Source organism: Nymphalis io, chromosome 25 (assembly GCF_905147045.1).
Source record: "Nymphalis io chromosome 25, ilAglIoxx1.1, whole genome shotgun sequence".
NCBI lineage: Eukaryota > Metazoa > Arthropoda > Insecta > Lepidoptera > Nymphalidae > Nymphalis > Nymphalis io.
In genome coordinates, this window is record NC_065912.1 from 5,120,521 (window position 1) to 5,182,229 (window position 61,709).

The 61,709-nt window shown below is 32.8% G+C and overlaps 7 protein-coding genes across 22 annotated transcripts; 3 read left to right on the forward strand and 4 right to left on the reverse strand.

Moving 5' to 3' along the window:
* The first annotated feature begins 4,557 nt into the window (after nt 1-4,557).
* LOC126778210 (BTB/POZ domain-containing protein KCTD9) lies at nt 4,558-8,194 on the forward strand. The gene is made up of 6 exons (XM_050501686.1): nt 4,558-5,217; nt 5,667-5,866; nt 6,316-6,451; nt 7,305-7,379; nt 7,458-7,576; nt 7,976-8,194. Exons 1-6 carry the CDS (start codon nt 4,650-4,652, stop codon nt 8,090-8,092), a joined length of 1,215 nt encoding a protein of 404 aa, XP_050357643.1. The 5' UTR covers nt 4,558-4,649; the 3' UTR covers nt 8,093-8,194.
* Nucleotides 8,195-8,846: 652 nt separating this feature from the next.
* On the forward strand, nt 8,847-27,991 carry LOC126778150 (methenyltetrahydrofolate synthase domain-containing protein). Of its 15 annotated transcripts, none has more exons than XM_050501572.1 (16): nt 8,847-9,047; nt 12,717-12,936; nt 19,990-20,150; nt 21,175-21,261; nt 21,395-21,483; nt 21,645-21,719; nt 22,470-22,585; nt 23,240-23,357; nt 23,610-23,780; nt 24,453-24,542; nt 24,627-24,677; nt 24,795-24,971; nt 25,089-25,184; nt 25,233-25,280; nt 25,377-25,424; nt 26,327-27,991. In XM_050501572.1, the coding sequence occupies exons 1-16, from the start codon at nt 9,008-9,010 to the stop codon at nt 26,333-26,335; spliced, it is 1,596 nt and encodes a 531-aa protein (XP_050357529.1). In that variant the 5' UTR covers nt 8,847-9,007; the 3' UTR covers nt 26,336-27,991. The 15 variants fall into 15 exon arrangements, with proteins under 15 accessions (XP_050357529.1, XP_050357534.1, XP_050357533.1 ...); XM_050501577.1 differs by having other exon boundaries at nt 25,089-25,136; XM_050501576.1 differs by having other exon boundaries at nt 25,137-25,184.
* Nucleotides 27,992-29,478: 1,487 nt separating this feature from the next.
* LOC126778043 (uncharacterized) lies at nt 29,479-32,044 on the forward strand. Its single transcript, XM_050501391.1, has 4 exons — nt 29,479-29,535; nt 29,688-29,861; nt 30,640-30,795; nt 31,865-32,044. Exons 1-4 carry the CDS (start codon nt 29,479-29,481, stop codon nt 32,039-32,041), a joined length of 564 nt encoding a protein of 187 aa, XP_050357348.1. The 3' UTR covers nt 32,042-32,044.
* Nucleotides 32,045-32,542: 498 nt separating this feature from the next.
* LOC126778157 (uncharacterized) lies at nt 32,543-36,519 on the reverse strand. The gene is made up of 11 exons (XM_050501595.1): nt 36,361-36,519; nt 36,089-36,279; nt 35,442-35,676; nt 34,968-35,179; nt 34,670-34,852; nt 34,405-34,557; nt 33,868-34,040; nt 33,510-33,584; nt 33,061-33,087; nt 32,948-32,980; nt 32,543-32,824 (listed from the first exon to the last, which is right to left on the reverse strand). The coding sequence occupies exons 1-11, from the start codon at nt 36,401-36,403 to the stop codon at nt 32,581-32,583; spliced, it is 1,569 nt and encodes a 522-aa protein (XP_050357552.1). The 5' UTR covers nt 36,404-36,519; the 3' UTR covers nt 32,543-32,580.
* A 342-nt stretch (nt 36,520-36,861) lies between these two features.
* On the reverse strand, nt 36,862-42,112 carry LOC126778197 (uncharacterized). Of its 2 annotated transcripts, none has more exons than XM_050501659.1 (10): nt 41,957-42,112; nt 41,362-41,474; nt 41,081-41,232; nt 40,691-40,773; nt 40,335-40,552; nt 39,388-39,555; nt 38,862-39,026; nt 38,188-38,360; nt 37,706-37,783; nt 36,862-37,068 (listed from the first exon to the last, which is right to left on the reverse strand). In XM_050501659.1, exons 1-10 carry the CDS (start codon nt 42,000-42,002, stop codon nt 36,900-36,902), a joined length of 1,365 nt encoding a protein of 454 aa, XP_050357616.1. In that variant the 5' UTR covers nt 42,003-42,112; the 3' UTR covers nt 36,862-36,899. The 2 variants fall into 2 exon arrangements, with proteins under 2 accessions (XP_050357616.1, XP_050357617.1); XM_050501660.1 differs by lacking the exon at nt 41,957-42,112 and adding an exon at nt 41,541-41,574.
* A 703-nt stretch (nt 42,113-42,815) lies between these two features.
* On the reverse strand, nt 42,816-48,738 carry LOC126778192 (uncharacterized). Its single transcript, XM_050501655.1, has 10 exons — nt 48,544-48,738; nt 47,794-47,942; nt 47,333-47,484; nt 46,924-47,006; nt 46,298-46,515; nt 45,455-45,625; nt 44,717-44,863; nt 44,114-44,286; nt 43,465-43,542; nt 42,816-42,989 (listed from the first exon to the last, which is right to left on the reverse strand). The coding sequence occupies exons 1-10, from the start codon at nt 48,608-48,610 to the stop codon at nt 42,833-42,835; spliced, it is 1,395 nt and encodes a 464-aa protein (XP_050357612.1). The 5' UTR covers nt 48,611-48,738; the 3' UTR covers nt 42,816-42,832.
* Nucleotides 48,739-49,182: 444 nt separating this feature from the next.
* Nucleotides 49,183-56,399, reverse strand: LOC126778220 (uncharacterized). Its single transcript, XM_050501698.1, has 10 exons — nt 56,384-56,399; nt 55,503-55,597; nt 54,650-54,801; nt 53,957-54,033; nt 52,851-53,068; nt 51,963-52,136; nt 51,036-51,197; nt 50,504-50,676; nt 50,202-50,282; nt 49,183-49,295 (listed from the first exon to the last, which is right to left on the reverse strand). Exons 2-10 carry the CDS (start codon nt 55,503-55,505, stop codon nt 49,211-49,213), a joined length of 1,125 nt encoding a protein of 374 aa, XP_050357655.1. The 5' UTR covers nt 55,506-55,597; nt 56,384-56,399; the 3' UTR covers nt 49,183-49,210.
* Between the last annotated feature and the right edge of the window lie 5,310 nt (nt 56,400-61,709).

The window sequence follows — 61,709 nt, forward strand, 5'->3', positions numbered from 1 at the left end:
GTCAGATGAAATGATATTATTGAATCATATTTCTGGAACTATCGCACCGATAAAATCATGATGCTGACACTAGACGCGTCTCTGCGCCCACTATGAACTTATATTTGTATCAAAGGACAAGTCACGTCGCTAAAAAATAGATCTATTTATAAGCGTCACAGCCTCATCGCTGTTTTTTTTAACCTCTGTGCCTCAATTCTCATTTTGACCTCGACAAGTCCCGGCAGTGTATCGGTCGTGGCACTATTTAGTACGGAGAAGTGACCTCAAACCTTTAAATAATACCACTGCTGGTTATTTATTAATACCATCATCTGTTGATCTTCCAAATTTAGCTTTTCGGACTTTTCAATTAAAAGAAATTAAGTCGTGAGTGATTTAAATATATTTCGAACAAATAAAGTTAAATATAAATAGATAAATAATAATTTAAACAAAATTAATAACATGACTCACTTGAAAATAATTTATTTACATATGAAATTGGAGCCATAACGCAGATATACAGGTTTATTTTTACAAAAAATATATAGACAGAGTCACTCAGGATGATATATGAATGGGGGACCTAACGATATCCCATGATCCAAACCTGCTAGGCATTTAAAAACAATAAGTTAAGTTGCCTATAACTAACTTCAACAATTTTATATTGTGTCGACCAGTGTAAAATTACATTACTTGGACATAGAATAACTGTTTCTAGTATTGGTCCAGAATTTATTTAAGGATATAATATGTTAAGAAAGAAAATTTTTAGGAACAATGTAATTAATTACATAACGAGTCCCCAACAATAAAAACACTAAGTGTGCAGCTTTAGATGATTAAAAATGCTAACAAACCATTATGAAACAAATAAATATTATATTGGACTAGCAAACCACGGCGGGAATCCATTTGAAAATATAAGGATAAATACAGTAGCGCCATCTGTTTCATATAGGGTACTGATTGTTTGATATTCTTTTAAGTTACTTAGGTATAGATATATATATTTTTAACACGACCGCAAAATGTCAGAGAGTGCAACATTGACTATAGTAATTAAAACATTTACAGCCTTACCAGTCAACATTCTTCAGCGGGTAATTAGTTAAACAACTATGTGTCTTCTTCTTTCGAATGTAAATCAATAATGACAGAAAGAGTGAAAACAATGTTTAACTAAACAGCCGCTAAACAATGTTTATAAGTAAGGCCGTTAAAGGATATCACAATAAGTTAGTATTTCATGAGTGAGATACGTAGTTCGTTCGAATAGCCTAGCACTGCAAATCCCTTTTATTATTTTACTGAGCCCCGTTAGTTCTTAATTGTTAGACGTGACTACAGACGAGTTAACTTAATTTAGTATTTACTTAAGTTACAGTAGAAATCGTTTACGCGTATTATTACTATAAAGTAAGGATTTAAAGTTAAATCCCATTTTTTGGCACTTAAATTCCAATGATTTTCGATATTTACAGTTGAAGTTTTGGATTTTATTCCTGAACATTCGTGACGATTGTCAGATTTAGCCATAATTAGAAACTCAGAATATAGTATAATTCATAAGTAGATACGCAACCTTAGGTGCAATCTCTTGAACTCAGCCTCATAGTTAGATGGGACAATAATAAAAGGAAGAGCGGAATGCTAATAAGAATTTATCGATTAAAAAACCAAAAGATTTTTAACCCGACACGGGATTTGATCTTGGTATCTACCTTGTCGAAGTCGAGATGGCCCAGTGGTAAGAACGCGTGAATCTTAACCGATGAACGTGGGTTCAAACCCGGGCAAGCACCTCTGAATTTACATGTGCTTAATTTCTGTTTATAATTCATCTCGTGCTTTTCGGTGAAGGAAAACATCGTGAGGAAACCTGCACATGTGTATTCTACCAACCCGCACTGGAGCAGCGTGGTGGAATAAGCTCCAAACCTTCTCCTCAAAAAAGGGAGAGGAGGCCTTAGCCCAGCAGTGGGACATTTACAGGCTGTTACTGTTACTGTACTGTAATCTACATTGTAATATTTTTATTAGTTTTTCTTAATAACAAGCTCTTCTATTTTACGCATATAATCATTCGAATAATAGCGTTGCTTAATAATCTTGCGTTTATGTTTTGGTTTATTCTTTAATATTCTAAACTATCATTGCACATTTATGAATACAAACACTTGGAATAATAATAATGCTCTATTGGCTTAAAAATAGAATCGACGAAAATTAAACTTTATATTTTATTTTTAACATCCGTGCTTCAAAAGTGAATATATATTGCATATATTACATTGAAATTCAGAATCAATATTTAGTCTCAATATAGTCCGGACAGTGACAATGTTAAGCTTAATAATGAAAATAATCGATTATACGGGTAGATTTCCATCGAAAGCCAGCACCATATTAGCAAAAAAATAAAACTAAAAACATAATTAAATAATGATTCTTTATGGTTTGTTTACAATGTTTATTTAATGTTTAGTTTGTTTCCGTCTTCATTAATACAAACTATAAGAAGACTATTTAAATTATGTCAGCGTAAACTAACGTTTACAGAAACATCAGAGGGGACAAATTTTATGACGGCCATCTGTAATTTATCGATCTAAATGCAGATTAACATCTTTACGATGCAATAATACGTCTACTCCGTTTTCTTACAGCCAAAGGTGATAATTTAGATACACGCAATATCTGCACTAAACGAATAAGACAGGACTAAATGCTATCTCTTTTGCGTATGCGAGATTAAAAGAGGATAGCCAATAATTTAGACTTGTTAATATTGGTGGTTTAAGAAACAACAATATTCCGGATATTACAGATTATTACAGAAACGGCAATAGTCCCTATAATATATATTGAGTCTACTCGTACCAAATATAATGTATATGGACAGGAAAATGGGGCACTTGATAGTAAGAGGTCACCCCCGCCCATAGACATTGGCGATATTAGTAATATTAACCGTTCCTTACATCACCAATTGAACCGCCCTTTACTCGAGGTCTAATAAGTTATGACCCCTGTTTTTGTTATTTTACTGGTTCACTCTTCAAACCGTTACACAAAAATATAAGTAGCGCTGTTTAGCGGGAGAATATATGCGTAGTTTAATCCACTGTGGTCCAGTGTGGAAAAACTACTGAGTTTCTTGTCGATTCTTCATGTAACATGACGAGTCAAAAGTGCTCATAAATGCCTATCTATATGAAATATATTCATTTTCGTTATATCATAGGAACGATCCCATAGCGAATAATTAGATCCATTCGGCCTTAAGTTTAGACGATTGCATTAAAAATATGACGGTGATGTATACGATAAATAACTTTACATTAATAACTATCTGTTACCTATAAATTTCTAGAAAACAAACATAGACGCATTATAAAAAAATAATATGTTAATTATAAAAATTATATGTACAGCATTTTACCTATTGAACTGTCCAAAACTACTGTCACTTATTTGTATTTCCGCGCCCACAAAATGCTTACGCTTGAACAGGCGTAAATTGTTTAAAACTAAAGCTTCAAAATCGAACCTAGGACATAGTTCACTTATACATAGAATTATAAAGACCTATAATTTCGTAGTTTACCAACAATATACTTAAATTTAGAAGGTCCATAATGTCATTAATAAGTAATACTTAAGTATTCATATTAGTTATCAATATTATTTTTATTTTAGTTTATTAATTTTTTATTCATTGTTTTTTTTTGTTTTGTAACTTGAAATTGTATAATTTGTAACTTTTCTTTTATTTGTTTTTTTTTTGTGCTATAACGTATATGTTGCTTTATTGTTTATACAGTTATCACCTGTAATTGAGGTACCACTTCTTTTATTTTTTATTTTATGAACTGTGTGCTATCATGTAACTGTGTACTTTGTTGGTGATCTTATAAAAAAAATAAAAAAATAAAAAAGCCTATTCCAACCACAAGAGGAGTAAGCCCAAATAAACAACTCTGACACTGATAACAATTGACGCGATATCATTGGTCGAGATCTTGATTAATTTATAATATTCACTAAGGACTTGCGAAAAAAATTCGTTTTCAATGTCCGTGACGTTGTAATCGGAACATCGAAAATTAAATTAATGTGGTTATAACTAGTTAAGTGGAATAGTATTTTGTATTATAAATAATGGTAAATTAATCAAGAACTGTTTATAGTGCGTAAAACAGCAGAACAATTATAAAATCGCATGCAATTTGTTAATCTACGGTTTGTTTACCTTTACTCCTACTCCGATTGGAATAGAGTATAAGTATATTATGAAGAAAGTTAAATAGCGCGTTCTAATCCTTATTTCTTGTTATACAATATTTTCTAAATTAGAAAAATATAAAAAAAATATGCACCTACAGAAATTATTAGGAACAAGTTAAGTATCATTGTAATGAAAAACAACTTATAAGGTTTTAATTTGTAAATATTTTTATTACATCATTTTCTTTTGTTATAATCCAAATCAAAGGTTGGTAAGTTCGTAGTTGGTACACTGAGTCACTGACTGACATAATGACATTGACGTTTTCCTTTTACCTTAGTGTATCTTTGCATTTTATAGTGTACTCGATAACTGTTTATCTATCTATGTTATTGTAAATTGGGATAAACAATAGAAAAACATCTTATAAAGTATGAAACGTGCATACGTCTATAAAAATAAATCCGAAGAAGATGGAAAACTTATGGCCGTGGAAGACACGATTAAAGACTTCAAAAAAGAAATATCTTCGCAGTTCCATATATCGGAGCAAAATCTCAAGTTATACACCGCAAATGGTTGTGAAATAAATGACGTGAGGGTTATAAGAGACAATGAGAAAGTTTATTTATCTTCAGAGTGTGATAAAACGTTAACAGACTGTGATAAAATTAATGATTCTATGGAGAAAATGTCAGCTTCAGATGATAAAGACAGAGAAGTTTCAGATTGGATTAAATTAAATGTTGGAGGAAAACATTTCGTAACTTCGCGTTCCACACTTCTAGCAAAAGAACCGCTGTCAATGCTGGCTCGAATGTTTGCTGACAATCAAAACATGTACTTAATGAATCCTAGTGCCACTGACGAGACAGGAGCATACCTAATTGATAGAAGTCCAGAGTATTTCGAACCTATATTAAATTATTTAAGACATGGAGAAGTTATATTAAATAAAAACATCAATCCTAAAGGTGTATTAGAGGAAGCTGTATTTTATGGTAAAAAATATATTTATTTTGATATTTTACTTATAATTATTTGAGTGCTTATCATATCTTATTATTCAATAAACTTAGATACTCTTTTTAGTAGAAAAATATAATATATTTATTTAATTAAGCTTATAATAAATACTTATGAACTAGAAGTCATCAAAGTTAGTTATGTGTGTGAGTTTATCCATCAGAGGACTATCCACCTTGCTTGCTATTTTGTGTAGGATACTGCCGCTGCTAATATTTAATGTGTGGCGAAAAGTGACGCTGTCGTTTGTACCAAATAAACACAAATATAACAAATGCGTAAAAACAATAGAAACAAACAAACAACATAAAAAAAATTTCATACCTCATAACTGTTAGTGGCAGTAATTAAATCATAACTATTGAGCAAAATAAGTAAATATATTTTTTTTATAATTATAATGTTGTAACAAAAATAATTTCAGGTCTAGACTCTATGATACCACAATTGAACCACTTGATTGAAGAGTCAATAAGTCAATCTGGCAACAACCAGTCTCTTACAAGAATGGATGTAATCCGGCTTGTAATTATGACACCGACAACATCGGAGCTGAGGTTTCAAGGGGTTAATTTAGCTGGTGCTGATCTAAACAGATTAGATTTGAGATATATAAATTTTAAGGTATTTAATAACTTTAAATTATAATGTATTTTATTAATGATAATGATATTTTTAAATTTTGTGAGCATTTTAAATTGATGATGTTAAAACAAAAGAATCTAAATAAAATATATTTCTTTTAAAACTTCTTCCTGTTTATAAATTCATCTATCACTATTAGTTAATATTTAAAACTCGAGTCTTTTTAAACACATATAATTATTGCTTATTATAAGATGTCTAAAAAAAAATTTCCTTTCCAAGTTATATTTTTAACTGTCAACATAATATTGCAAAATTCTGCTATTTACAATTATTTAACTAATTTAATGGTAATAGGATGATTATTTTAATGTGTGCAAGGTGTATTTTTGGTGTTGGTTTAAAAACAACACCAATCCTTAACCATGTCAAGTGAAATCAACTAAACTTGTGTATAATAAAATCTATTTTTACTTATTTTGTTTCAGTATGCTTGCCTCTCAAGATGTAATTTAAGTGGGGCTAACCTCTCACACTGTTGTTTGGAAAGAGCAGATTTATCGCATGCAAATCTCGAGGGGGCTCAGTTGCTAGGTGTAAAGGCATTGTGTGCCAATATGGAAGGTAAAGTTTTGTTTTGTAATCATGTTACATGTCTTAAGTAATAAAATATTTTAAATGAGATGAATTTTAATAATATTTATACATATCATATAAAAAACTATGTTCACGTTAAGCCAAGATGACCTAGTGATTGGAACATGTGAATCTTAACCAATGATTGTGGGTACAAACCCTGGCAAGTACCACTGAATGTTCATTTTAAATTTTATTAAATACTTTTATTGACCACCATACATTGTGTAGTAGGACAAAAGGCAGACTTAATGCCTAAAGGCATTCTCTACCAGTCACCCTTTAGGCCAAGCAGAAATTCGTGAAGGCGGTAATTAATAATAAAAAATATACAGTAACAGTACAGTAACAGCCTGTTAATGTCCCACTGCTGGGCTAAGGCCTCCTCTCCCTTTTGAGGAGAAGGTTTGGAGCTTATTCCACCACGCTGCTCCAATGCGGGTTGGTAGAATACACATGTGGCAGAATTTCAATGAAATTAGACACATGCAGGTTTCCTCATGATGTTTTCCTTTACCGTTAAGCACGAGATGAATTATAAACACAAATTAAGCACATGAAAATTCAGTGGTGCTTGCCCGGGTTTGAACCCACGATCATCGGTTAAGATTCACGCGTTCTTACCACTAGGCCATCTCGGCTTAACGTGCTTAAAAAATATACATGTGCTTAATTTGTGTTTATAATTCATTTGATTGGGACATTCACAGGTTGCTACTTACTTAATTTATTTATATGTTTATGTTGATTGCAATAGTACAGTTAAGCAGATTTTTATAATTAATTTAAATACCTATAGCAGTTTTTAATGTAAAATATTAATAAGTGGTTATATTTTCAGGTGCTATTTTAAAAGGTTGTAACATGGAAGATCCAGTAGGATCAAGAGCAGTGATGGAAGGAGTTAATTTAAAAGGTTTCCATTTTTATTTTCATGTAACAATTAAATTATAATATTTAAAAATCAAAATGTGACACATTTTCCTTTGCATAGGTGCGAATTTAGATGGAAGCAATATGGCAGGTGTTAATTTGCGTGTGGCAACATTAAAAAACGCCAATCTTCAAAACTGTGATCTCAGAGCTGCTGTATTAGCTGGTGCAGACTTAGAGGTAATTTATCATAAATAATGCTTGATTACTAGTTAATGATTGATTACAAATGGTAATCATATTATTACACATATAATTAGTAGGAACCTGTTAGCACAGCTGTAGATACTTGTTCTGAAATTATATTTACTGCAGTTCTTGACAGGGAAAGGTCCTTAAGTGGGTTACATATGCAGGTTTTTATCCGATACATGCTGTTTTCCTCAAGATGTTTTTTTACCTCCGAGGATGAGTTGAAATAAACAAAAATGAAGTGAGAGACATACAGTCATTGATTAACATTCACATGCTTAAACTATTGGGCCATCCTGCAAGCTCTATTAATTTCATTATTAAACTTTAATAATAATAAATTCAAAGAAAATTAGTAAAATGTTTAAAAACGATGTTCTTTTTCAGTGTTGTGACCTTTCGGGTAGTGATCTACATGAAGCAAATTTACGAGGAGCAAATTTGAAAGACGCGGCATTTGAACTTATGTTGACTCCTTTACATATGTCTCAAACTATTCGATAAATTATTTACTATGTTATACTTTATATAGAAATGAATGAAATTTACTTGTTTTGTTATCTACTTAAGTTATAAAGTATTATTCATTAAATGCATTAATTTTTATTTATCGTTTTTTCTTTATATGTATATAAAAGCCATGATTATTAGTTGCTATAAATTAGCAGGAGATACCTCTACACCCGCAAACGTAAATATGATATAGTACATAGAATTCAAAATTCCTTTTTTATTATTTTTTAAATCTACAATGCATGTGAGAAGTTATAAATACTTTTTGCAGTTCACTTATCTAGCTCGCCCTCTTATTCGCACATTAATTCCTCCTCGAGATTTTTCTCACTACTTTTTCTCACTTGCTCAATTTAAGTAGGAGCCGCCGCCAATTCCGTTTCGTTTACATAATCCGGAGTATAACCAGCATCGTTAAATCTGTACTATACAGTACTGTACATTCCAGCAAAAATTATTAATATTAGAGAATAGATAGAAAAAAAATACTGTTTTATATTCTTTTATTAAAGTAAATAATTAATATTCCCCATTTCCATTGACTCAATACTTTACTTTGTCAAAATTACTAAAAAGTTAAATTCGTTTTTAAAAAATGTTATAATAATTATTATAATAAATAGTATATATTGTATCTTTTATTAGATAAAATTATTTTTATAAATCTTTGCATTCTGACTGGTACAACGAGCGTAAAAAGAAACGGTGTCAACGTACTATTATTATAATGTTTGCATCATTGCGTTATGCGTTACGAAGTTGGTTGCATTTGTTTTTTATTCGCGTTCTATTTTTGTGTGTGACGGTCCTGTCGAGTTGAAAGGATATTATTTTGCAAAAAAATTGATGATATTCGTGTAGATCGAGTCATTTGCAAATTTCCTCCCGATTGCGAAACTAAGTAAAATGCAGAACGGAGAAGAAACACCGGTGGCAGCAGAAACAGGTGAGTTTATTATTTGTTGTCGTAAATAATACAACAAGAGTAAGGAATAGTTTTTTTTTCCATTATGTACTTGAAAAAATATTGGTAAATTGCTTTAATATATATATCTATAAAGATATTTAGATTTCTATTTCACGCATGAATTTGTTATTACCCACATTTTTGTTGTTAAAATCGCGTGCAATATGCAGTTCAAAATTGTTGTAGTTTGATAATTATAATTACGCGGTATAATTGTAATTTCACTTGCGTTTGTTTCTTGCTTTGATTTACCACTATTTGGGTGGTTTCTTCGCTTGTAATTATTGGTACTGTTTGCAGCTTAATTGGAGTGTGAAATATGACTCACATTCCTGTGCTGCCCACCTATTGTAAAAATGTTTCTGATTTATTAACCTGTTAATTTATGTTCGAGTAACTTGTATTTCTTTCACTTAATTATATAGATAAAAAATATGATCTATAAGACTAATTAAACAAATATTTGAAACTACCTTCCATAGATTTTATTTTTAAATTGGATTAATATTAGATAAATAATAATACAATAATTCGTATAATATTATAAGATATTGATTTTAGTTGCAGATTGAAGGTTAGTTAAAATCAAAATATTTGCATTTAAATTTTTTTTTTATACTTATATTACACTTTTTTATATTATATATATTTTATCATATCATATAGTTTTAATCAATCCCATATAATATATTAATAAAGTATAAAAAAGACTAAAAATGTTTGTATGAAAAAGTAATTTGGATGAAGGTAGTTGAAAAAAATTTAATAATATTTTCTATCTTATTGAATATTTACAACAAAGAAAAGCATTAAAAAAATATAAAAAACTGTTATATTATCTAAAAATATGTATTATATTAAGATCATTAGATTAGCTATCAAATTTTATTCACAGTGGTAAATCTCAAAGTATAACCATACTGTGTAGGAGCAACTATATTGCAAAAAACATATTGTTTGTAGTTTTAATCTCATTACTCTAATAATAATTAATGATGGTAAGCCTAGATGGAATGGATGGAATAAATAATAATTAAATATGGTGAGCCAAGACTCAGGCACAATAGAGTATTCCACAGAGAGTTCTAAATTTCATATGCAGCCGATATGACCCAGGAGCCTCACAGTTTCATAAGCTAGCCACAACACAAACAAGACAGTTTCATTATACAACACAGTGCTCAATTATTTGGGAATATATCAGATAAATATCCCACTGTTGGACTATTCTTGAGAAGATTGAGAGATTAAACCACCACACTGCTCCGATGCAGGTAGAATATCATATGCCGATTGCAGATATTGCCACATGTGTATTCCACCAACCCGCATTGGAGCAGCGTGGTGGAATAAGCTCCATACCTTCTCCTCAAAAAGGGTGAGAAGGCCTTAGCTCAGCAGTGGGACATTCACAGGCTGTTACTATATACTATATTAATCTGGAAAGATAATAAATCAATTAACAAATTTAATAAATAAATAAAGATATTAAGATTTTTGATAAACAAATTTATCATTATCTTTTTATATTTATGAACATAATTCAAAGAAAAAATCTCACTGATTAATGATAATTATCTTTTAATTTTCTTTTTAAATTACAATTAAGTTATTACTAAAGTGTCATGTATTTTAAATAAATTTACATTTTTATTTTGAAATATACACATTGGGAAATAGCTAATTAGGAATTAAACTTCACTTTGTAAAATATGTATGCGTGTATGCATATATCTTCATACATATTCAATATTTGTTATTGTAATAACAGAATATGATTGCATTTAATGAACAGGTTCAAATGTTATATGTTCTTTAAAATATTTTTTTGGCTTTGACTGTTGATATTTAATTGATATTAATTTTTTTGTACTAACATTTAATCTTGATAAAATTGTCAAAATATGATATTTCATTACACAATGATAATATTCATAGATAGTAAAAATAGGACAAGTTTTAAACATAAAAATGCATATTTTTCTTTTTTCGAAAAATTTTAATCTTATTGAAATTCTGCTACACATATTACCAGTGGATATCCCTACCCGCGTTGGAGCAGCATGGTGGGATGAGCTCCAACCATCTCAAGAAAGCTATAACCCAGTAGTGGTACAGGCAATTTCTTTAGTTTTAGTTGAGGAAGACATGACAAGTTTTGGGAAGCATTGGTAATTCTTGGATGGTATTTTTTTTTTAATATTAAGGTCAGGTGACTTTCATATTGTTGTGATTTAAAAAGTATTAGTCAAATTGACTTAAAAAAACTTCTAGACAATTCTAGATAGTGCAAGTCACTGGCTGGTATAAAATAGAATTATTGAAGTAAAACAAGTATAGTAAAAAGATCATTAAAGCATACTTAAAAAAAAACAATTAAATAAAAAAAATGATAAAATTTATTATTTAAAAGAAAACAATATTTCCTTCTACCCTCAAATAAGTTTGATTATTAATAGTTATGATTATGAACAAATGTTACGAATTACGTACACAGAATGTAAATAGTGAGAATACAAGTTTTATACAATACAATTATGTATTCAAGTGTTGAATTACACTTTGATATGTACAACCTTGGGCTTGCGCGAAGTTGAAACAATCCACGCAGTACACACGGTATTCTTAACATATATAAAATGTATTTGATAATGTTCCTGTAAAATAACAGCCTGTAAATGCCCCACTGCTGGGCTACGAATTCATTTATTTAGAGCAAGTTTGGAGCTTACGCTGCACACCAATGCGAGTTAGGTGATACACATGTGACAGATTTCTATTTCAAACATAGGCCGGTTACCTCACGACGTTTTCCTTCACCTCCGAGCACGAGATGAATTACACAAATTAAGCACATAAAAGTTCAGTGGTTTATTGCCTGATCTCGAATACGCAATCTGTTAAAAGTCACGTTGTTTTAATCACTAGCCTATCTCCGCTCTTATGATTTTTCAGATGATTTCCAAAATATGATAGATTTTTAAAGTAATTATACTAATATAGTTTTTTCTGAATAGTCAATTAATTTCACAATTATTTTAAAATTGTATTATTCAATCACAATATTATCTCAAAGGGATGTAGCACATTGTGGACAATGTACCACTTTATGCAGCATCCATTTAACTTTGTTTTTAGTTTTTGCTGTTAAAATGCTTCATAAAAAAAATTAATTTAATATCTTACAATTTATCTTCCAAAATGTTATTCTTGATGCTTTTTTTATTCAATACACAGATTTGCCAATTACGAATATGTGGCATATTATTTTTTATTTATACGAGTACTTGTTAGTATTGGTTGTCCAAGCTCAATGGCTGCACTGCTCGAATTCCGGAGTTCAAATCCTGGTTCGGGACAATAAGGTACTTTGTTTTTCCAGTAAAGGAATTCTTAATAGCAGCAGTTTAGACGCTGCCTGGCAGGCCATGCATTGTAAATAACTAAAACGGTAGTTCCGCTCTTGAAATCTTTCCGATTGTTTCAAGCGGTCGTACATCGACTTTAAGAACTCGTGTTTGCGTACACACTTGGTCACTATAATATCTTCTACGCATTTGGCTAATTTCATTGAGAATGGCCACCGTGCCCGATATCGGTTTGGAGGACATCATCATTATTATCTGTCCATTATATTCCTATTTACAGCGCCGACGCTGCCAGAGGAAATCACAAAGCAGTCGTTCCGGCTCAAGATATGGCGTCACTTGGAGACCAACGGCCTGGCAATGTTCCCCCGGCCAGTATACAACCGTATACCCAATTTCAAAGGCGCCGCCGAGGCAGCCGCGAAGCTGGCCGAGTTGGACGTCTTCAAGAATGCCAACATTATCAAGGTCAACCCTGATAAACCCCAAGAACCTGTCAGGTTAGTATTAAAATTTAAGTTTAGCATTTCATCTAAAACTTATTGTACTTTGCTTGTTGAAAATCTTCACTGGTTTTTGGAAGCTATATATTTTGTGTGTGTGCATTTTTGGTTGTATGCATGGATGTATGTTTTTCATTTTCATAGTGAATACAGAAATAGTATACGAAAATTGACGATAAGGCCGTTAAATGGGTAGTTGATTGTGTATGCACACCAAAACATCATACGGACTAATTTATTGTTCTTTGCTTAAGAATTTTAATAGCCGTTTCCGTATAAACCGAATAATAAGGAAACTATAGAAAAAATAATATATCTCTCCTTCCGTCAGATATACATGTTTCATGATAGAATCTATATTAAGTGGACTTATGAAAGTATATAAAATGCGATTTTAAATGTTAGTTAATGATATGGTTTTTACGACTCGTAATCGTATTGTTCAATATAGTCGCATTATACTTCGTAATTCGACAATAGTCATTTTTAAATATATATATTAAGAGAACTATGTAAGTACTAAGCTAAACATAATACATATAAATTAGTTATTCGAAATTTTTAAATTGTTTTGTTTATTTGTATAGTATATATAGAAAAATATGTAAAATTACGACCACTACACCTTGCAGGATGTGGCTGCGTTTAATTGAAATCATATGTGTTCCATTCTCTAAATATTACGTTAATGTAAAGATTACATGTAATTTTTTTGGTAGGCCAAAAATATATAAATAAATATAAATTAGCATGCTAATTTCCCAGTGTTTATATAACTCTTTGGCTCGTCAATAACTAACGAATACCAAACAACAAAAAAGAAAATAGGTTTACTAATGAGCAAGAAAGAGGAACTAAATTATTTTGTCTTTGCCTATCTATAGCTATTATAATTATTAAACTCATCCTATTGATTTACAATACATTACATGTATCTATCCTCTTGCTAATATTATTATACAAAAACTATTAAAATGACATATTAGAAACTACCTAGACGCTAGATATCGTTCACTCACAAGTTGATCCACTGTAAACGTCAATACTTTTTATTGCTGTATTCCAGTTTTAAATGGTTGAAGCTAAAGGGTTAGCCTATGTTATTAGATGTTCAATAAACTAAACATCTTATATGATGACATCTCAGTCGATTAACGGATTGTTAAATATATTTATTTTCTTATTTCTTGCAACTCCATATGTTTTTGGGCAGAATGTGCTGACTCCATTAGCTGCTCATTTGCTCCTCAGCCGTCTAGCTATATTTAAACAAAGGACACAGTAATATTGACTGTTTAAATAATTAATATAATATTATAAATGTGATTTTTTAACATTTCCGATAAAATAGCCTCCAATAAAAGAAAATGACTCCGAGTATGTGTTAGGTTTAATAATAGTTTTGTGAGAATTTATGTTAATTTGGTTAGTCAGCTGTGTTTCTTATGTATGTCACAATAAAAAGTACGACGACCCTGGATTTAGACATTATTTCTGTCACGATAGTGTGTATCGTTTAACGTCGATCTATATACTACAATCAAAATAGCTTAATTAAAAATAAACACTTTCGAAAATTAAAACACAAAAAGTTTGATTTGGTTATGATTATCCAATGTAGTTAAGCGCAGTGCTTGAGATTGAATAAGAAGTATTTGATAGAATTTTGTGAATGATTTTGGTGTTGATTAGTTTTAGCAACATGTGGTATTTATTAATAGACATATGGCTCTCACGACACCTAAAAATTGAAATGAAATGCATATGAATGCAACCAAAAAGGGTATCGAAATTAGAATTAAAATCCGGTTATTATGTCGACAGCATAAACTCTTTGCGACCTTATATAGAAATGCAAAAAAAAAAATCTTAAATAGATATGAGATAAAGGAAAGTTTGAAACTTATTCCAACACGAGTTGTTGGTACATATCTGATTTGAACCCGTATCATTGGTTGAGATTGGCATGTTCGATCTCTATTTCTGTCCGTGTCTATCTGTTTGTGTACCAACTTGTTATGACGCGAATGTTTGCGAGACAGTGAACCAAGAAATCTATTTTTATATTTTTAATATTATAATCACATTTGTTAAAAATATTTGTGGTAGGGCTTTGTGCTAACTCGTCTGGGTAGATAGCTACTCGCGTATTCTATCGATAAACAGCAATGCTTAGTATTGTTGTGTTTCGGTTGAAAGGGTGAGTAAGCCACTGTAAGTACAAATACAAGGGGCGTAAGTAATTATTGAACGTATTGGTGATGTAAGGAATGAGTAATATACCTTATAGCGTCAATGGGCGGTGACCTATACCATGAGGCAGTCGATTCGTTCTCCGCTTACCTATAATATGGTAGATACATAAAATTTAAAATTATATATTAAAAGCTTCAGAAAAAGAATAGAAATATGCCGCCAATCAAATGATGTCGTTCTTGGTCCGTGCTACCGGAGTTTAAAGTGACATTAAATAGCTTTACCATCTAATCGGCGAAATATTTAGTAAAAATACTAAAGTAAAAACTAAAAAAAAATTGTAAGTCATTTTCTGAACGTTAAAATGACTTGATTTCTTTAATCAATAACACGAATGAATAAAATTATTCAACACAGTTATATTCAGTCAATGTAACGCTTCGCGATAGTTTTAATGATGGTTACGCAAAACTCGACGATATCTTGGGTAATTTATTTTATATCCTGCTTTTTAGAACCGTCTAGCTTATATAACGCTTATATATTTTTTTACATGCTATATGATTATTATACGATGAGTACCAAACGTATAAATAAAATAGACATATGGTTGAAGAAATCATGAACTGAAAGACCGAGTTTCTGATTTTCTTTAATGGCCTTGAATATGGACGTTAATATAGTTGATATTTGGATAGGAGTTAGAATTTAATAGACTTGGTTACATTTAGTACATACGTACATATGTATGTATGAATGACGAACTATTCATTGTATTGAAAGAACAAAATTAGGTTTTTGTGTTTTCGATGAATTTAATTTGTGTTTTAATGAACCTGAATATTACTTGGTCAGGGGATAGAATTTCGTTAGCTTAGTTACATTTTGCGCATGTGATTGAGCTGAAAGCTGAAAGCTGAAATTAATAGGACAAAATTAGTTTTTTGGGATTTCTGATTAATGACCTATTTGGTTTTTATTGTATGTGATGGTTGCCATTTGGTAAGTTTCATAGCTTGGCTTGGTTAAATCTGGTTGGAAAGATCCGAACAGAACTTTGTACGTGTTTTACGTAATTTTTACAACTTTAGATCATTGAACTTTTACTTCCTATTTTTATATAGAATTAAATCCACATTGCAGCATATTTTTTTAAAGAGTTTATCGCAATATGTACTATAAATAAACATAAAGTAAATAACAGATTTTGTTTAAGGTGCATGCATTATGACCTAGTAATCAAATAGATAACCCGAAGACCTCGTGTTCACATTATTGAATATAACACCAAACATTAGATAACATACGTTTGTTTTGACACAATGCTTTCGACCTCGAGGCTAGAGGAAGACAATGTGAGGACAAATACTCTTAATGTCATAGAGGCACTGAAATCCAATATGGGTTTGTAGGATAAATATACAGCTGTCAATTATTATTATATATATATATATATATATATTTCTGGGATGGCAAATGACTACTCCACGTAATGGTAAGTGGTAGTAGAGTCCAAACGTGACGACGACCAGTACAGTCGGGAAGAATTTTCTACACTAGCCGCCCCCGCCTTGGCGGCCCGCAAGATGCCTCTTCACGCGTCGTTTGAAGGAACCCGGGAATACGCTGACCTGTATGTATGTGTTTGTCCTTGTAACTTTCATTATTAAGTAACTTTTCACTAAATCCAATTTAGTGGATATCATTATTTTTATGCATTAGTCACTCATAAATATTTGTCTTGGTATGTGGGTGTCTGTGCTTGACTCTCTGACATTGAATTTCCAATGGACCCCGTTACAGTGTTAAATGCTTATTTTAAATTTAAATTAATATTTTATAATTTAGAGCAACACACGTAAGATATAAAACATTTGTTAATTTAACTCTGAGGAGTGAATTTCTTGTGTGCGTGTGCTCCTCGACATCTTCATTGATTGTAACAAAAAAAATATTCCTCTTATAGTAGCGTTTATAAATTTGTTTATATTAAATATATTAGGTATACTTTTGGGGTACCATATAGAGTAAAATAACAAACCCCATCCTTAAGGATGGTAAACTAGGAAATAATCTCTCGTTTCTCTAAACGGCAACCGTTTCATTTGACCAAAGCATTTAAGCATTTAAATAAAAAAACTAACACTTATTATTAAAATTATTATTATTTATATACACATTTTCTATTCTTACACCGATATAAACGTCAATGGTATAAGTTTATTCAATCGGTTGGAATTATTATTAATTTAATAGTTTATTGTTGAAAGGAAAACCTCTCTTCACGTCACTAAACACAATATTGCTCAGACAGTTTACAAAATGTCGCCTAAAAAGTAAAATGGCAAGGTCTTATAATAGCTATGATCAAAGCGACTTTCTCGCTTGGCCTTTTAACTTTATTTAGCGTTCACTAACACCCACCCCTGAATGCAATCATACTATAAACTGGAAAAAAAAATGTTTTTTTTTTTCGAATGTACGTCAAATTGGAAACATTTCTTTGTTTTTTGTACGTACAATACTATTAACATTTGATATGTATTTATGATGTTGTTTTTTTTCTACTTTACACTATTTACGTATTCATTGGCGTTGAGTTAACTGACATAGACCTTAGTCAGACGTGGTATTATCATATTGGATGAGATCATATACATTTTAATACTTTTTATAGTTTTGACATATTATATAAGTATGCGTCATGTTAAAAGACGATTTCAAGTAATTGATAATTCTATGTTTTTGAGTTAATTACTTATTCGTTTACACGGGCCATTTGACTATTACATTTATAGCTCTTAATGTTCTAAATCGTGAGAGCTGAAGGTATTATTATATATATTTGTATATATATTTATAGTGACATAAAATGTTTGTTGATGTAACAAATTCATAAAGTTTAAATATGTGAGAGTACCTACATCCAATTTTCTTCATTTAGTAATAAATAACCGAAATATAAGTCAACGTAGACGGAGACAATATTGTAACATTTTGTAGGTACATGAATACTATGAATGAATGTTTTGTGAGTGTACAGAAAATTGATAGTAGTATGTATAATAATAGTATGTGATAAGTTTTAGGCAGAAGCGTTATTTTAAGGGTAGGACTATAATCTGTATCAGAAACACTCCGCTCTTCCATTAAAGCAATTTGATTAGAAATAAAGGTAAATCGCAAGTAATTATCTCCGTAGATCTAGTAACTATAATAGCCTGGGACATTATTCACACACGGCCATCTGATCCCAAATTAAGCAGAGCTTTTACTACGGAAACCAGACAACTGATATGCTACATATACTACTTTTCTTTTGTAAATACAAACTTATACAGATAATTACACCCAGACTTAGGACAAACAGACATGTTCATGCACACAGATGTCTGTCCTGGGTGGGAATCGAACCCACAACTTTCGGTGTGAAAAGCAAGTATCTACAAATTCCAATGTCCTGGATACTAAAACAATACAAAATACACACATTTAAAATTATTTTGACACTTTCATGTCATGGTTGCATTTGTTCTTTCATCAAGTGAAGGAATTTATGAATAATTATATATATTATATATTTTTTTGTATAAGTATAATTAAATATATAAATATAGTTTCTTATCTTCATTCCGAAGTCCTTGTTTATTTGATATTAGTTGTTCAAATACACGAAGAACGATACATCAGTCATTGTTGAATTAATATACATAATTATGTATAAATATGTATTAAAATTAAGATAAACTAAATGGTAATTTAGTTTTAATCGATGATCTTTATAAGTAAAGGTGTCCCACTGCTGGCTTTAAGCATCCTTAACGGTACACGAGTCCAATAACAAAGTCAATTCACTAAGCCAATCCAATCGAATATTAGCTTCGTCTAAACAGAGACAATCCTCTCCATGGTATTGTCCTCAAGCCATTGATGAAGTCAATCCATTACTAGCACAAAAAAGAGAAAGCTTCGTCTATGACTACGTGTAAATTACATGTTACAAGTATACTTTATCCAAGTAGGCTCTCACAAGGACTTGTAAATCGTCATTATACAATTTTAATTCGAATATAAAGCTACCGCCTGTTTAGAATGTAAATTCAACATATAAGAACCGGCAAGGAACTCAGTAGTTCACTTTTTAACAACCATAAAGTTATATGTAATAGTCATATGCATATTTATTTTTCATTCGACTGGCTGAATGTATTGGCTTAGTGAAATGGTTCGGCTATTAGTGTGAATGGAACATTAGAGGAGAAGTTTTGGAGCTCATTCCACTACGCTGCTCCAATACGAATTGGTGGATACACATGTGACGGAATTTCACCCGACACGTGCAGTTTTCTTCACGTTGTTTTCTTTGATCGCCGAGCACGTGATCAATTATGAACACATAATAAGCACATGATAAATCAGTGGTTCGGTTGATTTTCACGTGTTTTAAACAACTGGGCCATCTCTGCTAGAGAGTAACTTATTACATTTCGCAGGCGCGAAGTTTTTTTTTATGTAACTGCGATTTGTATGTAATTCCGATTATCGTCACTAGACGGCGCTGTTTTCATTCAATCTAATCTACTTTACTGTATGTTCTGTCCAGAATAGAGTCAAGGAGAGTGTTTTAGGCCATTCAAATAAGTAAATATTTTCTTATTCGTTCTAGTTTTGTTTTGTTACACTTTAATGAATATGTGTTATATCCTCTAATGACCTCTCAAGATATGACTAATTAAAGCTTCATATCATTTACTAAATAGATTAATCATATGTATACCGTAATTTATACTGGTACGTTACAATACTTTAGGTTTTTTTTTTGGAATTTCAATGAAGTTCTGTTCTATGTTTCAGGGTTATTTGCCTAGAAAAGCACAAGACCTTGTACGTGCCTGTGCCTCGTCTGCAAAATGGTTTCCTAAACCGTCTGGAGTTGCCCGAAGGAGAAACCAGACCGGCATCGATCAGGAAGGCAGTGTCCCGTAACGGCATGGAGACTTTTGGACAGCCTTTGAGTAAGTAGTCTAAAACAATAGTAATAATAGAAATTACACGATCACGAGCAGACTGGCATCAAAACCAGCTAAGGAGGATCCCACGAAGACCAATAGCACCATTTCAAGGATATGAGACACAACAAACGGAGTCAATAAGGAGTCGTCATATTTTTTTGACGGGCAATTGGACCACCTGATGATTAGTGGTCACCATCTTTTAGTACCAAATATATTGCTCTGTTTTTTAAAGTACTGTCTCATCAACCAATTCCAATCGATATTATACTCGAAGGTATATTGTATTAATAATAAAGCCCATTGGATAAAGCTTAAGGATTTAATTTCATGACATTTAACAAACATTCGACCCCATATTTACATATCGGAAGCCACGCATGATAAACTGGGTTGGATTTATATCTTTGGAAGGCAGTACTAGAATCGTTTTTCTATTGGCATTTATTTATGACACGTGTCGAAACCATTTACTAAGTCAAAGGCAACAGAGCTGCCATTTCTAATGTCTAAGCATGGCCACACAAAAGCTCAATAAACTATTCAAAATATTTTACAGTAATAATAATAATATCCTGAGAAATTATTCACACACGGCCATCTGATCCCATACTAGGCAGAGCTCGTACGATGGAAACCAGACAACTGATATGCTACATATACTACTTTTTTTTTTGTAAATACATACTTATATAGATAATTATACCCAGACTTACGACAAACAGACATGTTTATGCACACAAATGTCTGTCCTGGGTGGAAATCGAACACACAACCTTCGGCGTGAAAGGCAAATATCTACCAACCACGCCAACCGATAAAGCCGAGACGTCAGTGTTTATAATAATATATTTATAAAGCTGCATCAATATATTCGTGTACATACATTTATTTATTTACATAAATAAATAATTATCTTTTTTTTATATTTTTATAGTATAATTTATTTGCACATGATTTACTTTAATTACATATGAAAAAAATAATTATGTCTAGAATATATTTCTAATGGTATTTACATTCGCAGGTATCGAAGATTCCGTCTCCCTAGATCTTGTCGTGATGGGTTCGGTCGCTGTATCGAAGGAGGGATATCGTATCGGTAAAGGCAAAGGTAGGAAATCATAATAAATGAAATCTATATGATTTTCTAGAAATTTCCACTCCTTTAGTAAATCTTGGTATAGAAGAATATTTTGTGCTCGTAGAAGAATATTATACATTTTTCTAAATAATTTTTTCGACAGGTTATGGAGACTTGGAGTTTGGTCTCATGATGCACATGAAAGCAATTAAACCGAACACCCTGGTCGCGACAACCGTACATGATTGTCAGGTAATAACTTTAGACAATTCTTTCCATTGACTTAAGTAAATATATATGAAATATTACATGACTCACTTAGCTCTTTTATATCTAAGATATACAAATTATGAATTTATTTTTAAATAACATAACCTAATAAGTATTATTAATAATAATTTATTTTGTTTCAGGTATTCGATACTCTACCAGCTGAGCTGTTTGGGCCGCATGATGTACCCATAGATCTTATCATCACACCAACCCAGGTAAACATAGGCAACTCACGCAAATTACGTTAGTAGCAACACGATGGTTGAAAAAAAAAAAAACAATTTCTTAAAATTATTTATTCAAAATTACAATTTATAATTAATAATAATAATAATAATATGCTGGTACATTTTTCACACACGGCCATCTGATCCCACACTAAGCAGAGCTTGTACTATGGAAACCAGACAACTGATATACTACATATACTATTTTTCTTTTGTAAATACATACTTATATAGATAATTACACCCAGACTCAGACGTAACTCGCACACACACACACACACACTCACACATACATAAATCTAGACAAATATTCATTCTCGTTCGTATCTAATCTATAAATAGACGGTAGTTTTGACACAATCCAAAGTTTCTATTTATTTTTATTTTGTATATTATATATGTTTTTTTATTGGAGATGGCTAACAATTGAAATGTTTACAATCTGAGTTCCTGGATTAAATTCCCTGATCGGATCGATATAAATTTAATGAGCCAGAAGTTTAAAGATTTGCAGTTCTTATCATCCTGTCCTTTGGAAAATATATAAAGTCCTTGGTCCTGAACTTTTACCGGTTGTGATGGATTTCCATCGCAGAAGTGAAGAGAGGGAATAAAGACAGCACTCGTGCACTATATATATAATATGTCATGCGCTATAGGCTAGTCTCCATTGAGAGTTGCGGTCGTGGTCGAAATTAGCCAGGAAGACATAATTATTATCGTATAATTTAATTCCAGGTGATTGAAACTCAACGTATGAGCCAGAGGCCAGTTGGCATCCTGTGGCATCTCTTATCGAACCGCCGCATACAACTTATGCCCGTTCTCGGACAGCTAAGAGACATTGAAATGCTGTGAGTTTTGCTATTTTATTTATATATAACGAAGGCAAACGCGTCTAGGTACATTCATAAATATAGAAAAGGCAAAAGCCTTGCCACAATACTAATACGTTTCTAATCTCGAAAGGTGTCTGTGTTACACGGATCTGTGTTACTGTGACATATTTATCTTAATTGAAAAGTGAAGTATTAAAAATAAAGTAATGCAGCCATCGCTATCGCTCTATGCAATATTTCAGTCATTTTGGTCTTTTTTTTATTATTAGATAGTTTTTAAGTACATATTTTTTTTGTTTTTTACGAATAATTGTTATTAAAAATTACAGTTTGAATATTTCAACGTGACACGGTTTTGAATTACCTACGTACATATATTTCCGTTTAGTGTTGTTGAAGTTTCAATTGAATTAAATTTAATTGTTATTAAAGTTGATTGTTGTATCTGAATCCTTCAACAAACCTCAACGTTCATACGCTTCGATGTTTTGTTGTTTTTATCACTCGCACATTGGTTAGAGAGAGTGAGCTATATTATTAAAATTTGTATTTATATATTCATAGCGAACCCTTATAATGCGATAGAGCGAGATACTAATATTGGAAGCTACAAATAGAGTAGCTGATGATATGAGATGCAAGCGTCGTACTAACGGTGTGTGGTTGCAGCGCGGGTCGCGCGTGCTCGCTGAAGGAGGACGACACGGACGTGGAGGAGCGCGCGGGCGCCGCACGCAGGCGCACGCGCCGCCGCACGCGCTCGCACAAGAGCCACAGCGAGGGGGAGGTGCCTTGTCCAACGATCTATTTTTAAGTCTATTTTCCCTTAAAGAAGTACTTCTAAAACATAAACTAGCATGCTCAAGTCTTTTTACAGTTTGATCTCTTCCAGACGATCCCATATGAAAAGGAGACAAGCCATATTTAGTTTGGTGTACTAATCAATTGGTCTAAGTTGTTATGTGATCTTTTATTTATTACACATATATTGTCGCAAATATATTGTCCCGTCATTGATATATTTTAATTTAATTCCCAGGGCAACACCACAGAGGGCGAAGAGGGTAAACTGTTCAAGCCCCGTCGTTCGCAGCGCCGTCGCAACAGTAACAAGTCCGTCAGCAAAGACGAGAAGGAGGGAAAGGAGGGTAAAGAGGATAAGCCGAGGCGTCCGAGACGCCCGAAGCCCGTGATCGATTTCTCTGTCAAGGTGCGAATCTAAGCGATACTTATCTTTTTTACTTATGTGAACAAACGAACGTATTGCACAAGTATCTTGTATAATATGTTTGAGTAAATGTTAGTATCGAACTACATTTTAGTATTAATTTTTGGTTTATTGTAATATTCCATTTTAATAACACATAATTACCTCGTTGACATCAACAATACCGTGTGGCAGTTGTGCATTGAATTGCTGCGTGCGGTGTGTGCGTGCAAAAAAGTGTGCACGTCACCAGTGCGGTACAGTAACAGCCTGTTAATGTCCTTAAAGGCCTCCTCTCCCTTTTTGAGGACCACGCTGCTCCAATGCGGGTTGATAGAATACACATGTCACATAATTTCAATGAAATTAGACACATGCAGGTTTCCTCATGATGTTTTTCTTCGCCGTCAAGCACGAGATGAATTATAATTACAAATTAAGCACATGAAAATTTAGTGGTGCTTGCCCGGGTTTGAACCCACGATCATCGGTTAAGATTAACGCGTTCTAACCACTAAGCCATCTCGGCTTTTTTTACGCACGTCACCAATAGGTGAAAATTGTTTCATCATAATCCTAGTTTAATGCAAATAATCCTTTACTTTATATTTATAATAAACTTATTAATACTATTATAATATTCGTTGTATTAATTTCATTATTTATTTTTTTCAGATATCGAATATCAGTCCCAACACTCGGGTGCGCGATTTGAAGCAAGCGTTGTCTGAACGTGGCGTCAAGCCACAAGTTATGATCTGGAAGGTAAAATCTTTCTTCTGATCATTTTTCTTGCTTTTTCCTGTAAATAACTTTTGTTGTTAATAAAAATCGTTCGATTTTTCACAGGGCTTCCGCGGTTTCTGCTATTTACATTTCTTCAAGCCAGGACCACAAAAGGTATTTAAAAATTAATTTGTACATACAAAAAAATAAGTCCAAATAATTTCAAATCGAAAAAAAATTGGGATTGAGTTTGCTTTAACGGATAATTGACGCAGTTCGTGTTTTCCAAAGGGTGAGGGCGACAGTGTCCCGGCTGCGAACATGGAGAGCGTGCTGGCTGCCTTGTCGCAGATGTCCGTCGGCGGGTCCGGCGGCGGGCCAGACGAGCCGCGCGACGACAAGCCGCGGCTGCTGTGTGTGGAGCCCGCGCCGCCCCGCAACGCGCCCGCGCCGCCCACTGTACCCGAGGTGAGCCGACCGCTGTGTGTGGAGCCCGCGCCGCCCCGCAACGCGCCCGCGCCGCCCACTGTACCCGAGGTGAGCCGACCGCTGTGTGTGGAGCCCGCGCCGCCCACTGTACCCGAGGTGAGCCGACCGCTGTGTGTGGAGCCCGCGCCGCCCACTGTACCCGAGGTGAGCCGACCGCTGTGTGTGGAGCCCGCGCCGCCCACTGTACCCGAGGTGAGCAGACCGCTGTGTGTGGAGCCCGCGCCGCCCACTGTACCCGAGGTGAGCCGACCGCTGTGTGTGGAGCCCGCGCCGCCCACTGTACCCGAGGTGAGCCGACCGCTGTGTGTGGAGCCCGCGCCGCCCACTGTACCCGAGGTGAGCAGACCGCTGTGTGTGGAGCCCGCGCCGCCCACTGTACCCGAGGTGAGCCGACCGCTGTGTGTGGAGCCCGCGCCGCCCACTGTACCCGAGGTGAGCCGACCGCTGTGTGTGGAGCCCGCGCCGCCCACTGTACCCGAGGTGAGCCGACAGCTGTGTCCGTCTGTGCTGTGTGACCCGAGTGTACACCAAATGAAGTTACGATAAAAGTTTTCCATTCGATTACTTTTAGGGCTCCCACACAAAACTGCGATGCGATGCGATGCGAATTCGCATCGCAGGAACTTGCGATGCGAATTTCTGCGATACGATTTAGTGCGGCAAACCGTTTGGTAGGGCGACCATTCCTTCAAGTGTAGTCAGCCGTACTGGACGTGTTTTTAGGAAGCTTAAGATGGATCGCAAAAAGATTATTGCACTGCTGTTATTGTTAAATAGATATAAAAGAAAAAGAAGATTCTGGGTTCATCCATTTATTACGATTATGAACTCTGACTATTATGAACTCACACGCTATTTAATTTATACTTATATGCATTGATTGTATTGTTGTAGAGATAAAAGTACTTACCAAGTTTTGTTTTTTCGCTGTTTTCTTTGTCTTGGAAATTTGGAAACAAACTTTCACAGACGCTCTTCCACGCATCTTGCTTAATAAATTTATTTTTATAATGTTCATCACTTGTGTCCCAAAGGACGGGACGCTCCTCAATTAAAGAAATTAAAAAATCTATATCATATTCCGCCATTTTTTTATAAACAAAGAAGGCGGCGCAGGCGCTGCGCGTCTTTCTCTAAAGCTGTCTTTCTCTAAGGATGTCGTAATATCGCAGGAATGTGCGATGCGAAGCAGATCGGAAATTCTTGCGGTGCGTTCGTGCGAATTCGCAGATATTTGCGATGCGATGCGAATTCGCGGTTTTGTGTGGGAGCCCTTAGACCTTAAGAAAAAGCGTTTCATATAAAATGTCACAACGTAACAAATATTATTTCAGGTACATTAATTCCTGCGAACCGAAGCGATCGACGCGGAGTCCCAGCATTATAATGATTTCTAAACACGCATAATATGAACGTTGCTCGCTTTATTTGCACATCGGACGGGGCTCCTGTCGCATTCCGATATTAATTGTTTTAGCTTTAAGGGTGATTTTTGTTTGTGTCGTGCCAATCTGCGACGTTTGTGTAGCTATAAGCGGAGTCGGATGAATATGTTTGTAATGTAGGACCAGGACCATTTCTTACCAAGTTGTAAACAAAAGTAGATTTATTATTATTCGAATTTTATCAATAGATGTCTTTAATTGTTAAAAAAATAATAGTTCATATAATTTGAATTGTTATTAAAAATTACAGTTTGAATATTTCAATGTGACACGGTTTTGAATAACCTACATACATATATTTCCGTTTAGTGTTGTTGAAGTTTCAATTGAATTAAATTTAATTGTTATTAAAGTTGATTGTTGTATCTGAATCCTTCAACAAACCTCAACGTTCATACGCTTCGATGTTTTGTTGTTTTTATCACTCGCGTGGCACGACACATTGGTTAGAGAGAGTGAGCTATATTTACAAAGAATACGAAAATATATCTTTATGAATGTTTTAGTTGTTTCTCTAGTCTTAATGTTAGATTATTATATAAATATGTTTACGACTCCTCGTTTTCAATGCAAATACTTTAAGCATTCTTCCATAATTTTAAAAGATGCTATATTTTAGTATAGAGTAGAGATTCATTGAAGATTTTATTATATAAAAAATATTAAGGTGCTTTCGTAAACGGGACTCCGGACGTGTTTAATTAAATTAGTTTAAAAGGATTTGATTAGTTTTTAAGAATATTTATTTTGAAAGTTTTCAACGTTCGGACTCCCGTTTCAGTCTCTTGTATATTTGTGCCAACTTGTAAACGCGATATTATTAGTGGAGTTTAAAATATATATGTATATATATATATTTATTTCTCTTACATGTTAGCGATATGAATTGATATAACTTACATATCGAAGTGAAAGGTTGGTATAAATATTTTTTTAACTAAACTTTACTTTTTTCAGTATTAGGTAACGGGTTATTTATGACTCGGATAGTTAATATATACGTCATAATAATATATTTAAATTATTTACGCGAAAATAGAATTTCGCAAGTCCTATGGTCTCTTAGATTGAAAAAAAAAATAATACATATTTTATATGGGAATTTGTATTAATGTATTTTTCGAAACATTTCGGTTTCTGTCTGCGGAGTAGTTTGTAGCTTCGTATACGAAAAACAAAATGCATTCTTTTCATTCAGAATTAGAACGTCGGTTTGGTATTCAAGCGCGTTTTTTATCGTAGAATATTTTAATGCAAATACAAACATATTTACACATCTGTGCAAATTTATTAACGGCGTTTTCTATTCAAATGTTTAAAAGTTGTTGTGTTTTTTTTTTTAATAAGTGCAATGAAAACGCGACGAAAACGCACATGATGCTTTATTAAGTTTTTAAATTATGTCGTCACTAAGCATAATATCTATTGCTTACTTGTTAACACCGCTGTGTAACTGTTTTCTTTATTTTTTTGTAATCTTATAACGTTGAGTAGCGAGCATGATGATTTTTTTTTTGTTTTGTATTTTTTTTTTAATAAATTTATTTAACACTTTGTTTTTTTCTTTTGTTGACCTCTTTTGAAATTATAGTGATATTAATTAATCTTGATATTTGAAACTGAATGTTGTGATGTAAAACAGATAGAGTTGAAAGTCAAATTATATTCTATTTTTCTAGAGAATCGGTGTTTTATTGATGTGTCTAAACTCTAAAGTATGTGGTGTTTATAATTTTTTTTATATAAAGTGTGTACTTTGCTCGAGCAATGTTATAGATATTATAGTGTCTTAGGCCAGCCGTACACGGACTGCTTCAAGCAGTTATGACCGACTGCTTGAAGCAGCGACCGCGCGGTGAACTATAACCATTCATTCGCTGCCGTACACACGACTGCTCGAGCAGTCGCGTCCGCTTCAATAGTTCACCGCGCGGTCGCTGCTTCAAGCAGTCGGTCATAACTGCTTGAAGCAGTCCGTGTACGGCTGGCATTACATTATATAAAAGTATATTATTAGATTGTATTTGAAATTGTGTCAGCTGTAATTCCTATCCGAATGTATCGATCTTGTACTATTTTTAGATATATATTAAGAAAACTAAAATATAAAATACTGAATTAAAATGAAATTAAAAATTTAGTATCAAACTAAAAATTAATTATTATAACGGTCTATGATCACGCCCAGTCCCTATTACCTTTAAATATAAGAATTAAATTAATGGTCATCCCACACGGGCCACACGCGACAGATACGAACGCAGACACGAGAAGCTATAAGTGGCCACAAAGGTAGCAGAAGCGCGCGACAGCCACTTGAAGCCGTAGGTCGGTGGCTGCTGCTTTTTTTTTAAGCAATGCGACTCAAACATTTTAACTAAGGTAAGGGAGAGACCGTCACGGTAGCATGCGAAAGCGATCCCGAGGCGCTCCTCGTTAAGACGGAAAGGGTACCGCTGGTTTTTTAGTGGGTATTCCTATGCTCAGGGCGCACTCGGCGCCTTGGACACCGGCGAGCCCCACATACCCCCCCCCCACACTGTTCCCGTGGGGGAAACGCGTAATGCGTTTTTCCAGCGTAAAAAAAGGACGATTAATACATTAATTGTAAAAATAATACACTAAATTTCATTAAAATCGTGGTTTAGTCGTGAGAGCGTAACAGAGACAGAGTTACTTTAGCATTTATAATATTAGTATAGATGAATTCTGCCTCGAGTCGCGGTTGCGCTTGCGCTGTTGAATTTTAAAATAACTGAGTAAATACTTAACTAATTCTTCCTTGATGAAGCAAACAACAGTAACTATTTTCATGAGTTTTTTTATTGCGGAACTATAAAAATAGCATTTTTTTAAATGATTGCGTGATAAACCGCTATACATTATACCTCATTAATATTTAACATGTGTAGTGTAACGTAATCATTTTGATATTTATCAATATTTAACTATAATTACATAGCTTTTCTATCAGATGGAACATGACATGTTCCTTGTTATATTATAGAACATTTTCATCCTGATTCATTTTCCATTTGAAGATGTTAGCTTTAGTTTTGTTATTAGGGCTGTATAAATATGTACTTGCAGATGGAGGGGTAAGCAATATCTAAATATTTATAAAATAAGGGTTTATAACATTTATTCATATAATAATTATTAAATTAATGTTACTTATAATGCAAGTTTAAATTGTGTGTACATACTGTAACCAAATAGCTGATTATAAGAATTAGAATTTACTTCATAGATTTCAGATGACGGTTACATTTTAAATTTTGATTCGCCGATCTATGTGTGCCCAGACGATGAGAGCCAGGCCTTCGTGGACACGTCCGAAGCAGAAGTGAAGCGACACAACGAAACAACGGCTTATTTGACCGGATTTATAAAATTTATAAAGGGAATTGAACCTGCTACTATGGTAAAGTTGATATTATCGAATGAGAAAAATAAATTCATTTGTCTTTGTTTATTTAACTAGTTTATTATTAAGGTATTACTTGTCACTAAGTTAACTGACAGACCTTACACCGCTTACGCGTAGCTGTAGGAATGTCAATATTGTTGATTGGCAATAGTTTCACTGGCTCACTTTTTATAGAATAGGAAGGCGGACGAGCATATGGGCCACCTGATGGTAAGTGGTCACTAACGCCCATAGAAATTGGCATTGTAAGAAATGTTAACCATCGCTTACGTCACCAATGCGCCACCAACCTTGGAAACTAAGATGTTATGTTCCTTGTGCCTGTAATTAAACTGGCTCGCCCACCTTTCAAACCGGAACACAACAATACCAAGTACTGCTGTTTTGCGGTAGAATATCTGATGAGTGGGTGGTACCTACCCAGACGAGCTTGCACAAAGCTCTACCACCGGTACTCTTCCACCCGAAACACAACAATTGTCTTCACACTGTTGTCTTATTCAAGCGATATGTTTTTTATATATAATATAAAATTATAATATTTATTACATATTATACCATATATATTAACATGTTAAGAAATTAAATTCCTACTTAATTTTATTAGTTTATTTTTTCTGAGTAAGATAAGAAACTGTACACCATTTCCTATAAAAAATATAGGGCCTACAGGCCAAAAGCAACGTTTTTTTTAAGATCACTTTTACTAAGTTCATCAAATATTAGCATATACAAACAAAATGGCAAATATTAAAAAAAAATTACTTTTCAGGTGGAAGTTTTAATAGAGAAGGATATCGGTGGTAGTTTTGAAATGTTCGCTTCACATGAAATATGCGACTTGTGTAAAGAGTTGGGAGATAAAGAAAGCCGTTATGGCGATTATTTGAAATATTTTGGATTTCCTGATCATTGTCCATTTTCACCAGTAAGAAATGCAATAATAATAATAATATAATATCCTGGGACATTTTTCACACACAGCCATCTGATCCCAAATTAAGCTTGTACAAAGCTTGTGCTATGGAAACCAGACAACTGATATACTACATATACTACTTTTCTTTTGTAAATACATACTTATATAGATAAATACACCCAGACTCGGGACAAACAGACATGTTCATGCACACAAATGTCTATCCTGGGTGGGAATCGAACCCACAACCTTCGGCGTGAAAGGCAAGTATCTACCAACTACGCCAACCGGCTCAATAACCTATTCTGTACCTCAGTTATATTGTATTTATTTTTTTCCCTTTTTTGGCGTGTATACTATTTGTCTACGCTATTTGAGCGCAAAATTCACTGGTGGTAGGGCTTTGTGCAAGCTCGTCTGGGTAGGTACCACCCACTCATCAGATATTCTACCGCAAAACGGCAGTACTTGATATTGTTGTGTTCCGGTTTGAAGGGTGAGTGTAATTACAGGCATAAGGGACATAAAATCTTAGTTCCCAAGGTTGGTGGCGCATTGGCTATGTAAGCGATGGTTGACATCCAACATGCCAATGTCTAAGGGCGTTTGGTGACCACTTACCATCAGGTGGCCCATATGCTCGTCCGCCTTCCTATTCCATTATTAAAAAAAAATCTGCCAATGTCACGTATAAAATAGATGACACATATAGTTATATTCTATAAGAACTCACTTCGTATACAGTAATGTGGCATATAATGTTACTCACGGACATTTTACGATGGTGTTCTCCGATGGGTGTCGAATTTTTTATTATAAAAACTTAACTTAAAATAGCTCTACTGTAAATGAAACTTAATAGTTGTGTCCTATTAAAATTAAACGAGGTACTGACTGTAAATATTATATTTCGTAAAATATACTGTAATAAAAAGTAAATTTTATTAGAGTAAATCTAAAACTTTACGGCTCGAATGGTTCAAATATCAAACTCACGAGTAAATTTATAATATTTACAAAAACATGTGGAATAAATAACTGTGACAAACGAAATAGGTTATTCTTTTAATGTTTCCAGGATACATTCGCTATTAAAGATTTTGTGGCGAATACTGAAGATTTACCGATTAACAGCGCAACTGCTGGCCGATATCAGGTCACAATGAACATCTCCAAGAATCAAGGAGGCAACTGTTTAAGTGATAAGACTTTTATCGCATGTCTTAAGCTCGATTTCATTATTGAGGCCTTGTGAATTATATAATTATGATAAATATTATTAAAGCTAAATGTGTTTTGATTATTTGTGTTTGAGTATATTCTAAACTGTGCCGCGGTTTTATCCGCGTATAACTTAAAGAAATCACTAAGAGCAGACTTATAATATTTCAATATATACAACATTTACACATTTACATTTAACATAACATTTTTAGTTTTATTTTCGTGGGATATTCGTATTTATTGGTTTTCACCGCACCCGGATCTGGATAGAGCCACATTAGTACGACTGCAAACGTTACCTTCACAGGAAATTGTGTCCTTCAAAGACTGATTGGTAAATTAAACAATGAGGAAAAAATATATGCGGCGACGAAACAAAATACCTATCTTACCTTACACATATCGTAAAGTTTTTTTACTACGTAATATACACATTTTTTTTAATAAGCCGTAGTGGCTTAACAAAATATATTAAAAACGAATACAGACATGGGTTTCTTTTTATACGGCGATGTATGTAAATGAAATATCATTTGTATGGGATGAAGTAGTATTTATTATCGTATAATTCTATTCATCATCCGGTTCATTGACGTTTTCATCACGACTGGATTCGTAAAACACTTCATCACGTACTCTCAGACTATGTTTTTTCGATAGATTTTTTTTCTCTTTCTTTTCATTATCTTTTACATGCCTTTTGGTTTTTATTTTTGATTTCGCTTTATATTCTAGTTTAGGTAATTTTCCTGTTTTTAGAGTATCTTCTTTGCTGTCGCTGATTGAGCTGTCTTGTTTGTCTTCATCTTTCTTTCTAAATCAAACAATTGAAGGCAAATATTAAACGTCATTCTATATAAACTTTACGGACAAATTGAATTTTTACTACGGATTTCATACATTTAACGAATATATTATTTAATTATTCCTCACTTACACTACTCTTAAAATATCTTGGTGTTCTTCGTCGCTGCGAAATACATCCATATTATAATTTAATTTAAGTCATAATTTATTTAATTTTAAAAGAATTTAAATGTAATATTATACCTGTCATCCTCTCTATCGTTATCGTCACTGAAAAACACAAGTTTGACAATGTTAACTACATAAATATGAACAACAATAAAATATATAACAGTAAATTAATATAAAATTAATATATAGAAGCATTCTGTTGTTTCAAATATTATGTTTCAAGTAATGGTTATAATATTACGAGATTAACAAAAATCATTGAAATTAAATAGTATGTGTTATTAGATAAATAATCTTTAATTTTCTTGAATGCAGTACTCACGGTGGTTTAAGCCGCGTATAATGCATACGTTGATGTTATTTCAAAAACTTTCAATCGAATTAACTTTACGTGAAAGCATAGAACTCGACCAAAAAAGGATACTTTTTTTAATTATATAAATATGATATTGGGTTGAGGCATTTCTCTAAAAAGTTTCATACATAGTCAAGTAAAGATAAAATAATAAAATGTATATTACTCGTCTTCTTTATTCCATTCGACAGACCATTCTTCGTGTGTTATACCGGTACGGAACACTCTCCTACAATTTTCTCTGTAAAAACAATGTTTCTTTTATTTTTTATATTTGTACTGGTTAGTATTTTATATATTTAACTGTAAATCAATCCCGATAATAAAACAAAATCAAACTGCATAAGACTGATGGAAATGAATTCCTTCTTCATGAAGCACTCTGTCAATTGGTGAAAACCTAATGAAAATCCATTCGGTAGTTTTTAACTTTATTGCGTACAAACAGACAGACAAACAAACGCAGCGGAGCACTTTTTTGTTTTATAATAAGTATTAAAAATACGATACAAAATAGAACTCACTCAACGTCCTTATTAATAGCACAAGATATGAACTGTCGGTTCCTAAAGACACTAGTGTAGAGGAACGGTCCGTGGCAGCTGTGACTCTTCGGATCGATTTTACAGGCAGATATGACACCAACAACGCGTTCCTTTCCTTGATACTTGACTATGAGAGGACCACCGTGGTCATTCTATAAGAAGAATTCCATTTAAAATAGAAAGGCAGTCGAGTAAATTTGTCACCACGATTGCATGTGATTTGTCAATGTCGTCATAACAAAGAGACCGCTATTTGCTGTTTGGTAGTAGACCTAATAATAAGTGTTATATAAATATTACGACGATATAAATAAAGTATGTGTGAAATACGCACACACAAAAACACACATAAGCGGCTGGATCCTAAATAAGCGTTAGCCACTATTGAAAAAATAAATGCGTTGTTGAAATCACTTGCATTTAGCGAAATATGAATTAATTAACGAGAACATTATTTGTACAAACAATGAATTATATTTTTATATACGAATAAACATATTCCTTATTATTAGATACCTCACAAAAACCGCCTTGTTTATAAGATCTTCGTGCAGTGTAATCGTCAGGATCACGGAGGTGCCTTCCTAAATCAAGACGGAACTGAGACTGATCAGCATTTTCATGATCTAATCGTCGACTTTCGACATCTGTGCAATTTGCGTATCTTTTCTATAATATAAAAAATAGTAAGTGGTGCTATATTATCTCGGATACATTAATACTTTATTCCTTAAATTCAAATTAAAAATGTGAATAATATTTTAAGAAAAAAAATTCTTACATCACATATTTCACTAAGACGTTTCATCACGTCCTTGGTGCATATCATGTATTGAGTTATGATGTCTCTGAATCGCTGAGCCCACTTCTTAGCACATTGCTCGTTGTCCATTATGCAAACTTTTGCTTCTTGTAAAGATTTAGCATTTTCTGGTATATGTATTTTTTGGCGACGATATACACCCTGATGAAATAAATGAAAAACACGTTTAATCTTCGCGTTACAATATATTTTCAGCAAAATAATGTCGTCATTTTGATTTTTAATAAAAAACAACTTTGACATTTTGCCTCTTTACCTCTCTAAAGTTACTACCGCTTCCCCATCCAGCGATATATCCTTTAGTTCCAGCTTTTTCTAGTTCTCTACTAACGTTGTTGTAACAAACAAGATCGGAAGCAAATTCGCATCCGTTTTCTAAAACGCCAAGCTTGAAAGGCCTGTCTACTTTTACAATAGCTATGTCATTGGAAGACCATTTTATGCTATCTTGGAAATCAAATTTGTAATCTAAAAACATAACATAAGTATTTTATAAAAAAATCATGTATGATAAAAGTATGTTATAAATTTTAGGAGTCCCTATGATTCGTTAAAGGTTACATTGGAAGAATGAGATATATAAAAAAAAATCTGCCGAGTTTCTTTCGTCGATACTTCTCAGGTCTGAGGTGTTTATTTTCGAACCGATGGTAGATTTATGACAATCAATAAGTGTAACGCTTCTATATTGAATAAAGATTTTTGACATTTTTAGCTTGTAGATACTTACTTTTAGGTATACATTTCCAAACAACTTTGCGTCTGTGCTTACAAACGCAATCATCAGTTTTATAGTCGAAACTATCCACGAATCTCGTTGTCCCGGACACTATGTAAAACTTATCTGCATCTTCCACGCAAGCGGCAGATGTCAGGACGTAATAAGGATCGAGTATGACCCCACCGCAAAGCCAACCCCGATATTTGTGTGCTTTAGCCGATTCTTTTGTTAATTGAAGGTATACCTGATAAAAAATAGCATTATAAATCAATAGGGTTGCCCCCTTTTCCTCCAAATATAAGGATTACGATACTTTCCCGATTCAATTCCAATCCTATTTTGTCTATTCTATATTTATTCGGATCGGTACCGAACCAATATGATGTTTACATATACCGTTGTGTCAAACCCAAACTTGATTTTAGCTTTTATGCCAATAGTCGATAATTAAATAAAAGAATAGGAAAGCCGATAAACGGCAATGATCACGCTTCGAATCGATTGCGATAAAATGATAATTTGTTAGTAGAATCGGTTCCCAGGTTAATTTAAACTTCATACAAATTAATCAGTAGTCAAATAATTGGTACAATCAAACAGTTATATTTAATAGTTAATTAATTTAAATACGTAAATGATTCAGCAATTGTGTTTACCATATAAGGTCTTCTGCCTATTCCAACCCTTTTACTGTACAAAATTCTCCGTGAGTCAACGATAGTTTGGTTCTCGTATTCCCAACCGTCGTCTGCGATTTCATTTTCTTCCTCGATAGTTTTGTTACCTTTATCAGGTTTAGGGGAAATTTGCTTCAATTCATGGGTATGATTTGTTGCAATACCTAAACCTAAATATAAAAATATAAAATGGTGTTAAAGATTACGTGTTTATTATTTATTTCTATAGATTACATAATATATTTTTTTACCTGTAATAATGAAAATAGTGGCAAAGAAAAGACCAGTCGTCATTTCAGAAACACCAAAAAGGAATATAAAAGAAAAAATTGTGATTAAGTCTCAACAAATTTATTGGTTAATATAAAAAGACGTTAAGCTTCATTGATTTTATTAAATTAACATCCGGCTGTAAATAGAATTGATATAGAATTATGGTTTTCATTGTTTGATGCAATTACGAAAGTTATTTTCCAATACATTTTTTTCATATTTAAAATTTTGATTATGTTTTGAAATTATATAGATTTGGTATTTTAGCTATTAAGTACGTCATTTTTAACAAGATAAATAAAAATTGTGAATAGATTAAAATTGCTTTTTCAATAAATAAAATCAATTCCACTCATGAAACAGTACCAAACAGTACAATTATCTGCTACAATTGACGTAGCAGATAATTAATACCATTTTAATATGTATAAAGTTAACTAGTATTTATTTGAATTGTAGGATAATAAAAATAAAATCAATAACATTGAAGATTCTTTATTTGAAAGCTTATAAACATTTACATCGATTTTTTAGTAATATTGATGTTGGGATCTTTTAAATTCTTTTCAGCTCGTTGAATATAACCTCTATCGGAAAATACTTTGTCCGTATCAATATCTGTATCTTCATTTGCTCTTTGAACTACATGCGCAGTTGATTTTACGTTTAGTTCATTTTTAGCTGGTCTGTAAAGAAAAGAATGCTTAATTGATAAACATGAATTACATCATATTTCTTTTTCCATTTAAGAGATTTAATACGTGGTGTTTCTGATTGCAGGTCTACGTGAAAAACGATGAAAAAGTATGAATGATGTATTTGAAGCGTAAATTGGTGGTAGCTTAAATTTAATTCAATACTGTAACATGATAATTAAAAAGTGCTGTTATGAATCTACATGAATTGGACTTTTTCCGTTACATTATTAAATATCTTAAGTAAATACATTAATATTTATATGTTACTTTTTTATCATAATTATTATTTTATAAAAATAAGTAGGTGGACGAGCATATGGGCGGCAATCTGATGGTAAGTGATCACCAACGCCTATGGACATTAGCAATGTAAGAAATATTAACCATCGCTTACATCGCCAATGTGCCACCCTGGGACTAAGATGTTATGTCCCTTGTGGCTGTAATTACATTGGCTCACTCACCCTTCAAACCGGAACACAACAATGGTACGAAACTAGTAATAGGCTAATTTAAAGCCTTTCTTGGCTGTTGGACGAGAAACTTTTTGCTTGTTTCTACGTATATTTTTTTTCTTATCTTACCTTTCAATCATGTAAAATAAATACAAAGTTTATTGTTTTACCCATCCGGATGATTTTTCCAAGACAATATTTTTTCAACGTGAGTGATCCCTGATCTAAATTGTCTTCTGCATTTTGGTCTGCAAATTTGTTTCAAGTGATTAGAAACAGAAATAACAAGTTTGGTATATAATTGAATATATACATAATATAATATGCTGTAATAGTAGCAATTTTGAGTCGAGCTAGGACGTTGTTAAAATAATTGACGAGCTGGTTGGCGTGGTTGGTGGATGTTTGCCTTTCACGCCGAAGGTTGTAGGTTCGATTCCTACCCAGGACAGATATTTGTGTGCATGAACATGTCTGTTGTTCCGAGTCTGGGTGTAATTATCTATATAAGTATTTACAAAGGAAAAATAGTATATGTAGTATACCAGTTGTCTGGTTTCCATAGTAAAAGCTCTGTACAATCTTAATTTGGGATCAGATGGCTGTGTGTGAAAAATGTCCCAGGATATTATTATTATTATTATACACTCACTCTACGTCTTTATAAATAGCGCAAGAGATGAATTGTCGGTTCTTGTACAAGCTGGTGTAGAGAAAAGGACCATAGCATTTATTTGAGCGTTCTTTGACGAGGCAGGCGGATATGATACCAATAACGATGGAGTTCATTCCGCTGCCGTATACGAGCGGACCACCGTGATCGTTCTGGAAATATAATATTTGTAATGAGAATTGTTTTAAGAGATTTTGTCTAAACTTTGTATTCATAAAGTAATCCAATCCAAGTACTATTACACCAAAATTGAATAGATTAAATACTTTGCGTTTTAATATATCTGTGAATTTAGGTATCGTGGCATGTCTAAACTTTTTTGACTGTCAAGTGTGCCCTTTAATGGGAAGGTCAACACCGCTCATAGACATTGGAGTTAAAAATATTAATCATCCATCACATCTTTAATGTATTAACAACATTGGGAACTAAAATATTACTTCCTTTGGCCTGTGCTAGGTATTGCTGCTTTTAATAAAGTAAATTTTAAATTTGAATTTAAAATGACATACATGCTTATGTATGTATGTAAGGTTTCAAAATCTCTATTTTGTTTTTATTACACATGTTCGCGTTCCAATAAGACAAATCAATTTATAATTACTTTAAAATGTTAAATTTAATTGCTATTTATTATGAATACAATATCATACTTCACAAAAACCTCCATCAGGTTGAGTATCGTATCGTCTAGACTCGTTATAAGCTGAATGCATAACAAGATTAGTTGGAACTTTTTCGTACTTTGGTGTTTTGAATTCTCGTCTCGCATCATCTTCGTCAGAATAACTAATGTCTTGACAGTCAACGTATTTCTCCTGAAATTAGTTTAAATGGTTTTACATTAACCCAAATTTTAAATGTATTTTAAATTATGTCATCTCTTTTTTATGTATGAGATTTGTAAAGGATAGCAATCATTTTCAAAGATTATGTGCAACATAATCTAAGAAACATATTGGAATTTGAAGATTCTTTGAAATATAAAATTCAAGATTTAATAATCAATAAATCTTATTCGAAGTCAATACATAAAACACTACTAATTCATACATAAAGGTTCATTAATGTTTTTGAATATTAATAAGAGACAATATTTGAAAACTAACTCTTAATTTAATCATTCAAATAACAAGCAACGAATAACAAATAATAAACATTAATTAGTTTCAAGCATACGTTACAAATCTCAGACATAGTCTGTCCTATATCCTTAGTGCATATCATATAATTGTCGATGATATTGTGATATCTCGAGCCCCAGCGACGTTTGCATCTATTCTTCGGTATAATTTCGACGTGCGCTTCTAGAAGATTCTGCTGGTTATCTTTTCGCCTGCTCACCCACTAAAACAATTTATTATCATGTAAACGTGTATGCAAGTGTTAGAAATATGTCAAATCTTTAAAAAGTAATAAAATGTCTATGGTATTATAGGGATGAGCCCGATATCCTTGATTAGCCACAACGCTACGTGTGAGTAAGGTCTATATCAGTTTACTTAGTGATAGTTAATATGTGAATAGTGTATAGCTGAACTGGTGGTAGGGCTTTGTGCAAGCTCGTCTGGGTAGGTATCACCCACTCATCAGATATTCTACCGCAAAACAGCAATACTTGATATTGTTGTGTTCCGGTTTGAAGGGTGAGTGAGCCAGTGTAATTACAGGCACAAGGGACATAAAATCTTAGTTCCCAAGGTTGGTGGCGCATTGGCTATAAGCGATGGTTGACATTTCTTACAATGCCAATGTCTAAGGGCGTTTGGTGACCACTTACCATCAGGTGGCCCATATGCTCGTCCACCTTCCTATTCTATAAAAAATAAAATGAACCAAGATAATATAGAGATAGCAAACAATATAGCAAGATATATGATAAAAATATATGTAAGCATATAATGGTTGACGAACTATTTATTGCAGGAGCTTTCGTACAGTCAGATGTTAATGCTTATCACAAAAAGAAAACAATACACCAATTATATGTCAGTTCCTATTTCACTAATAATATTTACGCTAAGTTTGTCCAGACAAGACGTGATCAGAACAATTGTTGCATATTCTCGTAGAAATTTCTTAATAGTTAATTAGTTAGTTCTTAATAATTAAAATCCTAAACTTACATCGTTATATCGAGACGTGGTACCCCAACCAGCGATAGTGACAACGGTGCCTGGATTTTCTAACGTTTTACTTTGATTGTTATAGCTAATTGGTTTCGGCACAAATTCACATCCTCTGACTCGACGATTAAAGTCGAAGCCATCTTCTATTTTAACAACAGCGATATCGTTATTCATCCACCTAATATTGTCGTTTTCGTGACCATCAAATACGTAATCTAGAAACGTCGTGAGGCTTTTATTTATTACTCAATTATATTTTTAGGAATGTTTTTCATAGAAACATCTACGACTTTTTGCGAAAATATATAATTGGTTTCGTGAAAGATATTTTCAAACTGTGTTAAAATACTTACTCTTTGGAACGCACTTCCATATAGCTTTCTTTGCGCCATTTTTGATGCAAGGATTGTTATATCTGTCATCTTCATCGGAATACCTAAAAAACAATACAACACAAAAGAAACAAAATGTAAGCTTGTCATTTTTTTGCTTAAAGTTAAATTGCATCGTTCTCATTTCTCTCATTAACTAAAATATACATCATATTAGCAAACATTCTTCAAAATGAATTTTATTTAGTCTAAAGACTCGTTTGCCGTCTTAGAATTGATTTCAAATCGTTTTCAATGGTATTACAGTTTTATTAGACATAAGCAAAAGGAATTCTTTGTTTTAATGCAGCAACTAGGATTGTAACATGAAAAATTTGAGTCTTAAAATCTGCATATAAAACTTATTATTACTTGTATGTTCCAGACACGACATAGAAGTGTTCAGCGTCTTGAATACATGCTGCTGATGTCAGTATGTACTCTTCGTGGACTATCACTCCTCCGCATAGCCATGAACGATAATTGGGTGTTTTCTTATTGCTACGTGGTAATTTGAGGTATACCTGGGGACATGTTCATAACCAATTCGTGAACAAGTAATTTATCCATTAAAATCATTTAAAATTTTGTATGAATACTACAAATTTTATCTTTTAAGAAGTTTTAAATTAAATATACTTAAATATTCTTACCATGTACGATCTGCCTTCCCTTACTTCTTCGCCATTTATAATCCTTCGAGTTTCGTTCAGAACTTTTTCCACTTGTTGCGGTATATGAGTTGCAATGTCAATCGCATGAATATCTGTAACATATATCTATTAGCCTTTTTTGTTAAGAAACAATAAGAGCTGAAATGAAAAAATCATACAGAGTAGCGATCTGTTCATTCTTAGAGGGATTAGCCGTGCCTTACGTTGCCAATGATGCAAACACGGATTAAGTAGTTTTTTTATTGTTGTTTCACTAAATGTAGTAATTTATATATTTATATGTTTAAGATAGACACCATAAATGATGATAATATGCCACATTGTTAAAATTGGAATGGAGATTTAATTTCGATCGCAGAAAATTATTATTCAACATTATAGAATTCATTTATTTTGTAAATATAATTCATTTAAAGTAAAAAAGTTGTGATCCTAAAAAAAGGTTGTGACCTCTTCCTGCTAATAAAAAACTATTAACATGTATTGTATACTTAATTGGTTTGTTCAGATCGTACACTACATACAATTTTAAAAACAAAATAAATAAATTCTACTTTGATTTATTACAACTTACAAAGTATAAAATAAATAAATACGTTTATAAAACATAAAGTCTTCATTTTTCTCGAGAATATTCAACGGAAACGGAAAACAATATTGATTTTCAATTACACGCTTTGCACATGAATTTCACTTATTTTAGTGGTATAAGTAATCGTATCAGGAATTTTAATGAATTCAATGAAGGAAAATCAGTTTAATTTTAAATTATCTTGACGGTAGACTTAACAAATGATGAATTAAAAGTGATTAAAAGGGAAACAAAGGCTCGTAAATGTCACTAATGGAAAAAGATCTTACCTTCTCTCAAGGAGTAATAGCAATAACAATATGTTCCTTATATCTTCGCATACGTACTAGAGAGATATAATACATAATACATAATAGTTATTAAGTAAATAACCTTATGCGTTATTAACAGAGCTAAGTAACAATAAGTACACCCATGGTGTTACATAAGTTCAGGGATGAACAGCAAATATACAATTTGAAATATTGTTTTATTTCGTATTTAATTCGAAGGAATAGTCTTAATTATAATAGCAGGTTTTATATTGAACATTGTATATATATCATATTCAAAAAAGGTTAATTAGTTGCTTTGTATATACAGTTTCTACTTAAAGCAAACTCTAGTTATTTTGCCTTAAGTAGGAACTTAACAAATACATTGACAAATTTTTATTGACAGAAACAATATATGTATTTTGGGCTAAGTTTAGACATTACGATAACACACTTTTTAAAAGATTCTCAATTTGAAGTTTAAATAGTGCTTTTATGATATCTAAGATTTTATTTTCAATACTTTCCCACTTTTTATCCATTAGATATGTCATGTTAAATGTTTTGGATGAAAGAAAAAGACATAAAAAATTATTGCGTCAATTTATTTCGTAGAACTTATATTTGTATTTTCTAATCTCATTTCCGCATGATCATAAAATGTTCCCAGGGTACTGTTTTCATACTTCATTGTTTCTAAAGCTGCGGTTCTTGAATTTGCTCGTATTCTTCTCATTTTGGCTACTTCATGCATAGCTGGCCTAAGTATTTATCAACAATTAATATTATTAACTAAATAAATTGTTAAGTCTATAAAATCGTATCCTTCTAATGAATTCAAAATCTATCTAAATGTTAAATCTTGAGTCTCTCGTTGATCTAGTGGATAGCGAAGGAAACCGCAAATCCCCAGGGTTGGAGTTCAAATCAGATTATTTTTGCAAAATGTGTTTCATAATATTTTTTACCTGTAAATCGCGATGCAACGAAGAAGAAGTGCTAAACAGACTTGTAACACTTTTCCTCTTAATATACGAACCCCGCCAGCCGCTAACTGTCTAATATAGAGGGAGAACTAGCGGCCTGTTCACCAGGGAAGCCCAAATGCTCAAGGTTAACGGCATAAATCTACCTCATAATGATTGATATTTCAGAATACCATATAAACCTGGGAATTTGATAAGAGAGGAAGTAAAAACTACCAGTTTTTCATAACTCTAGATTTTAATTACGTACCCGTCGGGGTGATCTGACCAGTTCATATGTTCTTCTCTGTATGACTTGCTGGATCGAAACAATTTTGAACAATCGCCTCTGAAATGAAAATGTTTGGCTTTATAACAAATTTAATAAAATAATATAATATAATTGCATGTCTGCAACACTATATGGAACGAAAATGTCAAGTGAAAATTTTACACTTTCATGAATATGATTATCGCTAAATATATTCCGTAACCGTAACAGCCTGTGAATGTCCCACTGCTGGGCTAAAGGCCTCCTCTCCTCTTTTTGAGGAGAAGTTTTGAGCTTATTCCACCACGCTGCTCCAATGCGGGTTGGTAGAATTCACATGTGGCAGAATTTCAGTGAAATTAGACACATGCAGGTTTCCTCACGATGTTTTCCTTCACCGTAAAGCACGAGATGAATTATAATCACAAATTAAGCACATGAAAATTCAGTGGTGCTTGCCCGGGTTTGAACCCACGATCCTCGGTTAAGATTCACGCGTTCTTACCACAGGGCCATCTCGGCTTTTACTAAATATATTAGGATTCAAAAAATATTCTTGTCTGGCTCAAAATTAACAAGGTTTAAGTGATTTATGCTTAACAATATGTAGATTGTAATTTATAAATTTAATATGAATGAAAAATCATACCTGACATCTTTATAAATGGCACAATTTATGAGCACTCTATTCTTATAGACGCTGGTGTAGAGGAACGGCCCGTAGCACTTGTTCGTGCGCTCTTTGACGAGACAAGCTGATATGATCCCAATAACCATAGCATTTGAACCTTCTCCATAGATTAATGGACCACCGTGGTCATTCTAAATCAATAAAACTTTATTAGTAAAAAACTAAAACAATCCTTACGAAATGAGATTTCTCTACATTGTAGTTTAGGTTTATAGAATATTTAGTTAAACACTGATTATCTCTTTCTGTCATCATTGATTTGACATTTCAATGACAAAGATATAAAGTTTAACTAAACTAAAGCCATAAAAGTATTTGTCTCTTACTACAGCAATTACACAGTCAAGGTCAATTACAAGTCAATCCGACAAATATTCTTCTATTAAAATAAATTCGTGCTAAATCGGCTATTTTTTAAAGATAATTTATAGATTCCAATTTTAAGATCATTTGCAAAGTCAATAAAAAAACATTTGCATTCTAAACTGCTGCTCAAGCTGCGATTTCGGGTCTACCGCTTGATATATCTTCATTATATATAATATATAATGAAAGATTTACCTCACAGAAGCCACCGCCAGATGTTTGTCTCCTCCCAGATTCATTGTGGAAGGCTGAATGTAGAACTAGTTTCTCAGGGTTAAGTATTCGACGTGTTCCTTCATCTTCATCGGAATACATTATATCTGTGCATTCTACGTATTTATCCTAAAACGAGTTTATTGTATAAATTCTATTCTTAGCTGGATATTATACAAATAAATAGTACTATACAAGTAGTGTTAATATACATTTATATATACTATTTAAATATGTATAAATAATAGCAAAGCATAATGCGAGGTAATTATACGACTCCAATGAAAAAAAAAATTAACATTATTCCACCGAGTCAATATTTTTTATTAAGTGGCTAGACCTTGAACAGAGATTACGGGTTAAAATCCGGACAAGTGCCAGTAAGGGTTTTCCGGATAAGATGCATAATTTGAACTTATAATTCATCTCGCCCAGTAAGCGGAGAAGAAAAATGTCTCTTATATGTTTGTAGAAACATTATTTGTAAAAGGCATTTATGATTTCGATTCGATGCCGCATAATCCATCAATCAAATAACAATGTCTATAAGCGATGGTGGTGTTACGGTGGTGTTGAGGTGGTCCATTTGCTTGGCCGTCTACCTATTTTATATGAAACTAATATTATTTGTAATATTGGACCAAAGAGCCTGTATTGTGGTTTAGATTCGGCCAAAGTTATAAATAAATATTTTAATGAAAGATTGAGAATTAATCTTACATTGCAAACATCACTTAGTTCTGTATTTATGTCCTTGGAACAAATCATATAGTTGTCGATGATATTGTGGTAACGAGAGCCCCAACGTCGTTTGCAATGCTTCTTTGAAATCAATACCACAGTTGTTTCCAAAAGTTCTTGAGTAATTGATTGACTGCGCCGATTAACCCACTGAATAAATTAACAATATAATAAAACTTATGTATATTTACTGTTTTAAAAAATAATAACAAAAAGTAAGGAAATTACGCTTGTTTGCTTTATTAATTTCGATTAGTTTAATATTTCCTATAATTATTATTAACTTTTCTATTAAATGAAGTATAAGTAGTCAAAATATAATATAAGCCGTTTTCAGTTCTGTTAATTATATAGAAATGCTCGACGTTTTTCGTGAATACATGATTCCCATTAACATCGAGTAAACGAGTTGAAAAGACAGTTAGTAATCCTCAATAAACAACGGTATATGACCGAATTGTATAAAAATAAATATAAAATCGTTTTTATATAAAACAAAATTAATCGATTAAAAATTCTTATATCAAATAAATACAAAAATTAAATAGGTATTATTATTATACTTCATTGATGTTTATCGCAATTATTATTTTATTTATATAAAATTATTTCTTTTATTAGTGTAAATTAATTGAATAGTTATTGAATTTCATTAAAATAAAAGTCGAATTATGCAAAAAGGCATCGTTTGCGCTCCACTAAGAAAAAACTGTTCTACAGTAATTCTACACTAAATGACTGTAACACTATTTGAATCTGTGCTAAAAAAAGTTCTGCGCTTATATAGGTTAAAGAAAATTAGTGTTAAAATATATATCATACATCATTGTATTTCTCTGTGGTACCCCATCCAGCTATGATGGCTCTGTTGTCAGGATTTTCATATGTACTGCTTTGGTTATTATAACAAATTGGTTTTGGTATAAAGTCACATCCCCGTATTCGTCTTGTAAAATCAAATTCGTCTTCAACTTTGACGATAGCTATATCGTTGTTCATCCATCTTATGTTGTCATTCTCGTGCCCATCGAATACGTAATCTGTAATAATCATGTGCTTGGTGTTCAACTGTTTTTTTATTGGGGGAGGGAACTGTTGGCGTAGTGGATAGAGCACTGAATCTTAACCAAATTCTTATATTGGGTCCAACCTGAGTATACTGAATTTTCAAGCTCAGCCGTGAAGGTAAATATTGTGAGGAACCCTGCATGTAGCTGATTAAAATCTATCACATAGGCATCTGAAGGAAACGCTGTTACTGTAGTAAGATTTCCCAGCGCAGGTTTAATTGGGAACCAACATTTCATCGGATGTTTTTCTAACCAACACTTACAAGTTCTTTGTATTGCTTTTCCGGTTTGAGTCGTGAATTAAATAGCCCTGCTGTCACTAGTGTCACATAAGTTCCTGGAATATTTGAAATTATAAGTATTTATTGCTGTACTTACTTCGTGGAATACATTTCCAAACTGCTTTCTTTGCCCCGTTTTTTACACAATCGTTGTTATGACGATCGTCTTCTTCGTTATGCCTGTAAAATATCAAGTATATTTAAAAGAAAAAAACTTTAATGAAATAAAAGCTTAACTATGTCCAATACACAAAATAAAGATACTATAATTAAAATCAAGATGTTATGTATATAAAGAGTAACTTATGTCCTTCCTTGAGATTCAAACATATTTCGTACCAAATGTATATATATATACAGGTTAAATGGCTTAGCCATAAAACCTAACAGACAGAGTTATGTTCGCATTTATAATATTAGTACATATGTACATATAAAGATGATTTGAGAACGCCCTCTTTTTAAAGTCAGCTAATAATTTATGATTGTGATCCGTTATACATTACCTATGTGTCCCAGATACAACATAAAAATGTTTCGCATCTTCAATACAAGCGGCTGATGTGAGAATGTACTCGTCGTGTATGATCACGCCCCCGCAGAGCCAGTGCCGATAGTTGTTAAACTTAACATTGCTCGATGGAAGTTTTAAATATACCTAAAATCATTTATTATTAAGATCTGATATCTGTACCGGTTAGAGTGATATTTTGCGATAGATATTAAACGATGATCGCGGGTTTAATGGTGGCTACCATTGATTTCATGTGGTAGTATGTAACATGTATACATACGTATCACTACAGGTATCCAGGTGGTGAGGATGAAAATATGAGATGTCTTGAGTGGAAAAAAAATACTAAAATAAGCAGTTACATCAATAAGTTTAAAAAAAAGTACAGTATTTTTTATAGACCGAAAAACATAATAATTTTCTCTTAAGACTAATGAATAATAAAAAAATTACCATATAGGGTCTGCTGTTCCCAGATTCTTCTCCATTTATGATTCTTCTGGATCCATTAATAAGTAAATTAACGTCACTTATGTTTGCTCTTTGAAGAACTCGGTTTACTTTCGGTGGTACTATCGTCGCTATGCTAATTGACCTAACAGCTAAATACACACAGAAAATATATTTCGATTATTTAAGAAGACCATAGACTTTAAGATCAATCGTGGCCGTGGCGGCCATTTTTAACAGAAATTAGGCAACAGCGCAGGAACCATTTAAATGTGCGAAAATACAGGTGCATTCTGTTTTCTCTTACTATCATAGTCTCATGGGACAGCACTCCGACAGGACTGGAGACTAGCTGCAGGACCAACGGCTTTACAGGCTTTCTGAGGCATGGGATCGTTAGCATTTCCAATTACCAAACTTAAAGTTCCTACTGAAAATTTCTGATAAGGAAATTCAATAAGGTGTTTTTCTTACGATTTGAGCCCAGGACCTAGATCAGATCGGTCAGATAAGAAACTAGTTTCTATGATTGGTGTAAAAAATAGTTACCATCTCTTACAGTACCACTGCCTTTGAGCGATAGTGGTTACGTAACCTCAGGTGTTTAGTTTACCAAAATGTCGTCATATGTTTAGTTAAAAAAAATTAACTACATCATAGTCTTATTAATATAAAATTGACTTGAATTAAGAATGTAATAGAATACTTAATATCGTTTGTAGTTTTTTATAATAAAAAGCGAACATAACTTACCTATAAATAATGATTGTGCTAATAAAAATATACAAAAGGCTTGTCTATAGAAATGAAATAACTTCATGTTTCCTGAAAAAATCCTATGTAATAGAAACGATTTGTTTTACGACTTCATGGTGCATTGTAGCTTTAATTAATTTTATAAATTTCAACTATTTATTACTTATACTATAAGCTAGATTTTAAGAAAGTGAATAAGAATTTTTTTTGTATATTTTCTTGATCGATCTTAATAATGTCCTCCGTGATTTGTGGTCCGTGGCTTGATTTAATTTTAATTAAATCCTTAATTTTACATATATACACCGAATTCGAAAATTTTAAACACAAAGCAGTACTCGTGCATCGGGAACTTATGCGTCAGGGATTGGGATGACAATCCCTTACTATCTTTTATTTATTTTATTTGAAAACAAAGTAAAAATGGCTTAGTAGTTATTAAAAAAATGTATTTATGGATTTAATATAAAACTAGATTATTTTTTCTTTTATTATTTTAATTTATGTATTCCAATACCGCAATTAAAAAAAAAATTTTGTTTAAATAAGTGTAAAGGAATTAGCATTGGTTTATTATTAAGACTAACATATAGTGTACGCTTTAGAAGCTAAACAGGAATTAAATGAAACTGTCAATTTAAGCAAAAATATGTATTCATTAACATTACTTAGGCTTCGTTTGTCTTGTTCGTTTCTTTTCAGTTTCAGTTTTTGCCCTTATTTTATACTTATTGTTGTTTGAATTTGATCTGCAAATATTTAAATAAAAAATGAAGAACACATAGCTACACCTACGAAATAGTTCTACCTGATCACCCTTGGCACTTCTAAAGCCTTTGAGAAAATAACTGAACGGATTAAATATTGCTATCTTCAATAACAATCTTCTAAAAATATGATTGCGATTATACTTTCATTTGAAATTTAATAACTTCATGTTTCCTGAGTCTAAAAGTCTAAGTCGAGATGGCCCAGTGGTAAGAACGCGGGAATCTTAACCGATGAACGTGGGTTCAAACCCGGGCAAGCACCTCTGAATTTTCATGTGCTTAATTTCTGTTTATAATTCATCTCGTGCTTTACGGTGAAGGAAAACATCGTGAGGAAACCTGCATGTGTCTAATTTCATCGAAATTCTGCCACATGTGTATTCCACCAACCCGCATTGGAGCAGCGTGGTGGAATAAGCTCCAAACCTTCTCCTCAAAAAAAGGAGAGGAGGCCTTAGCCCAGCAGTGGGACATTTACAGGCTGTTACTTGAAATTTAATTGTTTTATTATATTATTTTTATTTATTTTATTTACTGGTGGTAGGGCTTTGTGCAAGCTCGTCTGGGTAGGTACCACCCACTCATCAGATATTCTACCGCAATACAGCAATACTTGATATTGTTGTGTTCCGGTTTGAAGGGTGAGTGAGCCAGTGTAATTACAGGCACAAGGGACATAAAATCTTAGTTCCCAAGGTTGGTGGCGCATTGGCTATAAGCGATGGTTGACATTTCTTACAATGCCAATGTCTAAGGGCGTTTGGTGACCACTTACCATCAGGTGGCCCATATGCTCGTCCACCTTCCTATTCTATAAAAAAAAATATCTATAGAATTATATTAATAGGATTTAATAATCTATCTATAACTATTGGTATACTTTACCTATCACGATGATTCGTCCAATCTAATTTTGTTTCAATCAAGCGTGTTTTCGTTGACTTTAATAGCCTTCTACAAGTTGTTCTGTAATTGATTAAATTTAATATATGATGGCTATTTTAGAATTCATTAATGTAGTAATTAATAAAGCCTTCGAATTGGATTCATAGTCATGAAATATTTATATTATCAAACTTAACTATAAGCAAAAAAAATGTGACTTAAATTAAGTCAATGTAGAACACCATTAAAAAATATATTTTTTAACAAAGAACTTCCATATATATATAAAAAAATACTTTTACCCAAGAGATTTATCAATAGCACAGGCAATAACATGTCGGTTGCGCCACACACTAGTATAAAGGAAAGGTCCATAGCATTTCTGAGTAAAATTTGCGGTCATACAAGCCGATATCACACCAATAACAGTGGCACTTCTTCCATAACCAACTACAAGAGGTCCGCCGTGATCGTTCTAAAATTAAAAAAGAGCATATTTATAACATACTACATACATACATGTGAGCATGGCGACGGCGCTACGATAACTGGATCTGCTGATTTGTTAAATTTATATATCCTAAATAACTATAAGATTGGACTATTGAATTTTTTGGGCACATGTAAACAATTTTTGTTCCATGTCATGAGGTGAAAATTTCATCATGAACAAGCTTACTCTTACGAAATAATACAAATTAAAAACTCCTGTTTCGTTAGCTAGTAGTAATATAATTTCTTAATAAGACCATTTACAAAACCACCTTTTTTATTAGTATTCGTTATTGAGCTTATAAACAAAGATAATGCTAGTATTCTTAATATGATAATCACCTCACAGAATCCTCCAGAAACTAATTTCGATCGTCTCAAATGGTTGAAGTGATTAGCTGTATGTACTTGCAATGATTCTGGTTTCAAAATAAATCGTCTGGCCGTATACTGATCTTCAGTTTCTTCAGAGTACACTAATTCCTTGCAATTGATGTCTTGTTCCTTTATAAACAAATTTATTATTAGAACTAAGATTTTTAAGCAAAAAATATAACTTGGTATCATACTAATAATGTACCATCGGATTATTATAGTTAGGGAATAGAGAGTGCACCTGTGTTTGCGCACACACTTGTGCACTATAATAATATGTTCTGCGCAGTTGGCTAATCTTTCTTGAGATTGGCCGCTGTGGCCGAAATCGGTCTGGAGGACCTTAATAATGTATATCGAAACTTTTTATTGTTTGATTGTTTGGGATTTATGGAATTTCATTTAAGTAAAGTGAGCTCAGAGTTTCAAGACGGATATTCTCATATAGACTGTATAGTTAATAAGTTACGTAGTAAGTCGTATAATTTTTGGATAAACGAGATAAAAAATCAGTCCAGAAGATTTTTAAACGAGCGATAGCAAAACTATAACAGCTCAAACAAAACTTTGAAATCAGTTGAAAAGTTTGAAATAATCACAGTCACAGTTAACAGTGAATGTTAAAGTTTACGATAATCGTAAATATTAAAATAAGAACGAAAAAACAGAGGCGTGTATTATCTATCTATCGCCAGTACTGCAGAGTCCTAGCGCAGGGACCGCTATTTAAAAGTGTGTGATATTTTCAATCACGATTTTTTTAATTTTTGAAACACCTACAACTAATACTAATAATATACTAAAACTAAATTATAATAAACTTTATAAAATTATAAACAAAATGTTTAAGCCTAAAAAATAAAATAGACGTATTGTACAACGGGCGGACCTTACCTTGCACAGTTCACTCATCGCTTCAATATCAACGCCATCCTTAGCGCACACCATGTTCTCATCAATGATGTAATGGTATCGTTCCGACCATCGTCTCTTGCATTTCGCCTTTGATATCAATATTACATCAGTTTCTAGCAGATTGGGTGAGTTTTTGTTTGAATTATCAAACATCTGAAAAAACAAAGGTCTTATATTTCTGTGTTACTGTTTTAACTCATTCGTGCAATTTATATTTTGTTTTGATTAGTCTGAAATAGCAATTGAGTTTTGTTGTCGTATGTTAAGTAACTTAGGGGTAAATAAAAGTTTTATAAAGAAGCTGCTATTTGATTCATTTATTAGAAATAAATACTTAGTACATATACACAAGTACATCATTCGAGCTCAATCGATTAGGCGCAACTGGTTTAAAAATATGCGAGATTTGACCATTTTTTTTTTTTTTTTATAGAATAGGAAGGCGGACGAGCATATGGGCCACCTGATGGTAAGTGATCACCAACGCTCTTAGACATTGGCATTGTAAGAAATGTCAACCATCGCTTACATATCCAATGCGCCACCAACCTTGGGAACTAAGATTTTATGTCCCTTGTGCCTGTAATTACACTGGCTCACTCACCCTTCAAACCGGAACACAACAATATCAAGTATTGCTGTTTTGCGGTAGAATATCTGATGAGTGGGTGGTACCTACCCAGACGAGCTTGCACAAAGCCCTACCACCATACTTCACACGGTAACACGAGAACTTAAACAAAAGCTTTTAAATAAAGAAAATTTAAAAGGAGTATAGGAAATAGACGCATGATATAATTAAATAAACTAATATTTCAATAAGCAATTAAAGCTTAATATCTTCTTTATATTAAAAAAAATAGTTACATGACTGAAGCTATCTACGGATCCCCATCCAGCAATAGAAGCAGTAGTTCCAGGCGCTTCCAATGCTTCAGATTGATTGTTAAAAGCGATTAGTTTTGGTGTGAAGTCACAGCCGCGAATGCGTCTTTGAAAGTTAAATTCATCTTCAACTTTCACCACGGCTATGTCATTTACCATCCATCGTATATTATCAAATTCGCGTCCATCAAATACGTAATCTGTAATTATAGTTATCGTATAAGTCTTTAATTCCTTTTATTTTAATTTATATATTTTAATAGAATCATCAAAAAAGTTTTTATTTTTAAATTATACGTTGCAAAGCCTAGGTTACGTATTACCACTTACAGATGCACTACAGCATGCAAGTTAAGACCAGTTAATGTACAATAACTTTGTATTGAAAATCGTTATTAAATAATATAATACAAATACACGTAACACAATTATTTTATATTGAACACCAATGAAACCAAAACTAAAATACAGAGAAACAACAAACAAAGAACAGGCGGCCTTAACACTAAGACAGCGAATACAATAAATAATAGTATAAACTTACTTTAAAAATAAATAACATAACTATATCTATAAATGTATATACCTAACATATATGTACTTTAGGATAATTTTTTTAGAGTTTGATTATTAAGCCAGTGGCTTCTACCGCTTGGACGAACATATATGACAAGGTTTTTGTGAACCAATTGCAATCAAAATGAAGAGACTTTATTCAATATTGAAGCATTATACTTGCTTATTTATAGATAAACTAGAAACTCCCACCCGTTCGGAAAAGAAACACCCAGCCCTGAGAAGAACCGGCGAAAGAAATTGAGATTTAAAACACAAATATATTACTTATGTACTATAAATAATGTGAATATTGCTTTCTTTATTGCTTGAACATGATACGAGACAAATCTAAATCACGCTATTAATGTTTACAATTGCTGTATCATATGTGATCAGCGTACTTTGTAAACTCTTGTTACGATTGTTCAATTAGCTACCTAAGTAAATATTAACTTTGTTATGTCCGGATATTATGATTGTATGATTTTCATTACGTATGAATTCAATTGTATTATTTTGTTTCCACTCACTTTTTGGCACACATTTCCAAACAGCTTTCTTTGCTCCGTTTACGATACATTCATCTTCATCTCCCGCCGGGAGCCACCTGTGAATCAAAACAGCATAGCTAATAGCTTCATTTATCAAGTTAAGTTGGTATGATGGGAAGTGCACTGTTCAATCAAAATGTAGTTTTCGTCTAAATTAAAAAAATACTAATAAATGAGGACTTCTTCTTTGTAATGCCTATCAAACTAATATGGTTAAAATGATGATGATGATATCCTCTTGACTGAATTCGGCCACAGCGGCCAATCTTAAGGGAGATTACCCAACTGTGAGGAACATATTATAGTGCACTCTCTATTCTCTCACTCTCATAATTGAATGGGACGGCAAATCGACACGACCAGAGAGAGTTCAGGCGTCTAACTTTTTATCAGCCCGACTTGGAATTTAAACCCAGGACCTCAGTATCTGCGGTTCTATATCTAGCCACAGACCAAAGAGGCTGTCCAAATAAGGCAAACCAAAATACATTTTACCAGCTTCCAATTTAGACTATTGATTTTGAATCGCGCTTCGGTTTTACCCGTGTTATACGTTATAATTCTGTCCCCAAAGTATATATAGCTCATTGTATAATCTTTAAACCAATAAATTGGACTTGGAGATTCTTAGACTAGCGAGTTTAAGCAAAGGAACTCTTCAGTAATTTATACCTATGTGTTCCTGAAACAACAACAAAATGTTGAGCGTCTTCAATACAAGCGGCGGATGTTAGAACGAACTGTGAGTGGATGATCACACCGCCGCACAGCCAGTTCGAGTCCTTCAGCTTCGGGTCTGTGCCGGATGCGGGGCGGAGATAGACCTTTGAGAGCAAAATATGTAGAATTATAATTGATGGACAAATTAATTATAATAATTATGAGCCCAGGTAGCTCAGTTACACCGTGTGAATCTTAATCGATTATTGCGGGTTCAAATTCACGCAAGCACCACTGATTTTTCATGTGCTTCATTGGTCTTTATAATTTATCTCGTACTATATTATATATTAAAAAAAACTGTAAGTATTAAACTTATATATAAAAAACATTTATTGTTTAAATTAACAATTACAACATTTTTATCTTGTATATTTTTTTATACTATATTTATTTTGTATATTTTTTTATACTTAACGAAATCAATTACTTTTAGTCTTTTGATAAACCACCAACGGTTTATAAAATTGGATCAATAAAAATATTAAAAATTCTTATCTTAGATCCCATTAGGGCAGCGCATCATCAATAAGTAAATTTACTTAGTGGTAGGTCTTTGCACAAGTCTGTTTAAGTAGGTACCACCCACTCGTCAAATATTCTACCTCTAAACAGCAATACATGGTGGGTGAGCCAATGTAACAATAGACACAACGGACATAACATCATAATTCCCAAGGTTGGCAATGTGAGGAGTGTTGAATATTTTTTAAATCGGTGATGTCCAATTACCATCAGGTGACTCATTATATATGACTATAACATAAAAAAACACTGTAATACATAAGACAATATATACCCATACCATATACGGTCTCGTGTCTGTCACTTCACGTCCGCGTAATATTCTTCGCGTCTGATTTAGTAACAACGTTCTTTGATCAACGTTTGTTAGACACGCTGCAAGAAAAAAACAATATTTACACTAAGCTAAGAGGGCGGCTAAGAGGGCTAAGTAAAGTATCAGCTGCAACAACAAACCTCCTTTCCCCTAAGAAGGTTTGCAACCTATTTCACGTTTCTTTTCGTTCATAAATGGAAATGCGAAGTGCCAAAAGTTATGAACGAACTACCAAGCTTGTGCGGCAAATCATTAGATTCGAGGGACTCGAACCCCGGGTCGGAGTAATAAAAGCTATCGCTACAATTTACAAGAAGTTATTGTCCCGTGCCCCGGTTAACACGAAACTTTGTTAATCCTGTATTTGATTTTCCCTAGGCCGATACCTACCATCCTATCAGACTAAGAGAGTGCATCTTATTTCACAGTTATGCACTATTTAGTACCCGCCGTGAGCTGTTTGTGTCTGTGTTGGCGTGGATTCAATTCGTAGGAAGAACAACAATTTTATATCCCTTAACTTAACAGATGTTAAAACGCATCCGTAAACATTAATAAAATATAACGTGTATTAATTTTTACCTTTTTTAAATACAAAATAAATGACAATAGTGATAAAAAGTTTCATGTTTTATCTTAAATCTTAATAAAAATTACAAAGTAACTTTAGTGTAGTTCTGAAGAAAGTCGAATGCAATCAATTTCATGCCTGGATACATTCCATTGCTCGCGTTTGAAATCAAGTTAATGGCCGCTTGTATATAAATATATAAGTGAATTTGCATATAGGTATCACTTATATACCATAGAAAAAAATATATAATGTATATAGCTTAAATACTTACCTTCATAAAAACGTACGTGAAGAAAAAATAGGATAATATTTTTTCACTTTGTGCAAGCCCGCCTGGGTTGCTGCCTATTCATTACATATTCTACATCCAAACAGCAAAATTTATTATGTCCAGTTTTACTCTGTATGGTAGGTAAGTGAGTAGTATATACAGGAAATTCTTTGTGCCTGATTATACTATTCTCTTATGAGGGGATAGGACAATGACAAAACAAAACTTACAATTGCATAAAATAAAATGAGATTTGACATAATACTCATTATAATCGTTTGTCCTGGCTGACTGTCGACGTGCAGCTAAAACTACAAGTCGAGGAAGCTGAATTTGAAGCGGGTACTCATTTGTTTATAATATAGGTTCCTACTTATGACTGACGTAACGTGTTGCCAATCTCATAGTTTGTTTTATAATTCAACTTTGGACTTACATGTAATTCCATCATAAAACAAAGCACTAAACATTACTTTTTACTAAAATACGTAATATAGCTGGAAAATAAGTAATATTGATTCAATTTGCAACACGTAGTACCAGTTCTCATAGCTAGATGACGCTAAACAACAGTTATGGTTTTGCTACTACCTACTAGATGTCGCTATACAAATCTTTAATTGATAAATAATATTCCTTAATATAATGTGTATTTTCCCTAATCTTAAACATTCTAAAGTAATAGCCTGTAGGCAAGTGTCCCATAGCTGGGACTTTTGCTCCTCTTGAAGAGAAGGTTTTGAGTTTATATCATCACGCTGATCCAATGCGAATTTTATTAGAAAAGCAGACAAGAAAAGGGGCTTGACAATCAACTTATAGAAAAAAGTACTACAAGAAGCAGCAGCCACTCCTTACATTGTCAATACGCAGCCAACCATGGGATCTAAGTTATATATCTTAAGGCTATAATAAAATTCTTACAATATTATATTAAACAGTATTTTAGATTTTTAACAGGGTGCCCAAAGCCAACAAAATTTCAGATATCAATCGCGCGTCCCTCGGCGCACGAGCTTTTTTCTATACTTTTTCTATTTACAACGACTTGTAGTATTGATTTAAAAAAAAAATCACGTTGCGCATATTTTACAAATTACTTTAAAGAATAATGTATAGTTCTTTTAACTATAATATTATAATGAATACAAAGCCATATCTTTTTTTTGTCGTAGTCCTCTCGTCCCAACAACGTCGCAGCGACTGATTTATAAAACAAATATCAAACCATACTTTAAACGTTTGTAGGTAACATACGTTTAAAGTATGGGTGATATGCGAAGCGTTGTTTTTCGCAGAATGTAAATGTAGTAAGCACCAAAAGCTTTTTATCATTATAATAATAAAACGAGAGTATTTTACCAATAAACCTTAGACAGTGACAGCCCTATATTATTTTTAAATATGTATTTTTTATAATATAGGAAATGGTGATGAATGGTCACCACAATAAACATTGGCGATGTAAGAAATACTATACTTACATTGCCAACGCGCCACCAACCTTGGGAACTATTCCTTGGGAACTATTCCTTGGGAACTATTCCTTGTGCCTGTAATTATACTGGCTCGCTCAGCTTTTTAACCGGAACACGACAATACTTACTGCTGTTTGTCGGTAAAATATCTGATGAGTGTGTGGTATCTTCGCAGACGGGCTTGCACGGGGCATTGCCACTAAGCAAAATAATTAATATTTTGTTCTTGTCTCAATAATCTGCCTATCTAACTATAAACAGAAAAGTGTTAAGATTAGACGAAATTTCGTGTTTGAGTACCTGGGTCCAAAGCCCAGGTCGGGCCGATAAAAGGCCGGAATTTGGAAATTTGAAGTGTGTACACACTATGCCTCGAAATGAACGTAAGTATGGAGTTTCAAATAATCTTCCACAAATAATATAATAACATATTATTCTATATTTATCAAGAGCTTGTCTTGAAAGGCAATCTACCAACCACGCCAACCGGCTCGTCAAAACTATAGAAATATACATGTGAATGTAACACATATAATATGATACAAAATATATACAGAGTTATATTATATATATTAGAAACATATATGTAATACAATATGACATATGCCATATATATATAAATAATATATCCTGCGCCTGATTTCTTACCGGTCGTGTCAGATTTGCCGTATAATCGGATTATGAGAGTGATTAATAGACTGTGCATCTATGTTTGTGAACTATAATATGTGCTGCGCAGTTGGCTAGTCTCTCTAGAGATTGGTCGCCGTGGCCGAAATCGGTCATGAGGACGTCATTAAAGTAACAGTAACATAGTCGTGTAGTCCATTACAACGGCAGGAGGAATAAAGATAAATAAACAGTATTGACCTTGAATTTAAATTACTTAATTGGTCGAAATCTAAAATAAGCTATAATATTAATTACGGATTCGTAACGGAACGTCAAATCATTCGTGAAAAAATGGCGTTTTGAATGTCGGTGATGTGGATATTGGGAAGTAAAATTAAATGGATTTTAGTAGTTAAGTTAGTTATAAACAATAAAACTGAGTTCTAATGATTCTTACATTCTGTCTGTTCCTATTCATACATTAGTATTCATAGTTCAAGCAGTCCGATTATAGAACAAAGTATCCAAAAGTATTAGGAAAGCTAAGACTACTTTCAAGACACGTCTACGAGAGCATATTTTATCAGAAAGTTCCAAAGTTTGTCGTCTTATGGCATATGTCATATTGTATTACATATATGTTTATATAATATATAATATAACTCTGTATATCTTTTTTTTATTATATGTGTTAAATTCACATGTATTTTTATAGTTTTGACGAGCCAACTGGCTTCTCAATATGGGCTATGATGAGACTGAAGCATTACTAAAACGATCAATATAACATTGACCTAACCTATTCTTTCTTCCTACCCCATCCCTTCCTTATAGTATATGTATTTAGATGTATATATTTATATAGTATATTTTGTTATTAGTTATTGTGTTATTAAATTAAATGATATTTGATTGTTATGTTTATAATGAACAAATAATAAATAAATGTGCTGTCGAATTGGAGGGCGATAGTAGCTACGACACAGTTTTATACTAATGTAGTTCCTATCGTTTTATTGTTTAAGATATGTATAATTTGTTCAAAATAAATAAATAAAATAAAATAACGTTTTGACGAGCCGGTTGGCGTGGTTGGTAGATACTTGCCTTTCTCGCCGAAGGTCGCCAGGACAGACGTTTTTATGCTTGAACATGTCTGTTTGCCCCGAGTCTGGGTGTAATTATCTATATAAGTATGTATATCAGTATTCTGGTTTCCATATCACAAGCTTTGTAAAAGCTTAATTTGAGATCAGATGGCCGTGTGTGAAAAATGTTCCAGGATATTATTATGTTATAGTTTCATGTATATGTATGTATATTTTTGTGTACATTTGTATTGTTTATGATATAATTTACTAATTACCGCTTAAACGGATCTCTGTTTTGCCTAAAGTTTGACTGGCAGAGAATGCCTTCAGGCATTTTGTTCCTACTGCATATTGTGGTGGTCAGAAAAGTTTTTAAATAAATAAAATAAATATATTAATCAAGAACTGTTTGTTGCATTAGCAGAGTTATTAGCAAATTGTATTTGTTTATATACTTCTACATATGTGTAGAAGATTATTTAAAACTCCATACTTCACATTGCATTTCGGGGATAAGCGAAAACACTCACAACTAATCTACTTACTTAAAACAAAATGATAAAAATTAAAATTTGAGTTACGTATACGTTAAACATACAACCTCAATTATTCATAATAATGTACCCATTTGAAGAACAATATATATACAACACGTAGAGATAAATATCATTTTTTTAATCTCATGAAAAACATGCAGTATAATATACATAGGTAACTAGTTTTCCCCCATGGTTTAGATCACTAGTATAGGTAAGGTGGGGCAAATGTTAGGTAGAAAATAGCCTATATTCTTGAGGTACAAGCTTGCTTTATACCAAATTTCATCAAAATTGGTTTAGTGGCTTAGTCATTAAAGCGTAACATGCAGACAGACAAAGTTACTTAGGCATTTACAGCATTAGTATAGTAAAAAATGAGTATATAAATATTACTCCTCTATTAACAGTGAGCGTTTACCAAATAGTTGAATTTAGAATTCATTTTAATTAATTAAATTTTGATGGGTATTTTTTTACGAATATAAATTAATCTAATATCGAATATTTAAATGGTATTTACTTTGAAAATAAAGACAACGTAGCCTAAAAAAAAATCACTTCAACTTTATTACAATACAATAAATTAAAATTAACTCAATTCAGTGTGATCCAAAAAGTATTAAGTACCTACGTGTAAATGCAGCCTTAACGTTATCACTAACAGCGACAAAACGACAACTTCAAATGTTCTATTAATTGGGTGTGTGGATGTGTGTGACTGTCTCGTTAGTCTAGTGGCTTGATGTAAGGCCGCAGACCCAGAGGTCCTGGGTTCAATTCCTAGGTCGGGCCAGTAAAAAATTGTTGCGTTTTTCTGTTAGAAAATTCTCATTAGCAACCCGGAGTCTGGAAGTTGGAAGTGTGTTAACTCCCGTGCCTCGGAAAGCACGTAAAGCCGTTGGTCCTGCTCCTGAACTCTTTCCGGTCGTGTCGGATTGCCGTCCCATCGGATTATGAGGGAATAGAGAGTGCACTTGTGTTTGCGCACACACTTGTGCACTATAATATCTCCTGCGTAGTTGACTAATCTCTCTTGAGATTGGCCGCCGTGGCCGAAATTGGTCTGGAGGACATTATTATTAAATTAGGTGTATTCCACATACACAATTTATTTATTTATTTTTATTAATAATTATTTTAACATTTTAAAACAATCCACAAAATATTACATTATAAGTTCACATGCGCTCAACAATTATAGTAAAAGCTATAAATAAAAATACCGTTCTTAGTTTATCATTCAATCAATAATACACCCTTTACCACTCGAGCTGTCCAAACCAATACCATAAACAAGCTATCTTCAACAATACATTATTTCTACTTATCTATGACCATAACACGAAACCAGGGATCTATTTTATTATAAAGTGCATTGTCTATGGAGGAGCTCGGTTGGCCGAACGTAAATAATTTAACTGTCTTAAAAGATTCAAAAATAGTTCCTAACATTGCCCCCCTTAATATGTACACCATTTCTCAGGCCATAACTGGATTTAAACGGCGCGTTACAATATCACAGGACACGCCTCTTGACATAAATATAGTTGTCTCTTTTTAACTTGGCTCAAAGTAACCTAGAGCGTGTAGTCGTCCCTCTTTCGCG

Coding starts and splice junctions, on each gene's coding strand:
- LOC126778210 (XM_050501686.1), top strand. CDS start 4,650: ATGAAACGTGCATACGTCTATAAAAATAAATCCGAAGAAGATGGAAAA. Junction 7,380..7,457: donor GGAAGGAGTTAATTTAAAAG/GTTTCCATTTTT, acceptor TCCTTTGCATAG/GTGCGAATTTAGATGGAAGC. Junction 7,577..7,975: donor TAGCTGGTGCAGACTTAGAG/GTAATTTATCAT, acceptor GTTCTTTTTCAG/TGTTGTGACCTTTCGGGTAG.
- LOC126778150 (XM_050501572.1), top strand. CDS start 9,008: ATGCAGAACGGAGAAGAAACACCGGTGGCAGCAGAAACAG. Junction 21,262..21,394: donor TCGTATCGGTAAAGGCAAAG/GTAGGAAATCAT, acceptor TTTTTTCGACAG/GTTATGGAGACTTGGAGTTT. Junction 23,781..24,452: donor TGATCGATTTCTCTGTCAAG/GTGCGAATCTAA, acceptor TATTTTTTTCAG/ATATCGAATATCAGTCCCAA.
- LOC126778043 (XM_050501391.1), top strand. CDS start 29,479: ATGTTAGCTTTAGTTTTGTTATTAGGGCTGTATAAATATGTACTTGCA. Junction 29,536..29,687: donor ATGTACTTGCAGATGGAGGG/GTAAGCAATATC, acceptor TTTACTTCATAG/ATTTCAGATGACGGTTACAT. Junction 29,862..30,639: donor GAATTGAACCTGCTACTATG/GTAAAGTTGATA, acceptor ATTACTTTTCAG/GTGGAAGTTTTAATAGAGAA.
- LOC126778157 (XM_050501595.1), bottom strand. CDS start 36,403: ATGACGACTGGTCTTTTCTTTGCCACTATTTTCATTATTACAG. Junction 34,041..34,404: donor AACAAGGCGGTTTTTGTGAG/GTATCTAATAAT, acceptor TTCTTCTTATAG/AATGACCACGGTGGTCCTCT. Junction 33,585..33,867: donor GCTATTAATAAGGACGTTGA/GTGAGTTCTATT, acceptor TTGTTTTTACAG/AGAAAATTGTAGGAGAGTGT.
- LOC126778197 (XM_050501659.1), bottom strand. CDS start 42,002: ATGAAGACTTTATGTTTTATAAACGTATTTATTTATTTTATACTTT. Junction 39,556..40,334: donor CCACGTCTCGATATAACGAT/GTAAGTTTAGGA, acceptor AAATTGTTTTAG/TGGGTGAGCAGGCGAAAAGA. Junction 38,361..38,861: donor CTGATGGAGGTTTTTGTGAA/GTATGATATTGT, acceptor TTATATTTCCAG/AACGATCACGGTGGTCCGCT.
- LOC126778192 (XM_050501655.1), bottom strand. CDS start 48,610: ATGAAGTTATTTCATTTCTATAGACAAGCCTTTTGTATATTTTTATTA. Junction 44,287..44,716: donor CTGGCGGTGGCTTCTGTGAG/GTAAATCTTTCA, acceptor TTATTGATTTAG/AATGACCACGGTGGTCCATT. Junction 42,990..43,464: donor TGGTCAGATCACCCCGACGG/GTACGTAATTAA, acceptor ATAAATACTTAG/GCCAGCTATGCATGAAGTAG.
- LOC126778220 (XM_050501698.1), bottom strand. Junction 53,069..53,956: donor TTGGAAATGTGTGCCAAAAA/GTGAGTGGAAAC, acceptor CTATAATTACAG/ATTACGTATTTGATGGACGC. Junction 51,198..51,962: donor CGATGAGTGAACTGTGCAAG/GTAAGGTCCGCC, acceptor TTGTTTATAAAG/GAACAAGACATCAATTGCAA.